Raw genomic sequence first — 72089 nt, 5'->3', positions numbered from 1 at the left:
TGGACAGGATTTGAGGGCCAACCTGCTCCAAGGTATCGCCAGCCCCTTAGAGGGACTAGAGGCTTCACAATGGCAAATGGCTCAATTCCTACAAGAAATGTCTCTCCATCAGGACACGTTGCAGGACTCTCTGGTTACAGCCAATATGCCTGCTGCCATGAACCAGCCAGCAGGTCCAGCCATCCCTGCTCCATCCGCAGCATCCCACCTGCACCTCCTGACTCCCAATAAGTTTGACGGGAACCCTAAATTGTGCCGAGGTTTCCTCAACCAATGTGATGTCCACTTCACATTACAGCCTATGAACTTCCAGTCCCCTAAGTCCAAAGTGGCTTATATTGTATCTCTGCTGTCCAGCTCTGCCCTAGATTGGGTTTCGCCACTCTGGGAGAGGTCTGACCCATTTTTAGAGAACTACTCCAAATTCCTCACATCCTTCCAAAGGATTTTTGATGAGTCCAGGAGAACTACCTCAGTAGCAGCTGAGATCCTGCGCCTTCGTCAAGGGAGTTGTCTGGTCAGCCAGTATATCATTCAATTCCAAACACTGGCGTCGGAGCTAAAATGGAATGAGGAGGCTCTGACTTCCGCCTTCTGGAGTGGGCTGTCAGATCGAATAAAAGACGAACTCGCCACATGAGATCTTCCTGCTACTCTCAATGATCTTAGCTCCCTCTGTAACAAAGTAGACCTACGGTATCAAGAATGACAGAGTGAGAAAAGTAGGGGAGATCGTTTAAGATTCCGGCCGACCACTACTCCAAACACCCTCCTGCCTGAACCAGTGGGCGATGAACCCATGCAGATTAATTGGGCTCGTCTCACTGTTGAGGAGCAGCAAAGACGTTGGCGGGAGAACCTATGCATATACTGTGGAGAGACTGGTCATCTGGTCGCTGCCTGTCCTCATCGTCTGGGAAACTCCCGATCCTAACCTGTACCAGAGACACCAGGTTGGGAGTAATGTCCTCGTCTCCATCAAAAACTGAATCTGCTTTGTCAATTACTCTGGAGCTATTACACGGTTCTAAAATTGTTCTCTCTCTCCTTGATTCAGGGGCTGCCAAAAACTTCATTACCGCTGAACTCGTCCAGAAATTTCCAATCCCTGTATCTTCCCTTGATCATACTGTCACCTTGTCTGCAGTAGATGGTACCCAAATTGTCAATGGAATCGTGTCTCTTCGTACCCAACCTGTACCGGTTCATGTTGGGGCCCTTCCTACAGAAACGATCCATTTCTTGGTCATCCCCAAGGCCTCTCATGGGGTCATCCTCGGATATCCCTGGTTATGCAAGCATACTCCCAATATTGACTGGGGTACCATGCAAATCTTGTCCTGGGGGGAAGCTTGTCTTGTGGCCTGTATTCCTCAAATTAAACCTATTAAAGAGATTCACATTGCAACCACTACACCAATACCCAGCCAGTACCGCTCTTTTAGTGATGTCTTTTGTAAAACGGGAGCCGATATTCTGCCTCCACATCAGGAGTGGGACTGCCCCATCAAGTTGATCCCCAGCAAAACTCCCCACATGGTCATACTTACCCACTGTCCCTACCTGAGACCAAGGCCATGTCGGCATACATCCAGGAAAATTTTCAAAAAGGATTAATTCAACCATCTTCTTCACCGGCTGGTGCAGGCTTCTTTTTTGTATCTAAAAAGGATGGAGGTTTGTGTCCCTGCATCGATTACAGGGGCTTAAACAACATCACTGTCAAGAACTGTTACCCCTCATTACCGAACTTTTTGATCATAAAAGGAGCTACCATTTTCACCAAATTGGATTTAAGAGGGCCATATAACCTCATTAGGATACATGCTGGTGGCGAGTGGAGAACAGCATTCAATACTCGGGACGGTCATTTTGAATATCTCGTAATGCCCTTCGGTCTTTGTTACGCTCCTGCTGTTATTCAAAATTTTGTGAATGAGATCTTCCAGGACGTATTATATGTTTCAGTGGTGGTCTATCTAGACAACATCTTAATATTCTCCTCCAGTATTGACAAACATCGGTCTCAAGTCAAGGAAGTATTGACTCGTCTATGGGAAAACCACCTATACTGTAAAGCAGAAAAGTGTGTGTTTGAAGTTTCCTCCGTTCCATTTCTAGGTTACATCATCTCAGGTTCTGGCCTTGAAATGGATCCCAAAAAGGTACAGGCTATTTTGGACTGGTCTCTTCCCGAAATCATTGAAGGCGGTACAAAGATTTTTAGGCTTCGCTAATTATTACTGAAGATTCATCAAGGGATTCTCCACCCTCATGGCACCCATTTCCGCCTTGACTCGCAAGGGGGCAAATCCATCTCAGAGGCCTCCCGAGGCCGAAACCGCCTTTCAAATTTTAAAACACGCTTTAATTTCTGCTCTGGTACTAAGACAACCTGATGTCAATTACCCAGTTTTTCTAGAAGTGGTTGTCTCCTCTGAATCGGTAGGAGCGGTACTCTCCCAGAAACTCGAAGATAACAAATTTAATCCCTGCGGGTTCTTCTCTAAGAAGTTTTACCTGGTAGAAAGAAATGATCCCATTGGAGAGCAGGAGTTGTTGGCTGTTAAATTAGCTTTTGGAGAATTGTGTTATCTTCTAGGAGCTACGTTTTCCATCACCATTTATACAGATCATCGGAACCTCCTATATTTAAAAAATATCCAGTGCCTCAGTTCCCGGCTGGCTCGGTGGGCAATATTTTTTTCTCGTTTCAACTTCACTTTGACCTATCGCCCTGGCTCACTGAATCAAAAAGCGGATGCTCTCTACCGTTCACTTTCCTCCGATGCATCTACCGAGAATCATAAGGAGACACCAGTTCTTGAGTCCAGAGTATTTGCTACCACCCGCATTCAACCCCCTCCTGGGAAGACCTTTGTGACCCCAGATATGTGCAAACAGCTATTGAATTGGGCTCATTCGTCTCGCTTTTCTGGACACCTGGGCATACATAAGACTTTGGAGTTTATACAATGTTCATATTGGTGTGGATTTTATTTCCTCCTGTTCACAGTGCGCTCAGCATAAAATATCCAGACAAGCTCCTGCCAGCACACTGCTACCCCTGTCTACACCAACCCATCCCTGGACACACCTATCCATGGACTTTGTAACGGACTTACCTGCCTCCAACGGGTTCACCACCATCTGCGTAGTGGTAGCTCGCTTCTCTAAAATGGTACATTATATTCCCCTCAAGAAACTACCATCCGCTCCTGAGTGGGCCCAGTTATTTGTTGACAATATCGTCCATCTTCACGGACTTCCAACCGAAATTGTCTCCGATAGGGGGGTGCAGTTTGTAGCAAAATTTTGGAGAGCCCTCTGTTCCGTCTTCCAAATCAAACTAAATTCTCCACGGCTTATCACCCCCAGTCTAATGGATCTACAGAAAGGGTCAATCAAGACCTTTTTACAAATTCATATGTCCTCATCCCAAGACAACTGGGCAGACACTCTACCCTGTACAGAATTTGCTCACAATAGCTCTTATCATTCATCAGCGGGTCAAACCCCATTTTTTGTAGTGTTTGGTCTGCATCCCAGAGTACCAGAGTTCAAAGAATTTCCAGTTTTTGTTGTACCAGCGGTAACCTCTACACTACAGTCATTTTCATAGATTTGGACTCAAGTTCATTCCGCCCTATGGAAAGCTTCTGCCCGATACAAAGTAGGGGCTTACAAGAAGTTGAGAGCGGTGCCCAACCTAAAAATGGGTGATTTAGTGTGGCTGTCTACTCGTAATCTTCGCCTCAAGGTTCCTTCTATGAAGTTTGCTCCCCACTTCATCGGTCCGTTCCCATCATTCAAGTGATCAATCCAGTGGCCTACAAACTGAAACTCCCATCCTACCTCAAAATACCTAACTCCTCCCATATTTCTCTGCTGAAACTGCTTATCCTGAATCGCTTTTGCAAAGTCCTACCATGCTCTTCCAAGGTCCTTACTGAGAGGGGCATAGAGTTTGAGGTCAAACAAATCCTGGACTCTTGTTTTTGCTATGGTCAGCTTCAATATTTGTTGGATTGGAGAGGTTATGGACCCGAAGAGCGATCCTGGGTGAAAACAGAGGACTGCTCCTCGTTTGGTGCTTAAATTTAATTCAGAAAACCCAAGAAGTGTCCAGAGGCCACCCGTAAAGGAGGGGGTACTGTCACGATAAGGGCTGAGAGGCTGCTGAGATTGCGGTCCTTACCGCTCTGGGCGTTCTGGCATGGAGCTTCCGGTGGGGGTGCAGGGTCCTGGAGAGCGGCGCTGGGCACAGTGAGCTTCTTCAGACTAAGGGCTACCATTTGGAGGCAGGTGAGAGGGGGTGAGACTGGCAGCGCTTCCAGGATGTAGACTGCTGGGCATGGCCATCTTGGATTCTGGTCAGATGTCTGGTTTGGGCCAATCTGGTCACAGCCTGGGCTGGGAGTGCTAGCAGCCAATCCTGCACCACCTGAGGGTACTAAAGGGCTGTCAAGAGGTCCTTTAGTTGCCAGTGCAACGTCTATCACAGCGTATGCTGTGAGCTAGTTCTCTGTGCTCCCTTGCTCCTTAAAGTGCCATAGTTCCAGTGTGTCTCAAACAGTTTCACCTCTTTGCCTTGGTGCAGTCCGGTTCCTGTTTACTACTCACCTCCTGTACCCGCAACCTGCTGTCTGTCCTGCTGACCCAGGTCCACTGAGTACCGCCAGCGTCTCTTCAGCTTTACCTCACCCTACGTGTGTACCCAAATTACTTTTTCATTCATGAGTCATACCCCCCCTAAGATCGGCTGCTTTCCAGTACCAACAAACGAATCCTCACTCGCCATCCGACTCCACTCCAGGTCCAGGTGCACGCCAAGCCGTGACACATGGATAGTAAAATTAGCAGAATTATTCAACCAGTCATTAGCTACAGGAGTAATTCCAGAGGATCAAATGTAGTCCCACTGCAGACAAGTGGAAGCAAGGAAGATGCAAGCAACTACTGCCCAGTGAGACTTACATCAGTAGTAAGGAAATTAATGGAACATTCTTAAAAGAAAAAGTTGTAAAATATCTCAGATCCAGCAACTTACAGAATCTCAAATAGCATGAATTTACTTGGGGTAGATCATGCCAAACAAATATCATTGACAGTTTTGACTGGGTGACTAATGTAATAGATCAAGGGGGGAGGGGGACTTTAGAAGTAGCTTGTCTAGACTTTAGTAAGACTTTTGATACTGTCCCACATTGCAGACTGTTAAATAAGCTCAAAAGCTTAAGATTGGATTCTACGATGGTTGAATGGATAAGACCTTTGTTGCAGGATAGAAAACAGATAGTTGTAGTAATTGAAGTGCATTCAAATGAGGGGAAGGTTACCAGTGGAGTACCCATGGGATCTGTATTTGGACTAGTGCTTTTTAATATCTTTGTTGTTGACACTGCAAATGGTATTGAAGGGCACATATACCTTTTTTTTGCAATGAGAACAGCAAGTCAGATGCTTGGTCGCATAGGGAGAGGAATCAGTAGCAGAAAGAAAGAAGTAATAATACCACTCTACAGGTCATTGATACAGCCTCATCTAGAAGAGTTTATCCTCCAGCCATATCTCCAGAAGGATATAAATACATTAGAGACTGTACAAAGAAGTGCAACTAAAATGGGGCATGGCCTACATCACAAAACCTACCTGGAAAGACTAAAAGATCATAATATGTATAGTTTGGAGCAGAGATGGGAAAGGGGGGATTTGATATAAACTTTCTAATATTTCAAGGATTTTATCAAAGTACAGGAGGGAAACATTAGAACACGAGGACATGCACTGGAACTGTAGGGAAGTAGGTTTAGAGGAAATTTGAGGAAAAAATGTCTTCACGGACAGGGTAGTGGATAATTGGAATACGTTTACTTATATATTTAAAACAAATTCCTTGCACTGTTCTCTCTTATTATTTATGAATACTACTGTTTTTTTAGGTGTTGCAATACTTCAAAGAATATTGGCAGTATAATTGTTTTTTATATTATTAATTACAGTGTATATGCAAAGCACCTGATGTATGCCCTCCCAATACATTCCTGCAAGTATATGCTGCAACCTGTAGTTCCTTAATAGCTGGCAGCAGTTCATCAATGGTTTAGGCAAGATGGCATATCATCTCTGGGAGACAAAACGTTTGAGTTTCACATTCATATTTCCTGGTCACAAAATACTGCACTGTGTGAGCAAGGCCAAGTGGGCAAGAAAGTCCATTGAATTGGGTGAACATCAGTGCGATAAGTTGAACTTTGGTAGTGAAAAAGGAGGTGTTTTCAGCAAGTGAAAATTTTCCCTTACTGAGTCAGATTTAGGGGCCTATGTATTAATATTCTCATTACTGCCAACTCACTGTGAATATTTTCATTTTTAGTGAAAATATCCCGGCTATGTACTACCAGGAACTCTCAGGGACAGCAGTTGTGATAACCACTGTTCCCGCGAGTTATATCCCCTGCATTTCAGAGGAGTCTATCACTGAAGTGAAAGACTTCCCCGGGGGAAGCTGACACTGTGCATGCGCACAGCACCAGCTTACTGGACTGGCAGGGGGCTGCAGGAGGAGAGATCGAAAGATCTCTCTCCTGCCCCTGGAGCACCCATAGGCAAACAGTAGTTTACACTATCTGAATATGGTGTAAACTAACGGTGCTAAACTCCGAAAGGCTTAACTTTTTGCAGTTTAGTACATAGGAGTCAGATCGTAGTCCCCATTGATAATAATGGGGACTGCGATCTGAAGTGCTAATTAGCACTTTGCAGGAGATTTCTGTGAAATCTCCTGCACTGTGTCATTAGTACAAAGGATCAATACATATAATTCTACAGAAATTGCAGTTTCTGCATAATTTTATGTAAAAAATGGCTTGATGCATAGGCCCCTTAATTAGCTCCTATGAGTCAGAGGTGAGGCTCAATGCCAGATGGATTTTTAAAGACCATCTATTATCTAAAGGTTGCATTATACTTTCTCTGTAATAATTAGGGGTGTGCACCGGACACTTTTCGTGTTTTGTGTTTTGGTTTTGGATCTGGATCTTTCTTCGTGTTTTGGATCTGGATTGGTTTTGCCAAAACCACCCTTCCGTGTTTTGGGTTCTGGGTTTTGTGTTTTGGATCTGGATTTTTTCTTAAAAAATAAAAAAAAATGCTAAAATCACATAAATGGGCCTTTTTTTGTTCCTACGCTATTAATAACCCCAATAACATTAATTTCCACTCATTTCCACTCTATTCTGAACACCTCACACCTCACAATATTGTTTTTAGGCCAAAAGGTTGTACCGAGGAAGCTGGATGACTATGCTAAGCGACACAAGGGGGCGGCACAAACACGTGGCCCATCTAGGAGTGGCACTGCAGTGGCAGACAGGAAGCCAATCAGCGTTATGGTGCCCATTTGCATGTAGCACGAACCCGGGAGATCCGTGCTACATGCATCTGTGTGATTGGCACAGAGCAATGACAGGTCCGTGAGACCCGTCTGTGCTGCTGTGGTAAAAAAAAAAAAAAAAACCTGTGTAAAAAAAGAAAAAAATGGCGTGCACCCCCCCAAAAAAGAGCAACCAGCCCCGGGCATTAGTAACCCAGTGCTGGGTGTGCTTAAATACAGGGGACAAACGACCTAGGGGTCCCCTGTACTTAAGCACAACCAGCACCGGGCTAGTCAGAACCAGCGCTGGTTGCCAAAATACGGGGGACAAACGACGTAGGGGTCCCCTGTATTCTACGCAACCAGCTCTGGGCTCTGATCCGGTCCTGGTTCTGGAAATATAGGGGACAAAAAATGAGTAGGGTTCCCCTGTATGTTCCAGAACTAGCACTGGACTTTTTCTAGCGGGGGGCTGATGCCACAGCCAGGGGAGCCCTTTCACCGGGCCCCCCAGCCGCAGCATCAACCCTGACCGCTAGTCAGCCCAGGCCGGGGATCCCTGGAGAGCTGGGGACCCCCCCAATAAAGGGGTCACCCTCTCCAGGGCACCCCAGGCCCAGGCTGATAGCCCGGGGCTATCCCCGCCACCCCTGGTGGTGGTGGGTGGCGGGTTGATTGTGTGGTGTGGTGTAAATAAAGAATATCAAACATTGTCTTTACAAGTAGAACTGCAAGTCCCAGCTAGCCTGCCCCGCATGCTGGTACTTGGAGAACCACAAGTACCAGCATGCAGGGCATTAAGGGCCCACTAGTACCTGTAGTTCACCTGTAAAAAAAATGTTTAAAAAAACACAGGACACACACACCGTGACAGTATAAGTTTATTAAACATACATACACACACACACATGTACACATACTCACCTATGTAACCTGTAGAATCGGTCCACTTGTCCGGTAAAGTATCCCTAGGGGACCTGTGAAAAAAAACATACTCACCATCTCCTATGCGAGGTTCTGTCCTCTTCGTTCCAAAGTAGGCATCCCCGGACTTGGCAAAAAAAAAAACGAAAACGCGATCCACGAACTTAGTACCGTTCTATAGAACGGTACTTCCCGAATGAGAGCTTAGCGGCGGGGTATCACCATGGAAACCCCGCTGCTAAGCGTTCATTGGCTGAGAGAGGTCATCTCCCGTCTCTCAGCCAATGAACGGCTCCCTCCATTGTAGTCAATGGTGGGAACCGCAGGGTAAACTTTAATAACCTTGCGGCTCCCAGCATTGACTACAATGGAGGGAGCCGTTCATTGGCTGAGAGAGACGGGAGATGGCCTCTCTCAGCCAATGAACGCTTAGCAGCGGGGTTTCCATGGTGATACCCCGCCGCTAAGCTCTCATTCGGGAAGTACCGTTCTATAGAACGGTACTAAGTTCGTGGATCGCGTTTTCGTTTTTTTTTTTTTGCCAAGTCCGGGGATGCCTACTTTGGAACGAAGAGGACAGAACCTCGCATAGGAGATGGTGAGTATGTTTTTTTTCACAGGTCCCCTATGGATACTTTACCGGACAAGTGGACCGATGCTACAGGGTTACATAGGTGAGTATGTGTACATGTGTGTGTGTGTGTGTATGTATGTTTAATAAACTTATACTGTCACGGTGTGTGTGTCCTGTGTTTTTTTTAAACATTTTTTTACAGGTGAACTACAGGTACTAGTGGGCCCTTAATGCCCTGCATGCTGGTACTTGTGGTTCTCCAAGTACCAGCATGCGGGGCAGGCTTGCTGGGACTTGCAGTTCTACTTGTAAAGACAATGTTTGATATTCTTTATTTACACCACACCACACAATCAACCCGCCACCCACCGCCACCAGGGGTGGCGGGGATAGCCCCGGGCTATCAGCCTGGGCCTGGGGAGCCCTGGAGAGGGTGACCCCTTTATTGGGGGGGTCCCCAGCTCTCCAGGGATCCCCGGCCTGGGCTGACTAGCGGTCAGGGCTGATGCTGCGGCTGGGGGGCCCGGTGAAAGGGCTCCCCTGGCTGTGGCATCAGCCCCCCGCTAGAAAAAGTCCAGTGCTGGTTCTGGAACATACAGGGGAACCCTACTCATTTTTTTCCCCTGTATTTCCAGAACCAGGACCGGATCAGAGCCCAGAGCTGGTTGCGCAGAATACGGGGGACCCCTACGTCGTTTGTCCCCCGTATTTTGGCAACCAGCTCTGGTTCTGACTAGCCCAGTGCCGGTTGTGTTTAAGTACAGGGGACCCCTATGTCGTTTGTCCCCTGTATTTAAGCACACCCAGCACTGGGTCACTAATGCCCGGGGCTGGTTGCTCTTTTTTGGGGGGGGGGCACGCCATTTTTTTCTCTTTTTACACAGGTTTTTTTTTTTTTTTTTTACCACAGCAGCACAGACGGGTCTCACGGACCCGTTAGTGCTCTGTGTCAATGACACAGATGCAAGTAGCACGGATCTCCTGGTCCGTGCGTGCATCTGTGTCATTGAAATACACAGCAGCACAGACGGGTCTCACTGACCCATCTGTGCTCTGTGTCACTGTCAATCACACAGATGCATGTAGCACGGATCTCACGAGTCCGTGCTACATGCAAATGAGCACCATAATGCTGATTGGCTGAGAGCCGTGACAGACGGCTCTGTCAGCCAATCAGCACTTTGCCCATTAAAGGCAAAGGCATTTTTTTTTAAATGGCCGCTCGAGGCAAAACCTCGAGATCCGACAGCAGATCTCGAGGTTTTGCCTCGGGAGAGGGATCCGGGGCAGACAGGGAGATCCGAGCTTGGGCTCGGATCGCCCCGGATCCCCGAAGTTCGGGTGGGTTCGGTTCTCAGGGAACCGAACCCGCTCATCCCTAGTAATAATATAATCAAATATATACATAGTTATATGTACCATTCAGTCAATTAATTGTCAGTCTGTAATAAGTAAGTAGCATTTTTTTCCATCAGTAAAAAAAGGGTGAAAATCAGTAAAACCTGCATCTTGCTATAAAATCTGCCAAATGCAGGGTGTTTCACTTGCTATTGGCCCCAAGGTTTTCTCACTAGCTACTGAATGGTGAATTTTGCCGGTGGTTTCTGACCTCAATTGTCTTTGGCATGCCTTTATCGACTCAGTTTTCCAGTATGTCTGGACAATAAATATGCGTTTTTCAGCTGGGTACCGGTTCATATTGGCACATAACACACAGACACTATGAATGTGGACGCCTCAGTACACAACACCACTGTCAGAAGCAGGAATACCTACTGATTAGCAGTAACGGCTCCAGAGGTTGGGCTGCAGCACAGTCCAAATTTCAAATAGGGGAACCACACCAACTGCCATCCTCACTGGTTATATCCTCACTGGCAGTTGGTGTGGCTCACTATTTGAATTTTGGACTGAGCTGCTAACTAGGGTGGTGAACAGTTGGCCCTCACTTCGCGCATGCATGAACAGCTGGCCTGGATGCTAATGGCGAACACTTTCAACACCTGCTATGACTTCCTCATGTTTTTCATAGATCAAGGTATGTCTGTGTCACATTTCACAAAATTACATCAATTACTTTAAAAGTTGTAAGTAAAATGTTGCGGTCAATAGCGAGTGAAACAGCCTGTATAACATGCCATACATACATTTATGCCTTTGATAAAACTACTACATAAATGAAACACACTAGGACTTGCCTTCAGCCCTTTTTAGGACTTAAAAGGTACACACAGGGGTTAATGTAGAATTGGATTTACATCTGTTTTTTCATAAAATATGTATTTCCAGACTGCCCATGTGAGCCTAAAATTAACACATCCATATGTAGATTTTGTGGCATGTTACCTTAAGTACTCCTTGTGCTAGAGGTGGGACGGGGACAGGCGAATGCAGGTCAGAGTAATGTAAGAGTATATTCACGTACTGTGTAATTGTGACTGAGGTAGATGCAAGTGTGTTTATACCTCTCAGGAAGTATATCTCTTGCAGGTGCTTGAGGGTAGGTCAGTGATGATGACGGTCACTAGCAATACCTAGCTGCTTCTGATTGGCTTATTGCATCTTGCAAATTGTGTAATTAAGGGTATATTTATCAAAGCTGGGAGAGTGATAACATTGTAAAGAAATAATTTACCAACCAATCAGCTCCTACCTTTTTATAAACACAGCCTGCAAAATGTAAATTGGAAGCTGATTGGTTAGTACTTTATCTCACAATTTTATCTCTCTCCCAGGTTTAATAAATACCCCCCTAAATCATCTAGCTGCTATATTATAGAAAGTGGGACCTAATTGTCACATTATTGAATTAATATTTCCTTTTGCATTACAAGACATATGATTCCTATGTTACTAATGTACTCCTGTAGTTGTTCCAAAGACAGGGAAGTGGCTGTTTACCTTTATATGTGTATAGGTGACATGTAGAAACACTTATGCAAAATCTGAATAAGTGCTTGCCTGAATGTTTTGTAGTCTGCAAATGACCTTTTTTCCTTAGTGAAGCTATGCATTTGTCCACATGAGGGACTCATGGGACACTAATGGATTACACAGGTTCTCTGGATGATTAAAGCCATGTGAAATACAGGCTTGGTAAGCCTAACCATAAAGCACCTGTGCTCTGTATGGTCAGCCTTATCTGCAACACCCCCAAAGATCTGTAAGGAATTGCATTTTACATTCATGGTGTGCTAATATAAGTCTGTGTGTGGCAATGGCAACACACTAACATTCCATCTAGAGCACAGGTTCTTAAACTCGGTCCTCAGGACCCCACAAAGTGCATGTTTTCCAGGTCTCCTCACGCTCACAAGTGAAATAATTAGCTTCACCTGTGGATCTTTCAAAATGTGTTAGTGAGTAATGATTACACCTGTGCACCTGCTGTGTGACCTGGAAAACGTGACCTGTGTGGGGTCCTGAGGACCGAGTTTCAGAACCACTGATCTAGAGCACAGGTTCTCAAACTTGGTCCTCAGGATCCCAAACAGTACATGTCTCCTCACAGAATGCGATATTAGCTCCACCTGTGGATCTTTTAAAAGGTGTCAGTGAGTAATGAATACACCTGTGCACCAGCTGGGTGACCTGCAAAATGTGAACTGTGTGGGGTCCTGAGGACCGAGTTTGAGAATCACTGATCTAGAGTAATTGGGATCTATAGCAGGGTTACTAATTAATTCACTCACCTGCCCTTTTCAGACTTTTTGCTATCTACACTTCAAACTGTTTACAATACGCATTCACCGCTGACATCTGTGTGATACTGTACTAATAAATTTGCCACACCCAAAATTCTAATCTACATTTCCTCTCAGATTAGCTCTTGCAAAGAGTTCCCTTATTTGTATCTTTCTTAATGCTCGTAAATGTTAGATGGTTTTGTCATTTTTATAATGGTGTGTTTATACTGCTTCTCTGCTGAGTAAGGGATTGGAACTATACAAATCTACAATAGTAATAATAATAATAATGTACTGTAAATGCAGCTGCAGGGTTAACTGCCGTCAATGTCAGTGAGCCAGTAGGAACTTGTACATACCTGAACGAATCTGGCATCTTTTGCATATTAATACTTTCTGATATATATTGGTTCTGGTTCAAAGTTGCATGTAAATCAGCCACAATTACATCCGCTTGGCGTGTTCAGAAATAAATGTTGATCTTCGCCCATTTGCAGAGAAGGAGATGTAGATATGGGTTATAATACTTAGATCATTATTCAGGATCATGGTACACTTAATAACTCTGGTACAGTAAGCAATATTATATGAAATAAGAATGATAAAGGTGCCCAATGTGATGTCAATAAATGAACCAAAGATTTCTGGAAATGTTTATAAATTATCTGGGCTTGACTGTGTTGGTGGGAATGTTAGTTTGTATAACATCAGCAATATTTTGATGGAATCCTGTAACTTCAGCGATGGATGCGGGGTTAATACAATGGATGTGGGGTTGTTTGTATTTAATTACATTTTACATTGAATTTGATTTTTGCATTCATTAATAAAGAGGTGGGAGGGGGCTTGGGTGCACACCCTCTTTTTAAACATAAGTGGCGCTATGCAGCAAACAAAAAATGCAGGTGCACACTGAGGGCCTGATTCAGACCAGCTCGTGAGCGCACAGCGCTCGCAAGCGGGTCGATGGTCCCCGACTGCATGAGACCCGGCCAGCGACGGGCGCTCCGCCGCTATGGGTCTCGCACCAAAGCGGGGCAGCTGACAATTGTGATTGACAGCTTGCCCCGTTTTGGAGGCGGGTAGGGGGGGTGGCTGGCCAAACGGAGGCGTTCCCGAAGGAATGCCTGCCATTTGGGGGCGGCCCCAATGACATCACTAGTGATGTCAGTGGGTGAGCTTCCGGCTCTATTAGAGCCGAAAGCTCACTGGGGCTTGTGGGAATGAGACCCTACCACAAGGGTCTCGTTGCAAGCCCCGATGGTCGCGATGGTCGTGACCATCGCGACCATAACCTGGCCACTCACTAAAGCTGTGGGTGGTCACCCACAGCTTAGCGAGTGGCCAGGAGGCCGTCTTTAAAAAAAATCAGGGACACCCTGATTCAGAGCGAGCGCTCTCAAAGAACGTCCGGCTCTGAATCAGGCCCTGAGTGTGCACCTGCATTTTCTGTTCTATCTATTAATAAAGGTCAAGACTATACTTGCCTACTCTCCCGGGAGTTGCAGGAGGCTCCCGATTTTTCGGGTAGACCCCCGCACCCCCAAAAAAGTTTGCAGTTCTCTTGCATCCTGCCCACTTCCTAGTGAAGTAGGCATGTTGGGGAGATTTTATGAGAAATTTGCGGGTCCTTATTGAGGGGACGGGGCTAAATTCAGCAAATCTCGTCATTTAGCCCTGCCCCCTCCTCGCGGACTATTCCCGGGGAGAGGTTTTTTGAAAAGTCGGTAACTATGGTCAAGACACAGGCTCTCTTCCATATGGCATTACACTGCATTATTATATTGTGCATAAATAAGGTACTGATATTATTGGAATTTAATGTATGTTTTAAGTTGTTTTTCATAAACTATAACAATCTAAATCCAGTTGATCAAAATCAATAAATATCACCTGTTCTGTCAGTTCTGTCAGGTCTCTTGGGTTTTAAAAACCTCCTTTAATCAGGTGAATATCTTCTGATGAAAATGCTGTGGCACAGAAACGCATCAATATTTGAATTATTTTGGACACTCCATGCTATCATACAAGACTTGGCCTGATTCAGATGTGAATGCAGTGTCAAAGTTTGCACAGCGTCCAATGTTTTAGTTCTCTGCAATGCATGTTACCACCCGGCGGTTGCAGAACGAATTTGGACACACATAGAGAGCTTATTGTCCTAGAAGGTTACATGAGGGTTGGCTCAGGGCCAGCTCCACGGGTAGCCAAGCCCTGTGCCAGAGTCCTCTGAAACACCCATGAGTGGCCTAATTACCATAAGCCATGCCCTCTAAGTGACATTATTTGGGGGTGTGCCTGCATGGAACACCTCCCGTGTAACGTCAGGCTGGCGGTGAGCCCAGCACTCTGTCACTAGCTGGGCTTCCCCCAGCCCTCTCCTAGCACTGAAGGGATGCTGCGCGCATGCGCGCAGCATCCATTCAGCTTCTCTGGGGTCCAGGACCGCCAAACAGGGCGGCGGTGGGATTGCCCAACCTCCCGATCAGAAAACCCGCGGGACTCTTTGGCCCACGGGTGGAACACTGGGACTGTGCTGTCCCGCTGAAATCGGAATGTTGGGAGGGGTGCGACCTCTATGGGGTGGCGCCCCTGTTCGACCGCTCTGGTTGAACACCCCAAGAGCCGGCCCTGGGTTGGCTAGTGAGACACGGCCAGTGACTGCATCCAAAGACAGAGTTGCAATGGCACTGGGGGCCATATTCCAACGGACATTCTGAGCAACCATATGACGCTTCTAATGTCTGATGGTGTGACTTTTTATGCACAGCGGTGGATTAGAGAAGCAGCCAGTGGGCGTCTCAGTAGGAAGCCCATTGGTTGCAGTATTAGCAGAAATGTGCAGTTGTGCTTCACAAATAAAAAAAAAGCTTTCGTGGCTGCAATACCGTCCACCTCTGAATCAGGCCCTCTATAATGAATATTGCAATTGTGTTTAATAGTGTCCTATTACTGGAGAACTTTTCATTGAGAAAGATACCTTCTAATTGTGGATCTGTGCAGTAACTCTGAAAAACAACTACAATCTGTGGAATTGTGGGAACAATATACCCAACATAAACCAGAGCCACTGTCATGTTCTGTAAGCGCATATTTGCCCTAATACTCTGATCCTCATCTGCTATCTGAATAGTGTTTGTAGACTGTTTACTTTTATTCTCCTTTTTAGTAAGCACTAGCTATATTCCTTTATTAGGTTTTTTTTTTTTTTTAGTAATAAGAAGCCTCTTATCTTATTCACTAGTTAGTCTCCCAATTTTCAAAGTTTACATAGAGTCTAAGGGGTATATTTACTAAAGTGTAGATTTTTAGAAGTGTAGATGTTGCCCATAACAACCAATCAGATTATTATTATAATTTATTTATATGGCACCACAAGTGTTCCACAGCCCCTTACAAAGTACATAAACAAATTGTAGACAAGCAACTTCCAGAACAATACAATACAGGACCAGGACATGGATAATATATATTGCTACATTAGCAACCATAACACCCAGATAAGCAACAGAGCATAAGCAACCGAGTGTTAGGTGCCCTAGTGGTGAGTAAGAAGTAGATGAAACTAAAGTAGGGAAAAGCACAAGAGGGTAGAGGGCCCTGCTCGTAAGAGCTTACATTCTAAAAGGGAGGGGAAGACAAACAGGTTTGCCACAGATGGGGATGAAAACATTTTTTTTAGCACCTTCTAGAACAGGCCTGGCCAACCTGTGGCTCTTCAGATGTTTATGAAACTACAAGGCCCAGCATGCCCTTACACAGGTTTGTTATTAGGGAATGGTAAAACAGTTGCTGGGCATGCTGGGACTTGTAGTTTCACAATAGCTGGAGAGCCACAGGTTGGCCAGGCCTGTTCTAGAAGATAATCGCTAGAATTTGATTGGTTGCTATGGGCAACATCTCCACTTCTAAAAAAATGCACTTTAGTAAATATACCCCTGAGATTTTCTTTTTTTTAATGTGACCTTAGCATTTACAACTAACATAGTCAAGTCACATCTATACGTTATACGTCTGACGTTTACCTTGTAGTTGTATGTAATTTACACCTGACACACACCTCGTGCAAATGCTCATGTTTATGAGCTGGATGCATCTTAAGATATGTCTGTCTTAGCATACCTATGTAAGTATGCTTTTTTTCCATACATCTGTTTGTCTGGATACCTTCTGATAGAAAATATGCCCAATCCAAAATGAGCCCCTAAGAGGTTAGTGATGAAAATTGGAATAGCACAGTGTCCCAACTATCCCTTACATTTAACTTCTGCAGATCAGAAATAAAAACAATTGAAAATATTTTTAGGGGCAGATTCAATTAGTGGCAGTGCTTACTTTGGGCTTATAGCCTCGAGCTTTAACACCCAGAGCTATTCAATTATAAGCCCATTTCCTCACATGGTAAGCCTGCAGCTAACGTGCAATAACCCATAGATCTGGGTTGAGTGTGTGGAGCTATGGGTTAACACGCTTGCAGCAGCCAGGGTAAGAGCTGAAAGCCCTACTTACCACAAATTTATGTTTGCACCTCAGGAGGGTGTGAACAGAAATCTGCGGTAAGTGCAGCCTGCCGGCTTAGTATCTGTTTTATAAACCACTACACTTGGACAATACATGCTGTGATGCAAGCTGTGCAAATACAAATCCTTTGCATTAATCACTTGCCTGGAGATGCAACCACACCAAGTTAGGCTTTCCCTGACACACATTTGTTAAAAAAAAATATTCTGAATCAAGTTTAAATAGCTATTATTTACATCATTTGATAATGAAAACATTTTTACAATATTGGGGGACATTTTTGGAAAAAAATATTAGCCAGCTAAGTGGTTAAGGGACAGAAAGAGATGAGCTACATAAAGGTTTATGTGAACAAAAATTGCTAAGCTTTTATTAAGAAGTATTTGTGCCAATGTACAGTGTATGATTTTGTATAAATGTGTTACTGAGGCTTTGATGAGTCATACATACTTACTTCACCTACACAGGACACACACTCACCAGGTTTCAACAAGAATTAAACAATGCGTAGTTCCCCCACAGTGACTCATTACCTATATAATAAAAGGGTAAGTGTCATTCAAAGCTTGGAATTTAAAATTGTTGATGATGCTAAAATGTGCTGATGTGGACATTATGGGAGCGCCCTTCTGTTAACAGCAGTGTGTCACTTACTAAGCAATTTATTACATTTTAATATGCAAGGATGGGTTAAATATCTGTGAAACTGGACACATGAATAAAAATGTTACTTTAAGGGGAACTAATACATAACTGTACTACAATGCCAATGCTCCTTATTCAGCACTAGGCTTTCATAACTGTACAGTGTTTCAGAAAGAAACCGTGGTGGAAAAAAAATATATTTTTCTTTGTCCAGTCAGTTTATTCCTTGTACTCTGACTTTGCATGATGTGTGTTTGCTTCCACCGCTAATTGTGTGCACTGTCAGCCTTTCAATTGTAAAGTAAATTGGGCTTTGACTAGCAGGATTGATTGTCAAGTTTAACTATACCATCCATTATGTTTTTAATGTAAGGGCTAATTTGCCTTTAGGGTTTCAGGTATAATCAATAACGTATGCCCTGTGCACTCTAATTGAATGGTATAGTCATAGTGACCATTATAGTGACCATAATCACTATTATATCCCATTTCAGTGACATTATGTATAGTGAACTAAGCAAGCAGGAGATAAAAATGACTGGATACACACTGGCCGACATATTGAACTGGCGATATATCATGTGTGCTTCAGCCAGTGTGTACAGATGATATGTCTGTGAACGACGTCATTCACAGATATAGTGCATTGGCTAGCAGATAATGCTGTAGTTATATCTGCACACCGTGCTGTGTGCACAGGTGGTCAGACAGCTGCCCACACACTTGCTGCACAGGCCACCAGAGAGCAGGGCGCGATATGTCCCCAGCCAGCGGTATCCCTGGCCAAATGGCAGTGATGGTTGTTCAGTGTGTATGAACAACCATTATCTGCAGAACAATCGATCTGCATGTATACAGTGCATCCGGAAAGTATTCACAGCATTTCACTTTTTCCACATTTTGTTATGTTACAGTCTTATTCCAAAATGGAATAAATTCAGTTTTGTCCTCAAAATTCTACACACAATACCCCATAATGACAACGTGTAAACAGTTTTTTTGAGATTTGTGCAATTTAATATTAAAAAAAAAAAAAACTAAGAAATCACATGTACATAAGTATTTACAGCCTTTGCTCAATACTTTGTTGATGCACCTTTGGCAGAAATTACAGCCTCAAGTATTTTGAATATGATGCCACAAGCTTGGCACACCTATCTTTGGGCAGTTTTGCCCATTCCTCTTTGCAGCACCTCTTAAGCTCCATCAGGTTGGATAGGAAGCGTTTGTGCACAGCCATTTTCAGATCTCTCCAGAGATGTTCAATCGGATTCAAGTCTGGGCTCTGGCTGGGCCACTCAAGGACATTCACAGAGTTGTCCTGAAGCCACTCCTTTGATATAATGGCTGTGTGCTTAGGGTCGTTGTCCTGCTGAAAGATGAACCATCACCCCAGTCTGAGGTCAAGAGCGCTTTGGAGCAGGTTTTCATCCAGGATGTCTCTGTACATTGCTGCATTCATCTTTCGCTCTATCCTGACTAGTCTCCCAGTTCCTGCCGCTGAAGAACATTCCCACAGCATAATGCTGCCACCACCATGCTTCACTGTAGGGATGGTATTGGCCTGGTGATGAGCGGTGCCTGGTTTCCTCCAAACATAATACCTGGCATTGACGCTAAATTTTTTACACGTTTTCATTATGGGGTATTGTGTGTAGAATTTTGAGGACAAATTAATTTATTCAATTTTGGAATAAGGCTGTAACATAACAAAATGTGGAAAAAGTGAAGCGCTGTGAATACTTTCAGGATGCACTGTATCTTTCAGGTATTTACCCATCTTAAGAAAGAGAAAGTGTTTCCCACCAGGTGTTCTGTTTGAAACCATGAACAGCAGAAAGAGTGGGTGAAAGAAGTGTTAATACTTTATTAAAGTGAAGACAATGAAGATGAAGAAGGTTTTTTTATTGTTGGTTGTTGAAGGGTTTAGTAAAAAAGATTTTTCAAAAGAGGAAAAAAGAGAGATGAGATCTACAGGTGCAAACCTGGGATTTTTTAATGAAAGCTTATTGGCGGATGTCTGTATTTATGCTTAAAATGTAACCTTTATTTTGTTATATATTAAAAAGGTTTGCAATTTTTGCAAACTCATGACACTTACATAATAGTGAAGCTTTGTGACAAAAAAATAAGGGTTTAATAAGGCTTTATTGTGTTCGCATATTGGAGTACATTTTCTTATGTTTTATTTGCATCTTGAGTGATAAAATGACCAAATGCATATTCCATGTTATTATCCATGAAAAGTACATAAACTAGGGCACTATTTGTCTTGTTAATGAGGACATATTTGTATTTGGATATAGTGGCTATAAATAGTATTAACCCATTTCTAACTTTTTTGCTTTTCTTACATCAAACAATAAAGTGGATCTATATGAATTTTTACCCCTGATAAAACTGTGATGCAAATGATTGAAAAAAAAAATCTGAAAATATTTTTCTCAATTATATATATAAAAAAACATCCAGCCAATATTTCAGTACATGAGCATTAATAACACCCCCTGATTGAATCATTCATAGAAGCAGCTTTAGCTGCAATTACAGTTCTTCATCTATATGGGTAACCCTCTACCAGATTTGAATGTCTATACAGGTGGTTCCCAAACTTTCTCAGTTTGAGGCACCATTAGCGTCTCCATAATTTTTTCAAAGCACATCTAAGAAAATATGATTTCCAGGCAGTCCCGTTTTAAGTAGCTGGGTCAAAATAACATAATAAGTATTTAAAAAAGAAAGAGGAAAAAAAGAGAAAAACTGTGCTATTCTTACCCATTGCCCCCTCCATGTCTCTCCCTTTGCATCCTCCATGTCTCTCCAGTTACCCCCTCCTTGTCTATCTATTTGCTCCTCTCCATATCCCCCCTTACTTACCTTTAGTTGTGATCGCCAGTGCGGTTCTTTTTGCAGTATCGCTCCTCAGATCAGATCAGACACTTCCTGTATGATCTCCCACACACAGCGTTGTAGGACCCCATTCAGCAACAGACTCAGGATTCACTGCCTGTTGCTTTACAGTGACTGCTCTCCCCTGCTTATCGCAACCCCCTCCCTGTGTGTTCTACTCTGTGCTGCCAACCCCTCTCCCACCTGTGCAGAATGTTTTGTAATTTTATCTTGATATTTACATGTCCTTTTTTAAAGTATAACATAAGTTTATTACATATTAATTTGGGTATTAATAAATTAGTACTATTAAATCTGTTTGCACTCTCAGTATATTCTGTATTTATCTTTCTTACCTGTTTTGGTTATCCTAGTGGGGACAAGCTCCCCATTACTAGAGAGCAGCATGCGGATTTCTTTGAATGTTTAGCCCCTGATTTTATGTTCTCTCTTTCATATATTATAATGAGGAGGTGGAGGAATTCACAGGCATATGTTACTCAAAATTAGACATAATGTATCTGATTCACAGCCACATGTAAAGTGTCAGCAGCTGTGATATTTTGCACTGTGCATGCATCTCAGGCTGTTGAGTTGAATAAGCAAATCTTTGCCTATATATGGTGCTATTCAGAGTCACACAGATGTCAGCAGGATCTCTAGTTGTGGCTTAATAGGTGTAACTAGGTTGCAAATGGGCATTGACAAAAAGCTTGCAGTGGGTGTGTCGTGGGACAGAATTGCAGGCTATTTAGAGGTGAGCCTATGTAAGCTGCAACAATTTCTGAAGGATCTTTTGCAATCAGGATAGGGCTGGTCTAGATTTGTGATGATAGTGATGATGGCTCACAAGCGTCAGCATTTCGACACCTATCTTAAGTCCCTTGTCGGGCTTCAGCCGCCCCGTTGGCCCGATGAAGCTAACTTGAAAACGGCCAGAAGGCTGCAACTATCGTTGAGAATGCAATGCATGTTGCAGCTTTGTATGTTGCTCTGAATCAGGCCTGATATGTACATAACCAGAAGTAGCATTTGAAGAATAAGAGGCAATGAGGTCTAGAAATCATCCATGCGTATAGGAGAGTACCTGCTAGAAAGTAAATTTTAGTTAAATACTTTTTCTTAAACTTTACAATTAGGGGGTAAATTTACTAATAATCCTGTTTTTAATAATGGGTGTAAATTAAGCAAAGTCCTTTAAAATTAGACCCCCCCTCCTGAGCAGCGTGTATGTATCTACCTGTTATAAAGGAAAGAAATGGTCACATTTAAAAAAATTGCGTGGGGACGCCCCCACCAGGAGCATAACCAGCACTGAGCTCTTTGAAATGGCGCTGGTTAAAAAAATGCGGGAGACATAAAACATAGGGGTCCCCTGTATTTAATGAACCAGCACCAGGTTCTTGACCCTGCACTGGTTGTAAACATATGGGGAAAAAATGGTGTAGGGCCCCCCGTAGTTTTACAACCAGCACTGGCTTCACTAGCTGGGGTGTAATGCTGCAGCCAGGGTACCCTCTTCACAGGGTCCCCTGACCAATGTATTCTCTCCCCACACTAGTCAGCCTTGGCCAGGCATCTCTGGGGAGGTGGGGACCCCCCCAATAAAGGGGTCCTCCCTCTCCTGGGTACCCCAGGAGAGAGCTGAAGCCCGGAGCTATCCTTCACTCCCCTGGCAGATGGGTGCAGAGTTGATGGGGTTAATAATGTTTTTATATATAATATTGTTTTTTACAGGGGGTGCAATGGTCCCAGAAAGACTCCCCCACATGCCAGTACCTGTGAAACTACAAGTACCAGCATTTTTTATATTTTATTACACATACACTCACTTAATGACTCACTCACTCACACTCACCCATACTCACACTACATACTTACCTCGTCACTAGCGCCGGTCTGTTCCCTTGTCCAATAGAATTGAACTTCGGTACCTGTAAATAAAAATTGATACTCACCAACCCCTTGGTTCAGGTCCTCTTCTTTCCTTGTAGGCATCCTTGGTCTTGGGAAAACAAAATAACATGAATATGGACCCCACGGTCAGAATACCGTCCCCTAAGGAATGCCGGTTCAGCCACTGCATTTCCCATAAAAATGCATTGGCTGAACGTTCATTGGATGAGAGAGGCGACCCTCCTTCTCTCAGCCAATGTGTATGGGTTCCCCCATAGGCTACTAAAACTCTTCCTTCCAGGAGCAGGGACTGATATGAATGACTGAATATTCTCTGTAAAGCTCTATGTAATATGTGTTTGTAATATAATTAACTCTTAAAATAAGCACCCTCCCTCTTCAGAACAGCTGACAGCATCTCAGTTCCCTAATCTGCAGTACCACAATCAGAGCTCTGATACTGCAGATCACACACTATCGTGCTCAGCCATCATTTTGTTTATTTGTACCTCCATCTAATAGCCTCTTCTCTCTGTCTCTATTCATTGTAATAGATATACCACTCTTGGGTGTGTGGTTGTGCTCTGATAAACGCACACCTTGCTGTGCTTTGTGACGCACGAGGCCATGTATATCAGAGTGACCGCACACCCAAGAATGGTATATCTATCTTATAAAAAGGCCCCTGTTGTGAAAAAATAGTTCTACATGGAAATGATGTAGGGTGAACCAGATACAGCAGGGATTCCCAACCACGGTCCTCAAGGCACACTAACAGTCCAGGTTTTAAGGATAACCATACTTGAGCACAGGTGACTTAATTAGTACCTCAGTTATTTTGATTTAACCATCTGTGCTCAACCATGGATATTACTAAAAACAGGACTGTTAGTGTGCCTTGAGGACCGAGGTTTGGAATCACTGAGATACAGAATAGGAGATAAAAATAGTTCAGAATAGGCTGTTTAATTTTATCTATTTTTAATGAATAAACGTTTAACTGGATAACAGAATAAGTTAATAAAACAGTCCATTTAAGAGTGATTCATTTTGGAAGGAAAACGTGGTGAACAGTGATTGTACTGGCAAGAAGTGCTTAATGCTGAGAAGTGTGGGGAAAGGATTCGCATGGATAGAGCTTTCTCACAAGCTGTCCCTGCATGCGATATTTGATGCATACTTGCAATGTATTCAAATACCGCATTGACATTTTGGGCAAATTTCTCGCATCCCATCTGCATCTGAGATGCGGATTATGATAAATATGCCCCTAAGTGTGAACACTGATCTAATTATTACAGACTAAAGGTAGGGCTTGCATTGCAAAATGCCTTTTAAGAAATAAGTAATGTAAAGAAGAAGGTTTAATATGTATGGAAAGTGAAGTTAGCCTTATAAAAAAAAATTTGGAACCTAGAATGCTAAATGTTTTAATGGCCCAAGACCTCTGTATTACCCTCTTGCACCAAAATGGACTCCATGCCATGAGTGTGTCAGATTGAGATTCTGCAAACCCGTTTATCTTATCCATCGCAGTCACTACTCCTCATGGCATGCTCCTGCATCCCTGTCCCCGCGTGATCATCCTGTCATGGAATTCCACTGACAGTGTTTTTATGTTGCCATGCGGCATGAGCGCCGCCATATTGCTTCACCTCACATGATCATCTAATCCAAACCTGAACTTGCACGTACCACATGATTCCATTAGCCTATCCAGGTTCAGAGTGTCCTATTAAAGTTCCACTGGCCCACTCATTCATTGCTAGTACAACTTGTCTCCCCACAGTTCCTGGTCCTGGTCTATAGCGCTGCTACAGACACCCTGTCTACATTCATGTCTGTTTCAGTTGTTCCTGCAGTCTTGCTGCTTCTCAGAACAGGCTTGGTGCTCACCCATCATTCAACCTATCTACACCATTGTGCCTCACCTTCATATGCCATTACCTTCTGGAAGCCTGGATGGTATGCAGTCAGGATGCCGATGGTCTGAATGCTGACCATTGGCATCCTGACTGTCTAATCCCAGCAAGGGTCTAATGACAGGCATCGAAATCCCGATGCCTGTCATTTTACCTACGCCAGGAGCTCAGTGCCCACCATCCCGATCGAAGGTAAGCTGGGCACCGGGCGCAGACAGCTGCTGGGGTGGAGGGTTAGGTTAGGCGCTCCCGGGTGGGGGACTTAGGGTTAGGTACCCCTCCTCGGGAGGGTTAGGGTTAGGTTAGGGGAAGGGGGGGTTAGGGTTAGGCAATCCTGGGGAGAGGTTAGGGTTAAGCAGCTCCCCGGGGTACTTAGGGTTAGGCTGCGGGGAAGGGGGTGTTAGGTTTAGGCACTTAGAGGGGGGTTAGGGTTAGGCACTTGGGGGGGAGGTTAGTGTTAGACACCCCTAAGGGAGGGTTAGGGTTAGAGGGGATAGAAAGGTTAGCGATACTTACCTTAATTGACGATCTGGATTTTCACCCTCGCCGGGCTGCCGCTATCTGGATTTGAACCACCTGTCTACTAAAGTGTGCAAATACCTAGACAGCATTCAGTTCCTCTTCTAAGCTAATTATCACTTGGCTTTACTCTGTGCTACAGATTCCAGCTCATTACTATGACATCTGCAGAGGGTGCATGTAATAGTGTGTACCTTATCTAGTAATCTTTCTAAGCACCATCATACATGTACTAGGTTTAGCAGGTGTTCTGCCTCTGCCAGACAGACACAATTGCTCACCTAGATTTTCTGTGTCCTGTTACCATCCAGTATAGTACATATACTCATGAATAACAGCATTATACGTGCACCTTGTTTCACACATTCCATTCCTCACCAGAATAGTCCAACCCAATGGACCCAGTCCTGTGCCCAGATACTATACAGAACCTTATTAAATTATTTGTTACCTCGTGCTCTCTAAGTTTGGGCAGCAAATAAGTCAAAAAGGGTACCCACAATCCTTAATAATCATATGAAAGGCTCTACAGAGATGACAAATTGCGCCTGAAATTTAGACGAAGACCCAAAAGGGTCAATATACGTAGGAGCACGCAATTCCTATAGACATATGTTTATACTTCAGCAGAAGGAACCCAAGGTTACAGAGACCGCTATTAGCGGGAGACGCGGCTCTGTCCATTGATCTTACCCATGATCGCGTGACCAACGAGACCCGGAAGTATCAGCGGCTGTGCGGCGAAAACCAGTAGGTGCAGGATGGCGCCTGCTGTGAAGAAGGAGGAAGAAGGAGTCAGATGGGATCGGACGCCTGCGGCAGTAAAAGATAAGACTCTGTAGGTGGGGGTTGCCTGGTCATTGGCTGTGGAAGGCCAAACACTGGTGTCATCTCCTCCAAGACTGACACTGCAGTCTAGTGAGCACAGGGTCAGGGACACGCTGTCCAAGACTAGCGGATCACTGATAACCAGAGCTACAGACAGATAGTCCGGAGTCTTTTACTTTTTTCAGCCCATACGGCAGTCACACCTGCAGTTACTCATATTGTTCCTCCTCAAGGGGTGCCCCCACCACAGACTGTGCACTGCATAGATCCAACTGTAGTGCTACTTCTGCCAAACATACAAGGATAATTTTGTGTGTATTAGAGCTGTGGGACGCCACCCTCTAACAGCACCCATTTATTGCACAATTTCACATGATCAGGACTGTTCATCTGGGAGGATTAAGACATTTGCATGTGTTTTTTACTTTCATGTATACATATTTTATAGTACAAGAATATATATTTGTATTTTTATGTATTATTATTTTTTTCATTTTCTGGCAAATATTTTTTTCTCCAGAAACATCTCTAGCACTTGCATGATAATATTGTGAACAAGATTATAAATAAAGTTTTCTTTAAGTTTATCATATCTTCATCTGCCATTTTTTCCACCAAGACACTCATATTAGGGTTTCTAGTCTAAACACTAATATATGATTATTCCAGCTCTAGACGCACAATATGTAATCCTCCCCCTAATTTTACCTAGATAACACTGTCTACACCACTAAATTTCAGGCGCAATTTGTCATCTCTGTAGAACTATACAGAACCTGACAGAGTGATAAAATGAAATGTCTATAGCATTGATTAGGGCGTCATTTAATTGTAGTATACATACAGTAACAATTAAATCAAATAAAGTTTCCCAAATAATAAACATATTTTGCAGAACTTTCTCACTGTTCAAAATGGAGCAAGATGAATTTAGATTGTATAATTATCAAGTACCTATTACCAAGGATGGCAACAGAAACCTTGGAACTCAGCACACTCATGTTTTCCCAGCACACTCATCCCTCCCCCGCAGGTACATGCCAGTCGGCCATTGGATAATCTCCCATAACTCTTCAGCCTTATCCCCCAGTCTCTCCAGCCTCATCACTGTTTGTGTCTCTCAGTGTTATCCCCCGTGTCTCTCCAGCCTCATCCTTGCTTGTGTTGCTTCAACCTCATCCCCCTATCTTTCCTGCCATGTCTCTACAACACAATCTATGTGTCTCCATTCACACTATTTCTCTCCAGCCTCATCACCCCATGTTCATCTCCAGCTCATCTCCAATGTGTCTCTGCCTCATTTTCCCCTTTGCTTCTCAGTCTCACCCACCCATGTTTTTCAGTCTCATTCCCCCTATGTCTGTCAGCCTCACATCTCCCCTGTTTCTTTAAGTATCATCCCCCATGTCTCTCAGTCCCATCATCTTGTGTCTCTCCAGAACATCCACATTTCTTCAGCTACAACCTTATGTCACTGCACTTACAGACCCCCACCCCTGTGTGTCTCCAGCCCAGCTCACTATTATCTCCTTCTGCCTGCTGCATGTTGTCTTATGCACTGCGCTGGTAGAAAGCACAAAACTTTATTGAACTAGCCACAGGGCTCCCCCTTTCTGCCTGTGAATTGCTGATTACTGCAGCAGCACAGGCAAGGGGGAAACTTGAACAGGACTCCCGAGATCCCTGTGAGGCCAAGGCCCCTCAGACTTTCAGGAGTTAGTACAAGTGTCCCCCTTGTACCCCCCTGTCGCTGGACCTGCCTATTACTCAGCACATTAATCTTACTTTTCTCTTCCACTGTCACACAATGAAATACGTAGGGTTGTATAATCTGGCTTGTTTTTTATGCCTCAGGGAAACTCTAGATTATGCTGAATTTAGTATCGTATAATCCATCTGTATTTCATTCCTGCAGTTTTTGTTTTATCTTCAACAGATCCTTTGCAATTTGTGACTTTCCCCAATACATAAAAGCCACCCTTTGCATGATTTGGGCACTAAACCTGCCAGCAATGTACTAAATGATTAAAAACAGCAGCACAAACGTGATTAATCCTGAACTGCCAGTTTGAAACTACATATAAAAATGCTGCTGGACTGGTGGCCCCCCGCTATGTAAGCCTGGGACAAGATGGTGGCAGCATCTGGATCCTGTGTTTAGCCCAGGAACTATTTATATGAACCTTATGTTTTCCGATGCAGCAACATAATTTTGACATTGGATTTGCACCGGAAACCTGGTGATGTCATTGTGATGTTACTAGGCATTCTTACAGGCGGGGTGGGGAAAGTGGACCTGTCAGTGCCAAGAAGAGATAATTTGGCTAGGGTGCATGGATCAAGTCCTGCCTGCTCTTACATAGTCTACCAAAATTCTGAACATTTAAAAATGATAATAATAAATAATTTTAACTAAAAGTATGCTTATAAGTTGTTCCCATCTCCCCAGCCACCCAAAATGATACAATCATTCTCTGTGACAAAAGTCATGAATAGAATGCATGTAAACCAAACATAAAAAATGCCATCATAGCCCCAGGTTTTGTACACTCAACCTTACTCCATCCTACTAGAGATTTGTGTACATGTAAATCATTTTGGATTGGTGTGATAACTGAAAAATAAATGAAAAAGAGCTTTAAATCTAAACTGTGTACTATATAGTTTAATTTTGTAGAACATTATTGGGGTCACACTGATTACCTAAAAAGTAGTAATTTGTTTAAAAAATAAAGTCCATAAAAGCTATGTAAAGCCATTAAAATTAAATAAAATAATTAGAATATACTATGATATGAAAACCCTTTCTGTCCTCAATTAAATAAAATGTAATTAGACATACTAATAAAAAAAAAGTTATTTCCAGCAAATACAACATAGTTTCATTATTTCCAAACTTTGGCCTGGTCTAGATATATAATATACTACCAGTCATTTATAAAAATATAGAATATTCCTGGGAGAGATGGGAGCCTTATTTGAGATCTATGGGCCTGATTCAGAGCCGCTCGTAAGCGGCCACTCGTTCGCTCCGAGCGATGTTTGTGCAACTGCGCATGTGTACGGATCGTTATACGCATGCGCGAACCAGTCAGTGCGGCCGAAAATCGTTTGTTCGCTAAATAGCGAATGCCTGCTATTTTGAGTGACAGGAGGAGGCGTATGTGGGTGGTAACAGGGGAAGGTGCTTGAAAACGGGGAGTGGAGATCCGAACGCAGGCGTGCTTAAAGGTCAAAACGGGCGTTTTATGGGTGTGCATAATTAATACAGCAGCGTCATTGACCACGTCACTGGGTTATTTTATAGCCAGAACTGCTCGCAAGATTGTGGTAGCAAAAACCAACCACAAGAATAGCGAGCAGTTCATACGCTGGTCGATGTACTCGATTAATCTAATAAATAGCGGACATGACGTAGGATGCGAGCGGCCAGGGGGCGTATTTTTAAAAAAAACGACTGCAAGTTTCAAACGCAAAGAGCGAACGGTTAATTTGAATAGCCACCCCCTTTTCCTGAACGACCGTCCGCAAATTGCGTCCGGCTCTGAATCAGGCCCTCTGTACCAATCCATTTAAAAACTCATTCCTTCCAACTTTTTTTATCATGTTTTATTAACCTTAATAAGCACTTAAAACTGCATAGCAGTAAGGACCTCATTCAGAGTCGGTCGTTGCGGCCGCTCGGTCGTACGCCACCGATGTTCGCTCAACTGCGCATGTGTAAAATTCGCAATGCGCGTGCGCAAACTAGCTATTACGATCAGAAATTGCTCTCTCCTTGAACAGAGCCAGGTCGTTAGTTTGAGTGACAGAATGAGGCATTTGTGGGTGGTAACAGGGAAAGGTGCTTGTGAACGGGGGAGTGGAGATCCGAACGCAGGCGTGCCTGACTATGCAAATGGCGTTTTATGGGAGTGCATAATTAACTAAGTAGTGTCATGGCACATGTGACTTGGGAGGTTTTTACACTGACTTGATCTTAGTGCTTAAGAGAGGGTATGGTCAACCTTAAGCTCTACGAGCAGCTCCGATGGTCTCGATTAATCCTTATATGCCCGGAGATGACGTGTAATGCGAACGAGAAGGGGACGTATTTTTAGTCTTACGGCCGCATCCTCCCCTCGCTCCTCCAGCTAACGATCCCATCTTAACGACGCAACTTACGAGCGCTTCATTTGCATATCTGGCCCCTTTTACCTTACGACCGTGCGGCCGCAACGACCGACTCTGAATGAGGTCCTAAGTGCTGAAAGAATACTATAGATTCTATAGTATTCTTTCAGCACTTACTGCTATGCAGGTTGAGTCTCCCATATCCAAAATGCTTGGGACCAGGGGTATTTTGGATAACGGAATATTCCGTATTTTGGAATAATTGCATACCATAATGAAATATCTTGGGAATAGGACCCAATATACACACAGAATGCATTTATGTGTTATATACACCGTATACACACAGCCTGCAGGTCATTTTATACAATATTTTCCATAATTTTGTGGCTCAAACAAAGTTTGTGTACATACATGAAATTTATTTAGGTTTCATATTCATATACACCTTATACACACAGCCTGAAGATAATTTTATACATAATAATTTGTGCCTTAGACTAAATTTGTGTACATTGAACCATCAAAAATTAAAGGTTTCATTATCTGAGTCATGCAAAAAAAATCTGTATTTTGGAATATTCCATATTTCGGAATATTTGGATATGGGAAACTCAACCTGTATAGCATTACTGACAAATATTCTGCATATGATCATTAAATCCTATACAGTGATACAATAGCAACAAAATATTCTTTGACCATATTGCCTATTACAGTTCATGTCTTCCAGGTCACCTAGCAGGTGCACAGTTGTAATCCATTTGATGTTACCTCCGGCGGTCTCTTTGGCTTGTAGCTCTGTGAGGTAAGAGCCATCGGTAGATTGTTGTTTAGGCTCCAATGCATTTCAACCATATGCTGGACTTTTTCCTTGAAAAACACAAACATTCCAAATAATTTTCTGCATGAATTGTGACTATTTTTAAGCTGCCAGAATGTGAGGGCAATTAAAATAATTTTCGGGTTTATGTACTAAGCCTTGGAAAGAGAGAAAGTGGATGGAGGTAAAGTACCAACCAATCCTAACTGTCATTTTTAAACACTGCCTGTAAATTGACAGGAGCTGATTGGCTTTACTGTATCTCTATCCACTTTATCTCTCTCCAAAGCTTAGTACATAGACCCACTAACAGCATAAAATAATAATAACTTTTGAGACTTCTGTGTTATTATCTTATTATATTATTTTCTTTAACCACAAATTACAGTGCACACCTCAAAAAAACATATAATTTACAAGCTGTCGTGTTATTTTCTTAGTAAATCAAAGCATACTATTTAGAGGTCTAAACTTAGCTTTCACTCTTGTATCCTACCTGCACTTCAATTCAATGCTCCACTATTATTTGTTGGCAAAATCCACTCATTACAATTCATGATTACTGTCTTATGCTTCCTTTCCAAACAAGCATGTCCTGACATTTCAAGTGCCCCTGTTTTTCAATATAATGTTTCCTTTTGAAAGTGATTGAAAGTGATGCTCTTGGCTCATTATTTTGCACCAATATTCATCCATATTTTTGCCATTAATAGATTGCAACACTATATGTTTGATTTTCGGGTGGTTTGTTAGAGAAATACTACAACTTGCACAAGATTGGTGAACATGAAATGCTGATCTGAAAATTAGTATTATGTTATATCCTTTCTGTTATAGTTGCTATAGGCATACATAAAAACTAAGGCTACAAATAAGAACCTGAGGGCAACTTGAGGATGACAAATTAACCCTGTCGGGATCCCGTCTGTCGGTATTTCATACTGATTCCTATGCCACATGATATAGGCCCTCATTCAGAGCCGCACGTTACCAACAGTACGCTCGTTGCGTTCCGATGTTGACTAACCGCGCATGCGTCGGTGTTACACTGCGCATGTGCGTACGGCAGATTGCGAGTTTTTTTTCTCTCGTTCCTAAAATAGCGTACAGGAAGTGACATGTCAAATGTGATTGACAGAACAGGGCGTTTTTGGGTGTTGGGGGTGGAGATGAAAAAACGCAGGCGTGGCGAGGCGTTTTTGGGGCGTACATACATTAGCAGATGCGAACGTCAAATGTGTTCGGACCGTCTCATACGTCACTGGAACATCCGCTTTCCCTTCAAAATGCTCGCACAGCTTAGGGTCAGGATTACTCGACCACATTGGCGATGGCCTTCTCCTCCGTCCCGGGACTCAACGATGGTGCTGCGATTAATCGCGGCTGGTCAGTAAAGTAATTAGTGTTGGATTGAAAACCGGCTTGGTATGTGTTTGGAAAGCAGTTTATTGGGATAGCACAAAAGCGTACGCAGGTGGAAATCAGAGCTGCTAATGTCATGATTACACAATCAATTAGCGTACATTTTTGGTGTTTTATTTTGGCCACAATTTGTTGGTTATGGCCTATTGTAACAATAATGTCATCATGTTTTAATTAGCTCCCCTTTTTTTTGGTTTACTGTGGAATTTGCATCGCTATGTGATTTTTTAAACGTTCCTTAAAGAGGCCTTTTTTTTTTTTTAAGAGGGTCAGTTTTTGCCTTTAGGGCCAGGATTAAATGTAACCCATTTGTACAATAATGTCACAATACAATCTCAGTTTTTTGTTTTAAATTTATTGTTTAAACACAAACAAATTGGCCTAATATTTTGTTGCCTTTTTTTTGTGGCAAAGATATTTGTTAAAAAAAAAAAAAAAGCCATAACTGCTAACATAAACGTAAATACCAAATGTAAAAACATTTCACAAGAAAGGAGAGGGAAGTTTTGACCAGAAAGGAATATGAGCCAAGCACAGAAGGAGTGTGGGAAAAGTCGCCATTGCTGTCACCGTTTTCTCGCCCGTTTGGCTGGGTGAGGGTGGGCGCCAGACCGGGTCCGGGATGCCATCGGGCTGGCCTGTCCAGAGGCAGATGTTGTGGCCTCTGGACTAGGCACAGGGCTAGGCACATTTGGAGGATTGGCTGATGTTGTGCCAGAGGTGGAGGATCCGGATGTTCCGGAAGGAAGGGAGGTCGGCTCCACCATGTGCTGGCGAACGAGCTGCTCCAGGGCATCGGCGATGCGGATGTTGGCCCTGGTATTTTCCGCCAGGGTCTGAGCAATGGTCACGTTGGCCGCAGCATTTTGCTCCAGGGCCTCAGCCACCCGTATCAGACTGGCGTCCATCCTCTGCAGAATCTCCGTATGGCAATCCGATTTAAAATTGAGTTCTGTGAGGAGGCCCACTGCCTGCGAGGGGGCACGCCCTGGACTGGCTTCTGCAGGGTCCTCAGCCGGATGTACTGGTTCCTCCCCTGCAGAGCCAGCAGAAATTCTGCGGCCAAGGCTCCCCTCTGGAGCAGACTCATCCGCCTCTGTCTCTGTTAGGAAAATTGCGAAAAGACTCACATTAGAATCTACATATTGGCACAATAGCATTTCAGAGTTGGTGACATCACAAGACTTACCTTGGCCAACATGAGGAGCCGCAAAGTCTGGCATGTCCGTATCCATGTTGGACACGCCAAACACCTCCACAGCCTGCACACACCCCTGTGCCAGCTCTTCTAAGTCTGTCAACTCCAATGACACAGGGGTGGGACCCCCACCTGTCCCCCTTGCATGCCTAGCCCTGTCGGCAAGTTTTTGCTTGAGACGATATTTGAAGTCTGCCCATCTGTGGAATGAAATTGGAACCATTATCCATTTTTTTACAATGGGGTTTGTTTATAGGATGGGAAAGTGTTTACTTACCGCCGTTTGACATCCCGGGCTAGACGGACATAATCACCCACCCTATTGACAGCAACGGCGACCTCCTCCCACATTCTCCACTTCTGGCTTTGGCTCATATCCCTGGCTGCCTGGGGCAGGATGTCAACGCACTTCTGGATCAAAACCTCCATCTCCTTGCTTGTGAAATGTGGCTGCCTTTTTTTTTTGGCAGCTTTGGCGGGTTGACTGGGGCCAGCAGTCTCTTCCATGTCATCCTCCTCACCTATTTGGGTAAATATGCAGATTTAGCCACTTCACAACTTGCCCAATATATTTGTTTTAAAATAATCATTGAGACAAAATGCATGAAGGCCTTACCGCCGGATTTTTGGCCATTGTTTCCCTGGTCTGAAGCCATGTCTCTGCTTCCAGAATGAAATCAACCAGAAATTCAATGTGATTTCGTGACGTATTTATACATGCGTCCTTTGTTTGCGGCCGCATCATTGATTGTGCGTCCCTATGATTCATCCTTAATTTGTGCGGGAAAATAAACACTATTTATGGCTTGGTGTGTGTGGAGTCGAGGTTGGGTTGTTGGATTGTTGGCGGTTAAGTTGGTTGGATTTGGTTGTTTGCGGTTGGAGGATTTGGCAGAGTTGGTTTTTTGTTTGGTTTTGCTACAGTTGTTTTTGTTTTCCGTTCGCATTTTTTTGCTTTTTTCCCCATCCTTTCCTGATTTGGTAAGTTTTGTGCAGTCTAATTTGTGGCCAATTGGTGTCTACTTCTGTTTTTTGGTTAGCTATTTTTTTTTTAACACTAATTTCATCTTTTTTAGTTTGTTTTGGCTTTCGGACCCAAAGACCTTTTTTTTGGAAATCTTATATATTCGAGTTGGGTAAGTCCATTTTTTTTCTTGCATTTGCGAACTAATTAACGCATTTTTGACTGTTGGTGTAGTGACTTGCATTTGCGAACTAATTAACGCATTTTTGACTGTTGGTGTAGTGACTTGCATTTGCGAACTAATTAACGCATTTTTGACTGTTGGTGTAGTGACTTGCATTTGCGAACTAATTAACGCATTTTTGACTGTTGGTGTAGTGACTTGCATTTGCGAACTAATTAACGCATTTTTGACTGTTGGTGTAGTGACTTGCATTTGCGAACTAATTAATGCATTTTTGGCGGCTTATTCATCATGTAAACCAGTTTTGCTTTTCCCTTTTCCATTTTTGGGGTCCATTTGAACCCTATTTGACATACGGTGTGCAATGTCGTTTTCATCGATGGCCAAATGTGTGTTTCGCCTATTTTATGTGTTGGCTTGCAACAATTTGACAAACAAAAATTCACCCTCTAAATTTTTGATGTCTCATTTTTGGCTTTTTTACAGTTTATACGTATCATGACAATACCCCGGCATGTAAGCAGCTATGGATGGTATCAGAAAGCTAAGTTGTTTTATGTTACTTTTGGGGTGGCTCAAAAGCCTTACATTGTAAACTTTGAATTTCAGGTAGATCTGGGGCGAATTGTTCTGGCCCTGCTCCCGGAAGACGACCAACCTCAAACTCGTCCCAGACGTAGGCATCGCAGGCATGCAAGGCCCCAGATATTTCGAACACGTGTCACCCTTTTTGGAATGCCCGATGATGAGGTTTTAAGACGCTACCGTCTACCTCCCAAAATCATCATAGACACTCTCTCATTAATAGAAAGTGATCTTGAGCGGCAAATTGACAGTCCAACAGCAATACCACCACTGACGCAATTTATGGCGGTGTTACATTTCTGTGCCTCAGGATCGTTTCAAACAACGGTGGGAATAGTGGCGGGCATCTCCCAATCCTCCTTTTCCCGGATCCTGAGGGCAGTGATGGAGGCACTTTTCAAGCACCTCCATCATTTTATTAAAATGCCTTTGGATATGGGTGCCCTTAGTGTGGCCAAGGCCAATTTTTACCAAATAGCTGGCTTCCCACACATCATAGGGGTTGTGGATGGTACTCACATACCACTTCAGCCTCCAGCACGGCTGGAGGCAATATTTAGAAACCGTAAACACTATCACTCCCTGAATGTAATGGTGGTATGTGATGCCTCCCTCCAGATCCTGTCCCTGAATGCTAAATTACCCGGAAGTGCTCATGACTCCTTCGTCATCCGGCAATCAGGGATATGGCAGAAATTAACCAACCTACAAGCTGGTGATGCGTGGCTTCTGGGTAAGTGGAGACCTTTAGTACATAACAATGTTAAGCTTGATACACAGTGTTCCTGATGTGGTCTATTTTTGTTCACAGGAGACAGTGGATACCCTTGCATGTCCTGGCTGCTCACTCCTTATTTGGCTCCCACACCAGGGCCACAAAGTGCGTATAATTCCGCACTTACAGCCACCAGGCAAGTGGTGGAGCGCTGTATCGGCCTTTTAAAAGGCCGATTCAGATGCCTCCACCGCTCTGGTGGCGAGCTCATGTATGTGCCGGATATGGTGTCTAAAATTGTGGTCCTGTGTGGGATATTTCACAACATTGCCATAAGGAGTGGTGTCCCAATGCAGCCAGAGGATGCCTTACCTGAGGATGGCCCCCCCGAGGTTGGTCGAAGGTCAGTATGTGGGGGGGCCATACGCGATGATGTGGTGGCCAGATTTTTTAGGTAAGTTTGAACAAAACTACAGTGTTTATACCTAATGTGTTTGTGTTTGTTTGCGAACATCTAATTTTGTTTTTTGTTTCTCACCATCTTCTGTTTGTTCACATAATCTTTGGCACTCCAACGCTCACTACTTCCTGCTACCCTTACCAAACCTGGATCTGGTCCTTTTGGGCATATATTCTGGAACCCATATCGCAATGCCATGTTTGTGGAATCATGTTGGCATGGTCCTTCATCAACCAGTTCTTGATTTTTTGTTTTTATTTAATTATTTCTTGGTATGTGTTGTATTTGAATTTATCACTGTGTTCTTTTTTTGGGAGTGACCACTTTGTTTTCTCTGTTATGTTGTGAATAAATGTTTGGAGAGTGAAATGGTCTTCCTTTTTTGGGACGTTAACAGCAAGTGTAACCAGGTTAACACAAGTTACATTTGACTAAGGGGTAAACCAGTACTGACGCCAGTTGAGCTAAACTGAAATATGTTTTCAGCTTCCCAACCCACACCAAAAGGAAGCCTGGCCCAACCTTGGGATTTGTAAGATTGGCCTAAGCAGCTTGCGCACCAACTAGGAACCTGTAAAATGTAGAAATATGTAATTGACACTACACCCAAAAAGGGAAATGACATTGTTACTGTTATGTGTTTCTTGTGTCTGTTTGACATACAAAGACAAAACACAATCTAACTTTTAAAAAAGGGAAATCCTTGCAGGAACAGTCTACTTATGTCATGCTAAACTATCTTGGTTTTGTATTTTAAAAATGAGCCACAACGTATATTTGTCTTAATAAATTTATTTTGAAAATATAACAAAAATAAAAAAACTACTGCCGAAGGAGGCCAGACAGCCGGTCGAGGGCCACCAGAATGCCGATGACATGTTGGCGCATCTGCCCCACACAATCCGCCACCTCTTGCCGACGCCTCTGTTCCTCTGTGGGTGAGAAAAGTGTGTGGGTTAATACAACAATAGGGAATCCACATTAAGAAAAAAAAACACAACCAAATCACTCCTAAACCCAAACCAAAAAAAAAAAAAGGGGGCTGGCAAAAATACAAGGCCTAGGTACAAATTCCCACAGGTATGATATGTGTATGTTGAAATCACCAGGAAGAGGTAAAGGCAAACCTTCAAAATCACCAAAAGTCAAGCCACAAAAACACGAAGAAAGGCACGACACATGATTACATACAAACAGTTTGTGCTTTAAAAAAAAAAAAAAAAAAAACATACCGGGAGCCAAAACGGGAGCTCCGGAAATACCTCCATGATCCTCCTCGGAGGATCCGTCATTCCCCAAAGAATGGGGAGGAGTTATGATGGACTCCGGGGAGGGGGTAATTGGAAGAGGGGTGGGTGGAGGAGAGGGGGAAGTGGGACGGAGGGGAAGGAGGCCCGACATTTCCGGGAGAGGGTCTGGGAAGGATGGGGAGGAGTGGGGAATAGGGGAAAGATTTGGGGTGGAGTGTTGGCTGGGGGTTGGGGATAGTGGCCGGGAACGCCGTCTGGACGGACGGTGACGGCGGAGTTTTGGCTGTCCCCCTAAAATATGACAAAGAAATTGCGGTTAGTTTATGGACAAATCCGGGCAACAAAACTAAAAAAAAACAAAAAACCAACAAATAAGCCAAATAGCTGTAGAATGAATAAATCAGAAATAGAGGGAAAACATGCACACGCAGATATGAGTACAAATAATAAATAGGACAGACAGGAAAACATGCACACGCAGTTTGACCCACAAACACAAACATTAAAACCACAATACATAACACTTACTTTCCAGGATCTCCATGCGAAAGCATGCCAGCAAGCGGGGCGTTCGCCGTTGCAGGTCGGACCACCTGCGCTCCAGCTGCCCGATGTTGCGGCGTGAGCCGAAGGACCGCAGGCGGGACCGTGCCTCCGCATACGCGGAGCGCTTCTGCCGGTTGGTCATGGGTTGAGGTTGGCTGGTGATCCGGCGATCCATGACCTCCGTAAGCACCAGCAGCTCGCGCCTGGTGAATGCGGAGGCTCTCATGATGGCAATGGTGTTTTTCTTAAAAATCATTTTTGATAAAGTGTGTAAAAATTTTCTGATTGGCTAATGTATTTTGGAAATTAACAGGAGCAATTTTATTGGTTAGTGTATGAGTCATGTGTTCGACAGGGCCAGAAATCTCTGGAGAGTTATGATAGGCTTGATGCAGTGACATGCGTAAGCAAATTTAAATAAAGAAATGAACCCAGGGAAATATGCGGGGATCCACAGCAATAGTACAATTGTTTAATTGTGGTTCACATGTTTTTTGAACAATAAAAGCGAATGTTTCATCCGTACGTATTCTGCGGGTAAACACAAACACGGACAAGAGTAAAGTTTCTTGCATTGTGTTGAAAAAAAACAAACAATTAAGCTAATTGATACATTGATTGGCATGATACGATTGATGGAGGTAGGCAGAATAAAGGAGCAGGTAATCGACATCTGACAAGGCCACTTCCTGTTTATACTTGTGCGTGCGTTCCTTTCAAGCCATTTCGGGGATGTACGCTCGCTATTTCGTACGCTCGTTAGTTAGAGGAGGGGTCGTCAGAGTTTAGGGAGGAATTTTAGATGCGAACGAAAATACGAGCGAGCCATTGAATTTAAATATTTTTGTACGTACGCCTAACGTACGTGCGCCCGCTTGCGAGTGGGTCTGAATGAGGGCCATAGCCCCTTATTCACATTATGCCACACAGTACTGCCCCTCATTGCACATTATGATAGACAGTAGTGCCCATTATTGACCACACAGTATAGCCCCTTATATACTACAGTATAACCCCTTATACACCACACGGTACAGAACCCTATACACATTATGCCACACAGTAGGGCCCCCCTTACCTTTTCGTTAGTAAAGAGTGGCCTGGGCCTAATGCCCAGCCACTCACCAGGAGCTCAGGCTATTGCCTGTATACCTTTGCACACATAAAGTGACCTGGGCCTTATGTCCAGAGTCACTTACACTTGTGGCACGGCCCCGCTCTGCCCGCCTAACATGCACCACAGGCCTGAGGCCTAATGCCTGACACCTGGTGGTCTAGGAAGGGGGGTGGTAAATTACTGGTGGTCAAGGCTGCCTACTTGTAAGCTGGGAGAAGCTGCAGTGGTGAGCAAACTCTTTGCTTCCCACCAGCTGCAGCACTTTCCCGTCCTCATCTTCTTTCCTCTGCGGCTCCCCAGTGGCACCATCTTTTTTCTTCCGCAGCGGTCTGCACCCGAAAACCACCACTGCCTCTCTGAAGGCTCCACTCGGCAGTGTCAATCTCAGCTTGCTGCAGCTGCATGTGATTGGCTGCCAGTTTGTGAGCCATGATTGGCTTGCAGATGGCACCAAATTTAAACAGGCACCGCATCCGCTAGCAACGGTCAGCAACATGGCCATTATAGATAGCGGTGTCCGTTTCCGCTAACAGGACATTCTGCTCTCTGTGCGGTGGCACTGACCGCACCACCATAGTTACGGCCTTGCTGTTCTGTAAATCACTGTGGCAGAAGTCATCTGGGACACACACCAGTCACCTCTGCTGTGGCAACCCAGCAACGCTGTCTCCAATCCCCAGCGCATACACCAGTACACTCTGCTGTGACTATTATGTTGCTGTCCCCAACTATTAGCGCAGACTTGAATACTCTTGCTGCTGCAGCTTACAGTGCTGTCTCCAATCACTATCTGTACTTTCTGCTCTGACTACTATAGTGCAGACTCCAATGCTCAGCGCAGACATCAGAATTATTTGCTGAACAGTATAGCGATGTTCCTACTTATCAGCGCAGACATCAAAACTCTTTACTGTACAGTAATCAGCACTGTCTTCAACATCCAACATTGTCTGCGGACATCATCGTTGTACCATCTCACTAGAGCAGAGTGATCAGTATTCTGCCTGTTTCTGCCTACCATAGGTTCACTGCCCCTAACGGTCCAACTCCCAGTTACCTCAGTATCTGTATCAGCTCTGTTCTCAATCTCTTAAGGAGAAGCTTCATAAAGCCCCCTAGCTTCCATCACTCCACTTATGCACCAGCCAACCCTATGGTCCCTGAACTGAGTTCACCCCTATTGCTCTAACATACATGCTGTCTAAAAATAAGATAAGATACTGTAAGGTTAGTTGGAGCAAGTAGAGTGCAGCAGATATTGCAGGGTTCTACTAGCTCCTGCTGACCCAGTAATTGGAATACCCAGGTTACCCTCATGACTAATGGGCTGCAGAGGTAATTGTCTGGAGTCACTCTACGAGAGTAAAATCTACAGAGTGATGTTCTTATTATTCCTATTTGAGACCTTCTATTTCTAATCTGCCTAAATAGTTTCATGACCCTCATCATCAATTCCACATCTGGCCTATGGTGTTCCAACTAGGTGCAGTCAGCTTTACATTGCTGCTGAGAATGCATGATGACTAGATGACCATTAGAATTAAACTATAATCTTATGTTCATACTGTACATCTCCAATACATTTTGAAGTACACATTTTAGCAGAAGCCAGTTTTATTTTTTATTAGCTAAAGTAAGAATAAACTGATTTTTGTAGTATATTTTCATATTAATGGATGTCCACCTCATCTTACTGATTGTATGTGCTGCTAATCGCTGTTAGAAGTGTTTCTGCCCTGCAGAACTAATTACTGTACCTTTCTGTCACCAGCTTGAATATTTACTGTATCAGTTCTATAACATTAATAATCATATGAAATTAGGATATCATGACTTTGCAGTTTGGAAATGCTTTCAATGGAGTTTGGTGTTTGTTTAATTGTTTAAGGAATGCCGGTATATCCCACAACTTAACTTCCCAACAGTATATTTATTATGTTATCTGTGGGTGTTGGTATGTGTTAGGAGGGGTGCTTGATGACTAACCCAGGATATGAGTCATTCTGATCTGTCATTCCACATTATAGAGAATTTGACAACTGAGTAATCAACATTGTTTTATGTGGAAAAAGGAATAAAACAGAGATTCTAAAATATCCAGATATTTATTATATTATTCCTAGTGATTTTTTAAAAACATTTGTCCAATATACACAGCTTCAGGCCGACTTTAAAATATTAATGATATTATTGCTCGTGATTGCAAAATAATACATATCAACTGACCTTAAATGAAATAGAAACTGGCAACACTTATTTGTGTCTGTCCGCTTGTGTGCAGGCATTACTTTACATCACAAAGAGCCATAAAAACTATATTTTAAATAGTTTGTGTTCTATAGTCATTTTTAAATAATAATTACAAACTAGTGCTCTGAGAGGGAGCAGGAGCTGAAGTGAGTGTGCATAAATGTTAGATTCATAACAGGAAAACCATCTAAGAGGGCATTTAGGTACCAATAAGAAATAGAGATAACAATGTAAAAACGAAAAAATGCTAATAAAATATTATAAGATACATTAATCAATCAATATAAAGTAATATAATATATGAAAAATACATTTTATATTATGATAACTATGTTAACATAACAACTAAAGTGAAAAAAAATGATTAGCTAAAACAAATTTTAGATACAGTATACAGTAATGAAATAAGCACAATAAGCCTTACAAAGGTTAAAAATGTTTAATTATGTGTAAAAATATGTTAAAGCCTAATGCCAGGGGACTTATTTTAGTATCCTTTGGCTGCTGCACAATGTATACTAAATAGTTGTCACATCAAAATACCACAGAGGAAAATAAAGATTGCATATAATCCAATCAGATGAGTATAACATTTAGGTATATGTTTGGCTTGCATTCGGTATGAATAGCCGGCTGCCGCATGACCGGCGGTTCGATACCCGGCTGCGGCAGCGAGACAAAACAGCAGAGCCCGGCAGCGGAAGCCCGACAGCGCTGGATATCCCGTTCGTCCCTAAGGTAAGTACTTACTAACCTAACCAACCCCCCTAACCCTAACCCTCCTTAGGGGTGCCTAACCTTAACCTCCCCCCTCTAAGTGCCTAACCCGAACCCCCCCTTCCCCGCTGCCTAAACCTAAGTCCCCCGGAGGGGTGCCTAACCCTAAGTCCCCCCCGGGGTGCCCAACCCTAACCCTCCCTCCCCCTAGCCTAACCCTAACCCTCCCGGGGGGGTGCCTAACCCTAATTCCCCCCCGGGTGCCCTAAACCTAACCCTCCCCGCCCCCACAGCTGTCCGCTAGTGGCACCCGGCATCCCTTCCATCGGGATACCGGGCGCCTGTCTCCCGGCCCCGGGAAAATGACAGGCGTCTAGATTTTAGACGCCGGTCATTTATCCCTAGGTGGGATAGTGGATTCAGGAAGCCGACGGTCGGGATTGCGGCCGCCGGCTTCCTAAACGTATCCCGTTTGGCTTCCATAGCCAAGACATAATACTTGAGACCATACTCATATTGTAGAAAAGCACTTTTTAAGGGCTTAAGTTAAAGATGTAGAAGTCTTTAACAGTTTCAAATGTATAAAAATCAAACAATGTTGCAGATTGTTCAGCATCTCTTCTGCTGAGATCAAAATCAAATATGACATGAATGTGATGGCAGATTTTTGTCCAATGTTCCTCATTGGTATCAGCAGGAAACCTTTTGAATAAAATAAAAAAATACTGAACCATCCATTCCAGTCAGTCACTCATTTACAGAGTATGCATTGCAGTGGAGTGCTGCTGTAGCTAGGAGGGGATTAAAGCTCCCTTTCAGAGTACAGTAGACTCACTCTGCAGTACCAGCAGCATGCATGGCCATTTTAATAATCACCAGTGGAGTGTAATTTAACATCTTTCAGTAACATTGTGATGGTAATGAAATAAAGCAATCAGAGCTGGCCCTAGCCAAATTAGTGCCCTAGGCAAGATTGTGGATGGTGCCCCCTTCCCCGTGGGATCCTGAAAAGGTGTGGGCAGCACAGCACGGTTTCAGCACCCACCCTGACCCACCACCCCTATCCCAGCACAGCACCCCTCTCCTAACAGTGAGCACCACAGTACTCCGGCCCTCTCCAAGTTTCAAACTTACTTTACATGAGCGCAGACTGCAGAGCCATCCAACTGAAGGTACAGCAAACCATGGGCGGTGGACGTGCTTTTCCCATCTCAGGCTGGCAGGCCGCAACTGTGTGTGATGATTGCTGGAGGCGGAAGCCAGAGCCGTGAGGTGTGACTCACTACTCCGAGCTCCGCAAAGGCCCATGGTGCAGCAGCCCTCCTGTGACCATTTACTTATAGTTCTGAATGAGCCTCTGCCCATGCACAGAAGCTCATTCTGATTGTGTGGCGCCTCAGAGCCGGCCCGCTGCTAACCCCTAGCAATTGCCCAGGTGCTCCGCCCCCGAAAATTCATGCTGGCTGCTCTGCTACTGCCAGGTCTGTTCAGAACTGTCAGCTGAGCTCCAATCATGGACGCTATGCAGCGGCAGTAGCAGCTGCCAGAGTCTCCGTTCAGCCGGCAGCAGGTGCCCCAGCCATGCCTGCACCAAACCTCCCCTAGCACTAGGCAGGTTTGGATGCCCCTAGGCATTTGCTTAGTTTGTCTATGCCTAGGGCCGGCTCTGAAAGCAATGGTCAGACTCTGGTCTATAAGACGCAGATTGTGAGTTTTTTTATTTTAAATATGCAATGTGTTCATCCTTATTTCATTTACATTATCTGTTATTATAATTATTTTTAATTTCACTTGACATAATTTCACTTTATATTATTTTATTTGATTGATTCAGGTTTACATTGTGTTCTCAGAATAGTACTCTATCATATCCTTTTCTTGTTACAAGTCTAACACGTGTAGACTTAATTCAACATGCTAACCTTAAAACGTGTTCCCTTTCAGTCCTCCTGTAGACAGTATATAACAATATAGATTTTTTGGGTGAATAGAAAATCTCTCCTACATTGCAACATTTGGGAACATACTGTACCTACCACAACAAGGTGCATACACACACAACGATTTCCAGTATGAACGATTTTAGTTAACGATTTTCGTTCAGATTTTCGTTTATCAAAGTTGAATGAAAATCGTTCTGTTGGATGGTCAGAATGGACGATGAATGAAAACGAAAAACTACAAACGGGCGCGCGCATGAACGAATTTCGTTTTTGGTTAAATGAACAACGATTTTTAAAAATGATTTCACTATAACGACGTCGTTATAGTGAATTCGTCCTGAAAATCGTTGTGTGTGTATGCACCTTTAGTCTCTATTTAAAGAAGGCCCTATACCAAGCGGAAAGCTAATAGTAAGGTATATGATTAAAAAATTCCAATGCGTACTGATAAACCATAAGAAGGGAATGACAGTCTGTTTGGAGATAGAAATTCTATGTCAGAAAAAGACTGTGTCATGCTCTAAAAACCCACTGGGTAAAGCAAAGACACAGAGGGTTGTCATCTAGCTTCAGTGGCGTAACTTCATCCCAGGTGCCCGGAGGCAAGATAAATGTTGGTGCCCCCCCCAAACTAAAATGTACCACCCCCAGCACCTATGCCAGCCCCAGCTGCCGCCGCCCCCCTTATGCAGTTCCTTTTATATAATGCCCCCAGTAATGGTGCCCCTATGCAGTGCCCGCCTATGTAGTGCTCCCCAGTAATGGTCCCCCTATGCAGTACCTCCAGTAGTGAGCCCCCGGTAGTTGCCCTCAGTAGTGAGCCCCCGGTAGTTGCCCCCAGTAGTGAGCCCCCTGTAGTTGCCCCCAGTAGTGAGGACCCTGTAGTTGCCCCCAGTAGTGAGCCCCTGTAGTTGCCCCCAGTAGTGAGCCCCTTGTAGTTGCCCCCAGTAGTGAGCCCCTTGTAGTTGCCCCCAGTAGTAAGCCCCCTGTAGTTGCCCCCAGTAGTGAGGCCCCTGTAGTTGCCCCCAGTAGTGAGCCCCCAGTAGTTGCCCCCAGTAGTGAGACCCCTGTAGTTGCCCCCTGTAGTGAGCCCCCAGTAGTGAGGCCCCTGTAGTTGTCCCCAGTAGTGAGCCCCCAGTAGTTGCCCCCAGTAGTGAGCCCCCAGTAGGTGCCCCCAGTAGTGAGACCCCTGTAGTTGCCCCCAGTAGTGAGCCCCCAGTAGTGAGCCCCTGTAGTTGCCCCCAGTAGTGAGGCCCCTGTAGTCGCCCCCAGTAGTGAGCCCCTGTAGTTGCCCCCAGTAGTGAGGCCCCTGTAGTCGCCCCCAGTAGTGAGGCCCCTGTAGTCGCCCCCAGTAGTGAGCCCCTGTAGTTGCCCCCAGTAGTGAGCCCCTTGTAGTTGCCCCCAGTAGTGAGCCCCTTGTAGTTGCCCCCAGTTGAGCCCCCTGTAGTTGCCCCCTGTAGTGAGGCCCCTGTAGTTGCCCCCAGTAGTGAGCCCCCAGTAGTGAGACCCCTGTAGTTGCCCCCAGTAGTGAGACCCCTGTAGTTGCCCCATGTAATGAGCCCCCAGTAGTGAGCCCCTGTAGTTGCCCCCAGTAGTGAGGCCCCTGTAGTTGCCCCCAGTAGTGAGCAGCCTGTAGTTGCCCCCAGTAGTGAGCAGCCTGTAGTTGTCCCCAGTAGTGAGGCCCCTGTAGTTACCCCCAGTAGTGAGGCCCCTGTAGTTGCCCCCAGTAGTGAGGCCCCTGTAGTTGCCCCCAGTAGTGTGCCCCCAGTAGTTGCCCCCAGTAGTGAGACCCCTGTAGTTGCCCTCAGTAGTGAGACCCCTGTAGTTGCCCCCTGTAATGAGCCCCCAGTAGTGAGCCCCTGTAGTTGCCCCCAGTAGTGAGGCCCCTGTAGTTGCCCCCAGTAGTGAGCAGCCTGTAGTTGTCCCCAGTAGTGAAGCCCCTGTAGTTACCCCCAGTAGTGAGGCCCCTGTAGTTGCCCCAAGTAGTGAGCACCCTGTAGTTGCCCCCAGTAGTGAGCAGCTTGTAGTTGTCCCCAGTAGTGAGGCCCCTGTAGTTGCCCCCAGTAGTGATGGCCCCCACCACACGCGCACAAACAAACAAACACTTACCTTTATCCCCGCTACAGTGCTGCTTGCGTCCATCCTCGGCGTCCGCTCCTCGGCACTATGAGAGTGACGTCATTACGTTATGACGTCACTCCCATAGTACACTGCGGGACCCGGAAGAAGGAGGGAGCTCCGTCCTCCGGCTGCCGCCGGGAGTTTGAATTGGAGCCGGGCGCCCGCTGGTAACACAGTCAGTGGGCGCCCGGCAAATTGAGGGTGCAGGGGGTGCGACCCCTGCACCCTCCGTAGTTACGCCAATGGAGGTGGAGCGGCGATCAGCGATGCTCCTTCTCCATGCAGCTCCCGGGGACAATGGAGCCAGGTGCCCTCTTCAGGGCTGACGCCCGGCGGCAAATTACTCCATTGTCTCCGGGAGTTCCGCCACTGTCTAGCTTTCACTTCATAGAAGAATATTGTCCAGAAGAGTACTGCTTTGTTGTATATGAATCTGCAGAACAGGATTATGTTTTTGTACACAGATTTTATAAAACCTGCGGTATGGTGTTGAACAAACGTTCACATTGTTTTCAAAGTTGTGCAATATGTTATAGAACATGCACCCGTAAGAGCTTATTATTTCCTTTGGCAAAAGTTTAATCTGTATATTATAAAAGTGCATTTCATGGTAAAGCTAACTCTCAATATATGTCTAATCATATTCTTATTAAAGCTTATTGAAAGCAATCGGAGAATGTTTTAAACCAAGAGTTCTTGCAGGTGAATCATTTTAGGGCTCCCATGTGTCCTAGTTTTCAAAATACAATACCCTCTGTTTCCCACTCATATATTCAGTTAGCAATGATAGTTTTCCATAATGTAACTTACATTAACAGGATAAATTGAGATATTCAGAGATGCAACTAGGAACTGTTGGGCAAGGGGCATGGAGCTTTGGTTTCACTATGCTTGATCCAGGGCCGAATTAACAATGGGGCAGATGGAGCTTCAGCTCCAGGCCAGTCAATGAAAATAGGCCCACACCACAAGGGGAGACAGTGAGACACTGCTGGGAGGAAATAAAAAAAAATTCCTGTCACCACCAGCGGCATTTCAGATTCCGCCCATTCCACTCCTCCCCCCCATGAACAGCACAGTAGGGAAAATACAGACACTGGGCCACAATACATTACATATGGGTGATTAAGAGTCACTAATAAATTTATGGATGGGGCTGGGGCACACTAAGGAACATACTGGGGGATTACGTACACAATAAAGAGTATACAGATGGGGATGCGGAGCACAGTAAGGGGATGAAGAGCTCAAACAGCAACGTACAGAGGGCAATAAGGAGTACATTTAAAAAAATACAGATGGGGAACGATAAAGAACACATACAAAAAGGGAGCATAATAAAGATCATATAGGTGGGGGGACACAATACAGAACATACTGTAGAGGGTCAACATATAATCATAGAGACATTTACAGACATACAGGGTCACACCTGGACATAGAGGGGCACATACGAACATAAAGAGGCACATACAGATATATAGAGGCACATATGGACATAGAGGGGCACATACGAACATAAAGAGGCACATACAGATATATAGAGGCACATATGGACATAGAGGGTCGCTTACAGATATAGAGTGTCACATACAGACATAGAGGGGCACTTACATACATAGAGGGGCACACATGGACATAGAGGGGCACACACGGACATAGAGGGGCACATACAAACATAAAGAGGCACATACAGATATATAGAGGCACATATGGACATAGAGAGGCACTTACGGACATAGAGGGTCACATACAGACACAGAGGGTCCCATACAGATATAGAGGGTCACATACAGACATAGAGGGGCACATACAGACATAGAGGGGCACACATGGACATAGAGGGGCACATACGCATTCGGTATGAAATCCCGGCTGCCGCATTGCCGGCAGTTCTATTCCCGGCAGCGGCAACCCGACAAAAGAGCCCAGCAGCAGAAGCCCGACAGCGCTGGAAATCCCGATCGTCCCTAAGGTAAGTAAAAACTAACCTAACCAACCCCCCCTAACCCTAACCCTCCTTAGGGGTGCCTAACCCTAACCTCCCCCCACTAAGTGCCTAACCCTAACCTCCCCCCACTAAGTGCCTAACCCTAACCTCCCCCCTCTAAGTGCCTAACCCTAACCCCCCTTCCCTGCTGCCTAAACCTAATTCCCCCGTGGGGGGTGCCTAACCCTAAGTTCCCCCCCGTGGTGCCTAACCCTAACCCTCCCTCCCCCTAGCCTAACCCTAACCCTCCCGGGGGGGAATCTAACCCTAAGTCCCCCCCGGGTGCTCTAAACCTAAAGGTCCCCCCACGCGGCTGTCAGCTCGCGGCGTCCGGCATCCCTTTGATCGGGATGCCGGGCGCCTGTCTCCCGGTGTCGGGAAAATGACAGGCGTCTAGATTTTAGATGCCTGTCATTTAACCCTAGCCAGGATTGAGGATTCGGGAGGCGGCAGTCGGTATTGCGGCCGCCGGCTTCCTAAACGTATCCCGCACATACAGATACATAGAAGCACATACAGACATAGAGGGGCACATACAGATATGATACATACAGATGCATAGAAGTACATACAGACATAGAGTGGCACATACAGATATGTGGAAGGAGAAGACAAAGAAAAAATATTGTAAAATGAAAAGAATAACTCAAACAGATTATATATTATGATAACATTACTAAAGTTAGTATAAAATATAGGGTACCTAGTGAAATACTGTATATAAACATCAAATCATCTTATGAGAAGGTAAACAGGGTCTGTATATAGAATAGATAAATGGCAATTACTATTACTTGTAAAATATCCTTTCTAACTACAGAACTCATTTACCTTCTCTATAAAATGTTTAGAGATTAATATATTAGACAGATAGCCATTATATTAACTTTTGCAATCATCATAACTATTGAAATCATGTTATATATTCAATGTATATGTATGTTTTTATATTTTTTCATCCTTGCTTTTTTTAAACCCTCCCCTAGGACTGTCTACCCCTGTTTTTTCCAAGGCCGGTTATGGATAGAGCAACAGTCTTAGAGAAATGAAGGCAGTGTGAGAGGGAATAAACAGCAGTAAGTTCCTTTAGGAGGTAGGACAAGTTAATTAAAGAAAATAAAAACATTTTATTATTTTTTTCCCCAGTGTGTGTGTGTGTGGGGGAGCAGCTCTACGTAGGCGCAGGGGCGTATCTATAATGGGTGCAGGGTGTGCGGGGAACACGGGCCCCTGGGTCCAGGGGGCCCCCGCACCGCACACCCTGCACCATAGAATTACTTACCTCTCCAGAGTCCCACGTCGGCTCGGGGGTCCGATGCTGCAAAAAAGACTAGAACATGGCCGCCGCAGCCATTTTCCCGTAGTTTGTGCATGCGCAGTACAGGGAATATGGCCACCGTGGCCATATTCCCGGTGACCAGCGCATCCTCTATAGACTCTGGGCACACTCTAGTGCGCTGCCCATGTCGGAGACTGCACACGGGCCCTCTCCTCTCTAGAAACGCCCCTGTGTAGGCGACATCCTTGTGAGTGGGTATGTATTACATCATAGTAATTCCTGGGATCTAGGGGTAATGTATTACATTAGGGCTCTTCAGTCGACTCTCTCAGGTCCTGAGAAATTCAAAGGATAGTCCTAATGTAATACATGCATGCAGCTCTCACAATAGACTTTTTATAAATTTCAGCTCCAGGCCTATGTGGACTTTATTCTGGTACTGTCTTGATCCCTACCTGATGATAGTGAGTATAGGCAGTTTTGGCGCACTACAGATGTTTTAGGCAGTGTGACAGCTACCACCCCTCCACACACACACACTTATGGGACCCGTTACTAGCCACTGCACCTCCTGCAATGGTGGTAGTTTCTGATACTGATATTTAGTTTTCCAATGTAATATTGTTGCTCATATCCACCACATCTTGTCTATTCCCTGGGATCCTGCACATGCTTGCCATTCCCAAGGTATACGTGTATTCCTATAAATGTTTTACCTAGTTTGTGTCCTATATAGAAGTGTATGGTGGATTTTACGGCATGAGCAAACTTCAGGTCCCAGTTTTGATATGTGAAGGAGCCCTTACACATACTGTATTTATACACTTAAATCTTTTGGCTAATGCTGTTAGGACCCAAACTGCCCCTGCCAAGTCTTGTATCTTGATGATCAAATATACTCCTTCTATCCAACTCACAGACTCCTATGTCATATCAGAGGTATTTTTGAAATCTTTTTGAAATCACTTTATAGCACACGCCATGAAAGTCCTGCACTGGCATACAATTCCAGTGGCTCTGTATCCTTACTGAGGGAAAATGTATCAAACCTTGGAGAGAGATAAAGTGGAGGTATTGCACATAGCAACCAATCAGCTTATAACTCATTTTATAGACAGTGCTAGATAAATGATAGCTAGACGCTGATTGGTTGCTATGTGCAATTTTTCTACTTTATCTCACTCAAAGGTTTGATAAATCCCCCCTTAGATCCTTATGGACAACTGTAAATGACCCTGTTACAGAACTGGACCCTGTTACAGAACTGGAAGTGCAGGCTATTATATAGTAAAATCTTTGCAATCAAAGAGTATATTAAACATTATAGCAAGAGTTCTTGCAGGTGAAACATTTTTAGGGCTCCCATGTGTCTTAGTTTTCAAAGGACATTACACTCTGTTTGCCATTCATATATTTAATTAACAGTGGGGGCAATTCAGCTAGGATCACAATTGCAAAGCTGCACAGAGACAGGTTTGCAATTACATCCTTGCAATGATGCAAATACAACAGGAGGTGTATGACACCCCCTGCTCCATTTGCGATCCCAGCACTGCAACCGAGGGTCGAAGGCTGGGATCACCATCATGACCATTGGTGGTCAATGCTCGCGCTTGGTGTATGGAGCCAGCCAGCTGAGTAAGCCTCAGCTAACTCAGTCTGGCCGGCTTGCGAGCCCAGGACACTGCGTCGACGCAGTCCCTGGGCTTGACACTCCCGGAAAATGACCCTGCCCCCGCACTTCTCCTTAAATGCCTCTGCTTGTCAATGAGGCAGAGACATTGAAGGGTCTGCGTGTGACTACGCATGACCCATTCTGTACACTCGCAGCATGGATCCTGCGCACGCACACAATTCCCGATAATTGGGAATCTGCGATCAGTGCACTGCTGAAACAGGCTCGTGCCCAGCGTTGGCTTTCCATAATATTACTTACTTTAACAGGACAAATTGAGATATCAGAGATGTAACTAGGAATTGTTCTGCAATGGGTATGGAGTGTTGATTGATCCCTGATGATAGCGAGTGATGATAGTGAGTGTAGGCAGTTTTGGCACTACAGATGTTTTATTCAGTGTGACAGCTACCACACTCCCCCCCCCCTTCTCACACACCAATGGGTCCTGTAGCCACTGTACCTCTTTCAGTTGGTACTGATAAGCTGAGGGTGTCCACTTTTGTGGACGATTTATTTCCATAACCCTCACATAGTGGTATCCTTAACACTTAAAATTGTATCTGATTTTAATTCTTCCTAATGAACTATATTACAACAGAAGCATTAGAATTTTATGTGGAGACAAAGGGTATATTTACTAATGTTCGATTTTGAATTTAGTGTTATTTGACATTCGGTTTTCATTCGATTTTTATTCGATTTTGCACTTGGATATTTACTAAAGGCAACATCAAATGTCAAATTGAACATAAAACTAAATTTCACTCAAATCCCACTCAAAATCGAACATTGGAAAAACTTTTACATAGACCAACACACAAGTCCCTTATTTAATAATATTCGATTTAAAATCTAACACAAAATCGAAAATCAAATCATACTTTAAATCCCCAAATGAATAGACCTGCTTCATGCTTTTGATTTTAGCATGAGCAGGTCTAATTGACACAGATGCATTCACAGATCACTGAGATTCGTACATTCCTCTGTTTTTAACTAACTTGGAAAGAGTTAAATAAAAAAAATGTTTACGTGGTACAACCAGCCCTGGACTTTTCAGAGCCAGTCCTGGTTGTGAAAATACAGGGGACAAATGATGTAGAGGTTCCCTGTATTTGCCATAACCAGGACTGGCTTGCTTAGCCATGTGCTGGTTGTGCTAAATACATGGGATCCCTGCGTCTTTTGTCCCCTGTATTTTCACAACCAGGACTGGCTCTGAAAAGTCCGGGGGTGGTTGTGCTTTTAGGGGGGATCCCAAATCACTTTTTTTAATTTAACTCTTTCCAAGTTAGTTAAACACAGATGCATGCACAAATCTAACTAGTCTAGTGCATGCATCTGTGTCCATTAAACCTGCTCATGTTGAAAACGAAAGCACGAATCAGGTCTATTACTTTGGGGATTTGAGGTTTGATTTTCAGCGTATTTGGTGTTCGATTTGCACATGGGCATGCAAAATCGAACATCAAATCACTGTTCAAAATCAAACCAAATCGAATTCGATTTAGATAAGCCTTCTAAAATCAAATTTTAGTAAATTTGGGATTTTGACAGGGATTTGTACATTCGATTTGATTCGATTTGAGGTGAGCTAAATCAAATGTAAAATCGAACTTTGATAAATAAACCCCAAAGAGTGGTTGGGAGGAACCTTCCTTTTTCATTGGGCTTGAATTACAGTACTTTACATTACTTGGGTTTTCATATTCTTACTTACCCCTCTCCATTGTACGCCAATCTCCCATGTTTGTTTTGTAAATACATTGTTGGATTCAGGGCTGGATTATAGGTGGGGCAAACAGGGCAGTCACCAAAGGACACACTGCCACAAACATTGCCCCAATTGGTGCCTGTCTTATCGCAACATCAGTCTGCACCCATTCCCTAACCAGCTCCCGGCAGCATCACGAATGTAATACATTGTGACACTGCTGGTCAGTAGAGATTGGAGGAGTCAAGAAGTGCGTGGTCTGGAGACAGAGGTAAGTTAACCATCAGGGCAGGGAGATCACAACATAGCACAGTAGCACAGGTTGGCGGGTGTCAATTTTATTAGCACAGTACCATAGTGGCGCAGCGGGGGTATCAGTTTTATTGGTGGTGCTCCCCATAACTTAATTGCCCTGGGCATCCAAAAACCTTAATCCAGCTCTGGTTGGATTTTCAAGTGTGGCATTACCTTGCTTGGCTTGCTTCCAAGCAAGGTAATGTTGTAACTTCTTTTCCTCCAAGGGGGAGATGTATCAAACCTTTGAGAGAGATAACGTGGAGAGAAATAAATTACCAGTCAATCAGCTCCTAACTGTCATTTTACAGGCTCTGTTTGAAAAATTACAGGAGCTGATTGGTTGGTACCTTAGCTCTTTCCAAGGTTTGAAACATCTCCCTCAAGGCTTAAAATGCTGACCAATGTCTATGAGCACATTAAATTGAGCTAATTTCACTATATCCTGATTTGGGTGTTCTTAATCTTCCTTCCTTAAAGAATATGTTATTGCTACTAATTATAGATATGATGTAGATTTGATTGAAGGAACTAACGCTTCCATTAATCTTTCCATTGGACAAGCCTTTAGTGCTGATATTTATTTGGTCAGTTTGCTAAATATGCACCCCTCTGGTTTCCCTTCCTCTTCTTAAGGAGAACTTGTTAATTACTACCACCACCTGTATGGCATAAGGTCCGCTTCCATCTACAGCTTACAACCTCACATTCCCTTTTCCTCTACTGTCATAAAATCTTGTAACCACAAAGGGCAATGCTATGTAGAACAATTTTTAGATCAATCAATGCTGCAGCCTTATACATACTATCAAATGCAATATAAATATCCACATCGGCCTTGTCCATTGTTCTCGTATTTCCAGGTTCACAGTTGTTTCTAAATTGGTTCTCAAACTGACAGAAGCTGAGAAGCGATGTGTGTTGGATAGTGTGCTGTACCACTGCCTCTTGCATATGTTTTCCACTTCATTCTTATATGCTTATATTTACCGAACCTTTCATCTGGACACCATAATGAAGTGGTGCTCTACATTCTACATTCTCTGTTTTATACAGAGGGCATCTGCGAGATGGAATAAGCTTTTGCTTATTCTACTTCATAAGCAGAGATGCATTATAAACTTCTCCATCATTCCTGTTTAACTCCCAATTTAAGATTTCTTAGTGAAGATTCACAGAAACCATGGCTAGAGAAAGGTACATATGCAGTGACCTTACCGATAAGGCACCATAAGATTTACAGTGTTGCTGGATGCTGTACACTGACTTTTATGGTAGGAATAATATCTGTTATCTCCATACGTGCATGTCATCCATGGAAATGATATCTGATTCTATTCAGTATTGTTATTTTCTAATGGACATACCTTGGTATGCTAAACTCTGAGGCGCACCTACCTATGCACCACATGGATATTGGACACTAATATAAGTAATTACGAGACTTGTGCTTTCCGTGTTACCATGATGTACATGATTTCATAGACAGTGAGCCTTATTGTTTGCAGTATGTTATATGGTGCATGAATGTTAAATTACTTGTATTAAAAAAAACAATCTAAATTTATATTGGGAAATCCTGTTCTCCAACAGTATTTATATACTTATATATATATTAATAAAGTACATACATATTGTTTTTCCCCCAGTCTTTGCAGAAACAGTAATGACATTTGGTCAGACACCCTGAAACAATAAAGTATGTTGCTTGTACTTTATGTTAAAGAATAATAGTAATGATAATAATAATAATAATAATAATAATAATAATAATAAGAAGAAGAAGAAGAAGAAGAAGAAGAATGTATTTGTTACATTTTACTGTACTAATAAATATTTAATACAAATTAAGGCATAGTGTGCATGGGATCGGTATGACTTACCGCTAGCCGCATGGTTCAAATCCTGACAGCAGAAGCCCGGCAGAGGTGAAGATCCCGACAGCAGCTAAGGTGAGTACAGACTAACCTAAGCCCCCCTAACCCTAACCCTCCCTTAGGGGTGCCTAACCCTAACCTCCCCCCCCAAATGCCTAATCCTAACCACCCCCTTCCCCGCTGCCTAAACCTAAGTCTCCCCGGGTGGGTGCCCATCCCTAACTTCCCCCCAGGGGTGCCTAACCCTAACCCCCCCTTCCCTTAGCCTAACCCTCCCGGGGGACTGCCAAACCCTAAGTCCCCCCTGGGAGCCCCTAACCTAACCCTCCCCCCTTGTGACTGTCCGCACCCGGCGTCCGCTTACCTTTGATCGGGATGCCGGGTGTCAGGCTCCTGGCGTAGGTAAATGACAGGCGTCGGGATTTCGACGCCTGTCATTAGACCCTTGCCGGGATTAGACAGTCAGGATACCGACGGTCATGATTTAGACCATCGGCATCCTGACTGCATACTGTCTGTATAAAGGGTGGCTGGACACTCTTCTACTATTCTTAGGCTGTGATCAGGAACGGAACTGAATAAGTGACATTTGTGATATTTAAAAAACCTACTATTTCATTTTTAGTGGTGAGGACTTGTTTTCTATAATAATATGCAAAACACAGCATTTATTATATACCTCTCCTCACATGCTTACTTCTGGAAAGCACATTCTTGCAGGTCTGCAAAGTGCACAGTACTCACTCCCTCTTTATCAAGCAGTTCCCAAGCTCTCGCATCTGAGCAGAGTTCCCGCCCAGGTAGCTTCCTCTTTCTCATTCATGCTGACAAAGGTATAACAGCTGCACCATGTACAGAGTTGCACTAAGACTGGATTCATTGAACAGAGAGTTATCAAGACGGCATACATGACTATAGTGTGACAGCACATGGCAGTTCATGGTACACTGTAGGGTAAGTTTGGAGATCCATATTGCAGTAATATGCATAGTATGGCAGAAGTTAGTGCAGATTGGACAATTATGAATTATTTTTTTATAGTCTAAGATTATGTAAGTCATTATGAGTACGATAACATTTAAAGGATTGCACACTGTCTATTTTCTTTCATGACATAATGCATATAGTTTTTGTTGCATAATGAGTATTATGATTGATCTTTGCTCTTTACATTGCATAAAATAAAATATCTTAAAACATGGACATAATAATGGCATTAACTAAAGCAAAATATTAATGGTTAATAGCACATTGTTATCAAGAGGCGGCATCTCAGTTATGCAAGATTTACAAGCTTATGCAATGTATACTTAGATACAGTATATATGTATATACAGTATATATATATATATATATATATATATATATATATTTATCATACAGGCTCTGCACTCCCCTAATTTTTACTCCAAACTGCATTTCATTTCAATTCAAGGACTGTTGGTTCCGAAATATTGCATCATTTGCAAAGTCGACTAACTGCGTCCCTTATATATGCTATTTATACCTATGTATATACACTAAACCACTTGATATAATCTACTGTATACTGATAAATTCAGTATGTGTGATTATTTGATGGCAGGACACTTACACTCCTAGTCAGAAAGTCTAGAGGCCGTATTTTCACACATTTTTCCTGACTCTTTAAAAGTGCTTTATTGTTATAATATTGTCATTTAATAATAATATTATTGTGTTTTCATTTGAAATGAAAATCACTGCATTATTCAGCATTCGTGCTTTTGAAGCTGAAAGTTTGGTGCCCTAGTTTGTTTTCTGCCTTCACCCCCTTATTCTTAGCCCATTGCTTGCTGTAATTGTAGTTTAATTGTGTGTTTCACCTTCCACCACATTATATCAAATATTTATTATTCCATACTTAGAGCCAAAATGTAATTGTTTGATTTAGCAAAGCATGAAATGAAATGGCGGGTACTCTATTTACTGTACTGTATGACACTCTGATTATATCAGTTTTTCATTCAATCTAACTATTTGTTTCATTTGCTTAAAAATACATTTGAATGGAATTAATATCTGTTGCATAACTAAAGGACACACAAATCTTTGCTTTTAACTTGTTTTCTTATAACAGCAATATGCAATAAAATTAACCCAAATGGCAAACTAAATCATGAGATTATATTACTACAGTACACTGTATCATAATGCCTAACTGAATATCTACATTATACTAATATATAGCAAAATATGAAAATATTCTGACTTTATAAACTTATATATTGTGACACGGTTAAACGCACAGTTTTTTTATGTCAGTGTGAATATAGTATAGAAGATACAGAAGGTCACCTAAATTTTCACTGTGTACAGCAATGATTCCCAACATCGATCCTCAAGGCACACTAACAGTCCTGGTTTTGGTGATATCCATGTTAAAGTACAGATGGTTAAATCAAAATAACTGAGATACTAATTAAGTCACCTGTGCTCAAGTATGGCTATCCTTAAAACCTGGACTGTTAGTGTGCCTTGAGGACCGTGGTTGGGAAACCCTGGTGTACAGCCTAGTTCAGAGACTTTCTGGCAACAGTGATAAAATGTTTGCAGTGTTTATAACATGTTATTAATTCAGAAAAATATAGATGCTGTTTAGGTATGCAGTTTAAATAATATGCGCATATCCTGCAAAAAGAAAAAAAAGTTTCCAGAGAAGTCTTAATTTCAGATCTCAGTGAGTGGACATAGGTATTAGTATTAGTTGATTAGAGAGATCTGCTGAATCTTTACTTGAAATATACCTTTTTCAGAATCAGCAGACTGCTTGCTGCCATGTGACACTACTCCCAGTTGCCAATATTTATCAATGATATGTTTTTAATAAATAATACAAGACAACTTGCTTAAAGTTTAACATTTCTCCTTTCCCACAATCTATGTATAATACCTAAATAAAGAAACATTAATTCAGTTTATGCTTCAGTAAGATTTTGTGAACTGTAGACTTTCAACTTCATTGCAAGGACTTACTCATGTCTGAGTAGTTAAGAATGGTGCAATCAATATCTGTAAATGTTTGTCTACCATCTGCATGTCAGTCACAATGCCGTAAAACGGAGGTAAAATCAAACAAAAGCGAGATAATAATTTTTTACTTGACAGGCAAATGATTCACAGGAGAACATTAACGAAGAATAAGGAAAGTGTTCTATAGGTCAAACGAAGGTTACTTTATAGTTTTCTTTTAATATTGATCATAATTGAGTGTATATTCTATCTATCTATCTATCTATCTATCTATCTATCTACAGTATCGTTCTATATATCTATCTATTACACATATACATACAGTACTGTGCAATAGTTTTAGGCAGGTGTGGAAAAAATGGTGGAAAGTAAGAATTGAAGTATTAATGCTGCTTTGAAGGCAAAGGGTGGTCACACCAAACACTGATTTGATTTAATTTTTCAGCTGCGCATTCACTTTGCATTTTGTTAATTGATAAAAATAAACTATTAATTCTATTTTTGAAAGCATTCTTACTTGCATAATTTTTTCCACACCTGCCTAAAACTTTTGCACAGTACTATATATATGGAATCTGTATGTAATGCCGCCGGATGTATTGGTAAGAACCCTAACCCTCCCTTCCTCCCGCCCCCAACCCTCCCTTAGTGGTGCCTAACCGTAACTTCCCCCCCCGGTAAAGCCTAAACCCCCCCTTCCCACACCCTAAACCTAACCCTCCCCGGGGGGTGCCTATCCCTCCCCTCCCCCCCAGTGGCGCCTAATCCCCCTTCCCTCAGCCTGATCCTAACCCTCCCCGGGGGTGCCTAACCCTAAGTCCCCCTGGGGGTGCCTAAAACTAACCCTCCCCCCCTGCGGCTAACAGCTAACAGTCCCCGCTTACCTTCATTTGGGATGCTGGGATTTCGACGTCTGGCTAAAAATAGCCTAGCTTTAGTACAGAGTCGGGCTTCCAGCATCGGGATTCCGACGTCCGGCATTCTGGTCGCCTTTAAATAAACTACATCCCGTATATATACATATGTAGGTCTTGTACTGAGCTGTACTTCCTCGTAGCCATTACTGTAACTACAGTCAACACTGGGAATATCCTAAAATTAATTTTAGTAAGCTATATATATATATAACATTTTGGTACTAGGCTTGACACTATAGTACTCCATGAAATTCATTGCACAGATCATGGTGTTTAAAAGAATATCCTCTGTATTGGTTGCTTCTTATCTTTCTATTTCTATTTTCCCAAGACTTTTAAAATTAAGAGGTGTTAATAAGAAAGCAGCCCCCTTAATTGATATGATATAAGTGATACATTTTAGTTTGTGTGATTGTACTTGCATTTAAATTTGATTTTCAGTAGGATTATATATTAGCGTTTTCACAATTTTTTGTTTTTATATGTGTGTCTGTGCAGTTGCCTTGTTTGCTTTTTATGTGAACCTGTTTTTATTTTCAATTATTTTAAATATTAATAGAGACATTTCAACTAGATTTTTTATATCCACAAATATGTGTTTGATTGGGAAGTAGTTTATAGACCAGTGGACTAAATGCTGCCGGTCTATATCCCAACAGCAGAAGCCCTACAAGGGACTTAAGGTAAGCGTCGAAATACCTAGGGTTAGGGTACTTACATGATCCGTCGGGATTTTCCTCTGTCTATTAAGCTGCTGGGATTTCATACCCAACCCGTTTGATTTGTACTGAAATGGGAAAGCAATTTCCAACGGAAGGCATGGATTAAGTCAGCGATGTTGCTGCTAAAATGGGCTCATGGGCAGTAAAAGTTTCAGCTTTGTTAGTAATTTTAACTTTTTAGCTGCGAGACCTAACAAGAGGTGCTAAAATGTTCACAGTATTTGTTATAACTGTCCCTAGTTCTTAGGGTTAAGTTTCATCTTTCATTTAATTTCTTGGTTAAGCATGTGAATACTTTCTATAAACTTACTTAAAGTATACAGTGAGCTCTCTAAAGCTGGGTACACACTTAAAAGATATATCTGCAGATCGACTAATGCGCAAATGATGGTTGTTCATACACACTGAACAACCATCACTGCCATCTGGCTGGTGGTCTCACTGGTAGGCGGTCGCGTCACTTCCCTCCCTGGTGGTCTGTGCAGCAAGTGTACAGGAGGTTGACTGCCATACACAGACATATCACTGTACACACTGGCCGATGCACACACTATATATCGGGTGTTGAACTGAACGGCCGATATGTCGACCAGTGTGTACCCAGCATTAGACTTCATGTAGCCCACCTGACTATGATCATAAAAGTTGCACTGTTAAGGTTTTACTATAAAACACAGTTATAAAACGAATTCTTATATGGTAAAATATATTGCTAAAAAGAATGTAAAGTACAGGAAGAATAAGAAATAACAATATAATGCTAACAGTATGTCATATAATAACCAAACATATTAACAATGTTCTTGATAATTGACCTTTTTTTTTCATTAAACAACTTTTATTTAACAACTTAACTTTATTTATATACATTTTGAGATGAGGTAATGATCCTTCCCCTCTTCAAGGGTAAAAAATAACGAGCAAACAAACCTTATTATGACAATTAAAAATAGTAATTAAAATAGTAATTCAGAGTCCTAGTCAAATTGTTGTGACCTTTGAAAGGTTACTATTAAGAATTTAAAAATATTAAGACAGACATATCTTACTGTATATAATTACATAATGCATATAAAATAGTGTTTAACTGATATACCTTGACTTTTAATCATGTGTACAGTACACTGCATGCAACTTGTCAGCAAATTATAAGTGCCCCATTTTAGGGATATTTCTTTAGACGTTGTAACAATGAAATCATGAGCAAACTGTTTTATGCATAATTGTATAAGTCATCATATTAGCATATCTCATCTCAACACATATGTTTTTGGGGGATATCCACAAATAATTAGTATCCCTACAATGTATTATGGAGGGACTGCAGCAGATATCTCCGATAACTGCTGCTGTCCCTCCATTCCCGACGGCAGCCGAAACCTATGGGGCAATGCTGTCAGACTTACCACGCCATCTAAAAATGCCGCGCTTCTGTAGCCTATGGGCTACAGATCGTATAACTTACCGGAGAAGCTCTCCCTGCCAATGGCCGCAGCGCATGCGTGGTCTATAGCAGGGCTGTGGAGAGCTCTGCCGGGCCCAGGTACAGAGGGGGCGTGGCCTTATCGCGGGAGGTGTGGCCACGCCCCCTTGAAAAAAATAAACAATTTTGCAATGCTGCAAAGTGGAGCTGGGCGCCGGGAAAGGTGGTGCTGTGAGCACCTCAGCCCGGCGCAAAGCCGAGGGGCGCGATCAGTGTGATCGCTCCCCCCCCACAGGCATAGGAGACTGCTGTGGCTGCTGCTCACGCTGTGTGCTAAGCTGCTGTGTGGGAGAGAGAAGGGAGGGGGGGCCGGCACCGGACCCAGGCCCCCGCCGGCCCCTCAGGAAGCCCGGGTCGGGGTAAACAGTACCCGCTCCCCCCCTCTCAGCGCCCCTGGTCTATAGACCACGCATGCACCGTAGCCCGGCAGAGGAGTGAAGAGATGATCTCTTCACTCTGAGCACCTCGCAGGGACGGAGCCCTGTCCCTGCAGGGGCTATTTCATATATGCCCGGCACTAAGATCGCAACTTGCAATACGGTCATGGGCGCTAGTAATACACCCAGATAGCAATGCAAATGTGATTATTGATAAAATGGCCCCATTAACTACATGCATAGATCTGTAGCATTTTGTTACATGTACAGTATTCTGTCTATATGTAATAACTCTGCTACCCGGTGGCAAACGCAGGATTTCTAGAGGGGGGTTTCCAAATGCTTGATTTTAGAGTGAGTGTGGCCAGTCCACGAAGAGGGCATAATTAGCACTTATCCAGCTTTAATATGTTACATACAAAGTGTATTGTATGTCATAATCCCAGCATATACAGGACCAGCAATCATAGTAAGCCATTAATTGCGGCAGTAGGGCCATCCTGCCTGAGCTGAATAATTTTATGTCAGATGTGGGCACCATTCCAGAGCATTAGAGGAAGTCTGGGAGTCTGGGGGAGCGGCAGAAGAACCTAGCACTGCCCTGGACATATATGTAAATATCGGTCTCCTTATGTACTGGATAGTGTATCATTATGCAGTGTTAATAATTAGCCCTATTGATGGTCTATAGCAGTGCACCCCTAACAGTGCATGTTTTCCACATCTTCTAGTTGGTGCACAGGTATATTTATTACTGGCTGACACATTTTAAAAGATCCACAGGTGGTGCTAATTATTTCATTTGTGATACTGAGAACAACATGCAGCACTAGTAACATTCTATTATATTACTATTTCTGTTGTGGTCATGGTGTTGGCTGGGGAGGGGGGTTTCCAGGCAGAAGGAAACCCCCCTGCGTTTGCCTATGTTACCTGTGATGTTATGCAGACATTCAAGTCAGGGGCGTCTTAAGAGAGGAGGGGGCCCGTGTGCACTCCCCGTGTGGGGCCCCCTCCTCTCGCCCCGGTGGCCGGCAGCCGCTGGAGCATTAGTAGACTCCGGGCACTAGAGTGTGTCCGGAGTCTACTGCGCATGTGCAGAACACCGGAAAAATGGCCACGGCAGCCATTTTCTAGTGTTCTAAGCAGCGCTGACACCCGCCACGGGTAAGTTTAAAATAATTTGGGTGCAGGGTGTGCAGTGCGGGGCCCCCCTGGACCCGGAGGCCCGTGTGCCCCGCACACACTGCACCCATTATAGATACGCCACTGATACAAGTTATAAATTCTAACATCGTCCATGAATTTAGAAGTTTGAAACAGGTGAAATTCACTGATATGATGGCCTCATTCAATAAGACATTTAGGGGTCTATTTATTAAGCCTTGGATGGAGATAAAGTGGACAGAGATAAAGTACCAGCCAATCAGCTCCTAACTGTCATTTTTCAAACACAGGGCAGTATTCAATTAGTTTTGTTTCTGCGATAAAGTTTCGCCTGCCCGACTTTCTGCCTATATCACGTGTTTTTGATGTAGAAACTTATCGTGCACGCCTCTGTAATTCGCCCTATTCAATTCCAAACCACGCGAAAAACGGCAAACCGCGAACTCGGAAGTGCTGTTAGAAATGGGGAAATCAGGCTGAACCCCCCAAAAAGATGCACTAACATTTTGGATCAATGTAGATGTGCACGAATAGCCCTAATAAAGCTATTTGGGGTACTTAAGTTGTTGCAATAGTTTTTAATTAGCGTCTTTGCACAAGTGGTGAAGAATGGCATTAAGCTGTATTTTTAGGTGAAAATAAGTATTCCTGTCAAATTTGGGGTACTTGAAAATGGGTACTAGCATATTTTAAAGTCGCTAAATTGAATTAAAAAAAATCATGAAAAACGCACCTGTTGCAAGCACCTGCAATCAAAAAAACACCTGACCCATCCTTGCAGGCCCCCAAAAAGTCTATTTCACTAGTTTTTATGCTTGTCCCCCCACTTTCTACTTTTTCACCCCCAAAATGAAAGTACTTTTTGGGGTGTTCTTAACTTTTTTACGGGATTTTTTTGACACAGTTGCCCCAAATTTGCATCCCAAAATAAAAAATTTGCACTTCTTTTCTCCTGCTATTCAGAGGCGAATCTTTTTCACCTATTACATTGCATTCACTTTCCACGTACGCGAAAAGTGGGTGGAATTGAATACGGAGATAAGTTTCCGTCACGTGAAAAGCCGAGATCGGCGATACTTTTCCGTGGATCTCGGCTTTTCGCTTCTAATTGAATACAGCCCACAGCCTGTGACATGGTACCTTATCTCCATTCACTTTATCTCCATCCAAGGCTTAGTAAATAGACCCCAGTGACTGATATCACGTGTCCTATCAACAAGGATTATAGATTAAAAATCAATGTTCTGCTGCGGACAGAGATAAGGTGAGAACTAACACTATTTCACCATTACAGAGCATTTCAGAATGTTCTTATACAGTGTAGTTATCACCATGGCATATGTGGTAGATGTTTTTGACTATGCTGTTATTGGAGCTGATGCAGAGTCAGTCGTACACCAGTTTGCGTACTGTATCCTGCATGAATTCACACTGTGCATGTTCTGAAAGTCATCACACATATGCACATTTTGCATGCTTCAAACCCTATGACCGGAGAGGAAGAATAGGGAAATGAAGGGACGTTCCCAAGTTGCTAAATTCATTAAGGGCATATTAACCATATGCAGCTCATGCATAACAGCAAGTAAGCACATATACTGTACGCCTGTCAGGAGGAGTATCTTGCACCTGCTATAGGGTAGACATAGGAACACAGGGAAGGTGATGACTTAGTGATACACCAGGCACATATTATGCTGATGCTTGAGATCATACAGTGAAAATACACTATTTGTCTGTTATCTATTATTTTGAGTAATTTATGCCCACTTTGCCACCAATTCTACATCAACCCCATTGTCATTATGCTGAATTGCATCACAGATGTTGTTTTCTTTTACTTACTTATATATTGCAAGAGCCAGGATGGTACGTTCATTAAAGTATGTAATCATTCTTATGCCTGCACTATCATATGGGTAGATCTTTGGATCAAATGCCTAAGTTGGAACTTGAAAAATAGATATATTCAAATGCAGCAGGTTTCTGTTGATATAATGTAAAACAGTACTGTCATTCATTACCATTAGTTGCACAATAGCTGACAGCTCTGATCGGGCCTGGCAGCAGCAAACAGTGAGCGGGCAGCGACGGAACAGACGGTGGCAGTTTGCAGGGGCGGAGCACCTGGACGGCGGCTAGTGGTTAGTGCTGGGCCGGCTCAGAGGTGTCACACAATCAGAATGAGCTTCTGGGCGTGGGATGAGGCTCATTCAGGACACTAAGTAATGGTCGTGGGAGGGCTGCTACACGGGCCTTTGCAGTGCTTGGAGTAGTGAGTCAAACCTCATGGCTCTGGGCTCCACCTCCAGCAATCAGCACACACAGCTGCGGCCTACCAGCTTGAGACAGGAATAGCTGGTCCGCCACCCGCGGCTTGCTGTACCTTCAGTCAAACAGATCTGCAGGCTTCGCTCAAGTAAAGCAAGTTTGAAACTGGGAGAGGGCTGGGGTGCTGTGGTGCTCACTGCTGGGAGAGGGGTGGTGGGTGAGGGTGGATGCTGATATTGTGCTGTGCTGGGATAGGGGGGTGCTGTGCTGGGTGAGGGCCCCTTCTGTGAGGCCACACCCCTTTTCAGGATTCCACGGGGAGGGGGTCACCCAAAATCTTGCCTAGGGCACTAATTTGGCCAGGGCTGGCTCTGCCTGTACTCCCCTGCATCCTGCCTTGCAGCGGTTCTTGGTGAATACCAGAGGGATCATTAGACAGCACTAAATAGGATACGAGATAGATTGGAACAAGAGTCCACTGAAAATCCCTACATCATGAAATGTTGTATTTATTCTCTACTGTCCTGCATCATGAATAATGTCTTTCTAGATATGATAGTTTTTCAAAACCTGTGTGTAAAATATCATATACTGTATGCTTTGTTCCTTATTTGGCCAAAATTACAGTTTGCAGTGTAATTTGACCTTGAGTGTTTTCAGTCTAAGGGGGAAATTTAATAACGCTTGAAGAGAGATAAAATTATTAGAGATAAAGTACCAACCAATCAGCTCCTAACTGTCATTTTACAGACTGTGTTTGAAAAATTAAAGATGCTGATTGGTCGATGCTTTATCTCTCACAATTTAATCTCTCCCCAAGCTTTATTAAATTTCCCCCTTATTCCTGTTGATAGAGGAATGTGCTACTACATACTCCATGCTTATTGTACCTCCAAAGAGGCTTCATTCCCTGATTCAAGAGGCTGCAGAAGTCAGGCCCCCTTATGTGTCCAACCAGCCCCCTTTCTGTGTGTCCAGCCAGGCCACCTTATGTGTCCACCAGCCCCCCTTATGTGAGTGTCCAGCCAGGCCCCCTTATGTGTCCACCAGTCCCCTTTCTGTGTATGTCCAGCCAGGTCCCCTTATCTGTCCAGCCAGGTCCCCTTATGTGTCCAGCCAGCCCCCTCTTCTGTGTGTGTCCAGCCAGGCCCCCTTATGTGTCCAGTCAGCCCCCTCTTCTGTGTGTGTCCAGCCAGGCTCCCTTATGTGTCCTGCCAGCCCCCTCTTCTGTGTGTGTCCAGTCAGCCCCCCTGTCCTCCGCTTTCACAAGCACAGTACTTTTAAACTTACTGTCTGCTGCAGTGTGCTGTCTCCTCTGCTGAGTCCCGGCCCCCGTACACTGAGGTGCATGCACGTGTTCCCAGGCAGCCTGAAGAAGACTTTTAGAGCTGCGGTGGGTCCTAGTGCCCACTGGCTCAACTTAATTTGATGGAGACAGCAGCAGCGCTGCTGCATCTCTCCGTAAAAGAAAACAATGCTAGAAACATCAGGGGGGGGGACCTCTTTCTCCTTTCTGCCAGGCGTCCGGGCCCTTGATTCCAGTCCTCGCAGATCCGCCATGATGGCGGCCCTGCCGGTAATAGCACTGTACCAGCATCATGTACCGCCACCTGCATCCAATATACACTCACCGGCTGGACAGGTGTACCCCTGTGCAACACTTAACACCAATTATACCATATATCTGGTTAGGTAATTGGGCTGTCTGTAGTGATACTGGTGTTTACGCAACTCTGCCATACCACCGCACCTGTACACACATATTACCAACACACATGTTACCAATAATCCCAACCCCTCCAAACATCATGATTAATTGACATTTGTTGCCCATCTATATCTATCTCTATTCATTTTGTAAATATGACATTTTAAATAAAGTGCTGAACGGCATTCTGTATAATGGTGAAGCAAAAATGCCACTCAGTGAAACCTGATTAATTTGGAATCTTGCCTCAATTTTGCACATCTATAGTTCCTGCACATATAGCTGCAGACTTTTAGGACAGTTTTCCTATTAGTTAAAGCACAAGTTCTCAAACTCGGTCCTCAGGACCCCAAATAGTGCATGTTTTTCAGGTCTCCTCACAGAATCACAAGTGACATAATTAGCTCCACCTGCGGATCTTTTAAAATGTGTCAGTGAGCACTGAATACACCTGTGCACCTGCTGCATGACCTGAAAATGGAAACTGTGTGGGATCCTGAGGACCAAGTTTGAGAACCACTGAGTTATACCCCTTTTACACCGGAGCTAAAACCCGGGTTTTTGAAGGGTTAACCCGGGCAGCTCCCTGGTGTAAAAGGGGAGAGAGTTGGATCACCGGGTCGAGTGACCCGGCAATCCAACCCAGGTAACTAGCAGGGTTTAACACGGGCGTAGCCCGTGAAACCCTGCTGTGAGAACAGCGCACTCTGGGTCACGATGACCTGGAGTGCGCTGCTAGCCGGCCGATTGGTCCGGCTTCAGTGGCGCTTTGAGATGACGTCATCTCCAAGCGACCACTTTCACTCCGCAAAAGCCGGGTCTATGCAGACCCGACTGCGGTGTGAGCGGCGCTGACTCGGGAATATCCCGAGTCGGCGCCGGCAAAATTCCGGGTCTGATCCGGATAGGAACTTTGTTCCAACTCCGTGTCATACCCGGAATTTAGGTGGAAAAGGGGTATTAAAGAAAACAGAATAAAGCTGGGTACACACTACTACATATATTGCTTGAACGACATATCGCTAATGCATCGGTGGGTGTCTACACTGGCTATGTCTGCAAATGATGTCAATTAATCGGTTAAATAAAAATTAAATTAGGAGACCAACACAAAACTGGTCATGTAGGTATTTGTTTTAGTTATGTACAATATACCATTCATGTTTTATCATTATATATGTGTTGTTGAGCAGCTTAAACGTTTCCAGATCTTTTAAGAGGTTAATACTAGAGATATGTTAATTATTAGAACAGAAATTGAAGTGGATAGTCTGCTCTCCAATTTATATATACACATAAATAAGACTTGCAACTATATCAAACTGGGTCATTTTAGGAATAAAAAAGCTAATCAATGCTAGTTGTCTACCTTACCACTGTTTAGCTTATAGCTATCCATGGGAAATAATAATATTGTTTGCAACAGAAATAGTTAACTGCTTCAGAAATATTATATAATATGATGAAAGGTTTATGTCAGACCATAGTGCATTCTTTAACTTGTAGTTAATTTATCAGTGTCAAAAATCTGTTGTTAAACCTGTTTCACGGTATAGGTAAGGCAAAGTGCAGAACAATACATATATCTATGTCTAAAAGATGTTTTATTAATTATTAATGAGTCACTGCACTAAATATTAACATATTAGACAGTGCAATTCGTGAAAATTCTTTACGACAGATATTGCAATAATAACAAGTGCAAGAAAAGGATTGGTTTGCATTTACAGTGTTCTTATTGCTCTTTTAAAACCAGCAGTCAAATCTGCTGTTTAGTAAATAACTCTAAATCTCCACAGGCTTTCCTAAATCTGTAAGAAGCTATGCAGTCAAAACAAAGACAGACAGACAGACAGACATAAAAATCCAATATTTTTACCCCAAGGAAAAGTTATTTTTTCCCTTAAAAACCCTTTCCTCTTGGTGAGAAATCTTAACATCAATATTTTTCTCTAGGTCCAATGTATAATTTTTTAAATGTAATTACTACCCTCATTTTCATTCATATTAAAGTTTTATGCCATTATAAATGAATTTAATATATAATTAGCATTGATAATATGTTTTCTTGGTGAAAACAAAATAATTTGTAAAACAAAAAACTGAAAATCATGAAAAACAGAATTTTGGGCAGAAAAAAACTTGGTAAAAATCACTAGAAAGCTTCATAAATTAAGGTGCATACACACACAATGATTGTTTGAACGATTATCTTTATCGTTCAATCGTTGAAAAAATCGTTCACTTTCTGAGTGAAAACCATGAATGATTATCGTTCATGTGCGTTCACGTTTGTAGTTTGTAGTTCAGTCAGACTGGCCAACTCAACGATTTTCAGTAAGGGAATATGCAAAAATCGTTTGTAGTTCAAAAAAATCATTCATTACACTTTAAAAAATCTGACAGATAATCTGACAGATTATTGTTCAGAAAATTGTTGGTAACTAAATCGTTGTGTGTGTGTGTATGCAGCTTTAGCACTTAAAGTGCATACACACACAACGATTTTGTTACCAACGATTTTATGAACGATTTTATGAACGATTTTATGTCAGATTATCTGTCAGATTTTTGAAAGTGTAATGGTGCATACACACGATCAGATTTTTTCTTCAGATATGGACGATAACGATTTAAAAATCGTTCAGTCGTTCATATCTGAAGGAAAATCGTTCATATCTGACATGCCTGAACGATGGACGATCAACGATGCGCGTTCCCGTTTGTCAGATAACGATATCTGACATCTGATGGGTTTGCAGTCAGACTTGGACGATTCCATTCATTTTAATGCAGTCAAAAATCGTTCAATCGTTCAAATCGTTCAAAACTTTGGTCAAATCGTTCAAATCGTTCAGATCGTTTAATCGTTCAATCGTTCATCTGACAAATCTGACAAGTCTGACAAATCTGACCGTGTGTACGCTCCATAATAAACTATTTTTTTGAACTACAAACGATTTTTGCATATTAATTTAATGAAAATCGTTGAGTTGGTCAGTCTGACTGAACTACAGACGTGAACGCCCATGAACGATAATCGTTCATCATTTTCACTCAGAAAGTGAACGATTTTTTCAACGATAAATGATATCGTTAACGATAATCGTTCAAAAAATCGTTGTGTGTGTATGCGCCTAATGGAGCATACACATGGTCAGATTTGTCAGATCTGTCAGATGAACGATTTGAACGATTTTACCAAAGATTTGAACGATTTGAATGATTTTCGACTGCATTAAAATGAATGGAATCGTCCAAGTCTGACTTCAAACACATCAGATGTCAGATATCATTATATGACCATCGGGAACGCGCATCGTTCATCGTTCAGGCATGTCAGATATGTCGGATTTTCCTTCAGATATGAACGTTTGAACGATTTTTTAAATCGTGTGTATGCACCATTAAGTAATTCTACAAAGGCACAGTGCATAGATGTTTTTTTTTCTTTTTAGTAAGTTCCTGTTCTTGCGCATTCATACCTGTTTTTGCAGGCACTTTTATAAATTAGAGCATTAATACTCTAGTATATAGGGGAACAAACTTCTACAATTTATGATAAGATTCACTGGTCAGTGATGAAATAAACTTGGTAATTTGTAGTGCATGAGTATATTCTGTATACAGTAGGTTTAATGTCCTGTTACTGTGTGATAAAGGCCCACATTGATCAACATATGCAATGTGGCATTCGATGTGCCAGATCAGTTTGTTTTCTATAAGTGGTCATCTTTCATTCTCCTTGATCTGTGTATTTTGGGATTATCTCTGTGACCTATTTACATTCTGTTTATTAAGCAAAATCATTAATTTATTGTATGGTACTTCCTGGGATTTATTTGAAACATGTCCTATGAACGTGATTTATTTTAGGTATTAAATGCTGACTGTGGCCGAAGGCAGGCCACACGGGGTTAATGGCTGCCACAGCAGTGAAGGGGTTAACCCCTGTGCTGTGCCGCCATTTTTAAAAGGACAAAAAGGCACCAGGCGCCCATTGTAAATGTATACTCTGCGCTATGCGCTGAGTGTTAAGTGTGTTTTTAATGTTCTATATGCCGTGGCTTGGACTTGCTGCACTGGGGGAGTGTAGGTAGAGTGTGTCATGGCCGCTGCGGAACAGGGAGAGCCAGCTCCCACTGCGACCAGCGCTGAAACCGTTAAAGTGGACAGTTTAAAAGCACACTGCACATGGTTTATAATAAACTGTATTAAAGTATAAATGTATTGCTGTAATGCACTGCAGCTGATCTGCAATGCATTAGTGCATGAAGCAACATATGTTTAATAGGCTATGCACTATATGGTTTAAAATTTAAATGTATATTTTGTAGAGAAAATGCACTTCTTGAATATATGCCTGAATATGACATGAGCAGCCTCTGTGTCTGCAGAAACTAGCAGGAGGTCTGATGAATAGGAAGACCTGTTGTGGTCAGTGACCTATGGCTGGAAGGTTACTGTGTAAAGGTGTGAATGGTGTCATATAGCCAAACACTTCACATACAGAACTTCCTTTTGAAAAGACAATTTGTTTTTAAGTAGATCCTTTTGGATGCCACTTCTAAAAGCTGAATGTGTTAAGGTTGGAAATGCCAAAGTGATTGATAAGGATGAATGTCATTTACCATTTCCTGTGAAATGTTATATCAACATTTTAGGAGACAGTATAATGTATGATAAATCAGTTTGTGTTTAAAGTTTGGGTGGTGACCAAAACACCAGGTAGTCTCAGGCTCAGGGGAGTGACCACTCCCCACTGTCCATAGGGGACAATGCTAAATGTGCATGTGGCTAGCACATGCACAGGTCATGCACTTAAGGTGATTGGTTGGAAACCACAGGGCAGACTTACCCCCTGTGGAAGTGTGTGTTAGAATGACATAAAAAGAGGGACTGTGAGCCCTGTATGTGTACAACCCTGTAACTTCTGTGAGGAGAAGAGCTGCTGATAAGATTCCTGTATGTGGTACATCTTTGAAAATCCTTTGTGGAGAATTGCTGTTTGATTTCTGTGTGATATTCCCCTTCAGACGGAAGGGAGGGTCTTCTTTAAGACATTGAGCAAATAACCACCATTTGCCTTTACCAATTGATTCAATCCTGCGACCAACAGAATTGCGCCAAAACGCTATTCCGTTCTCTTGCTGTTCTGGGTAAGAGCTCTGTGTCTCCAAGTTCAAGCCCTCTGCCAGCTACCGTGCAGACCTGGTCCATTGTGAGGGATCAGGTGGGAACAGCCGACACCAAACAGGAGGTGTGTCCGTAGTTAGACAAACGCATACGCAGCAGAAGCGGTTCCAGGTTCCGAGGCAGGAGCCTGAGTGTACCTAATAAGCGGTTCCAAACGCCGATGATAGAGTTTGGTGGTGGCAGTATCGTTACACGCCCACGGTGCAGTGGGCGGAGTCAGTGACAGGTGGTCACTGAC

This window comes from Taudactylus pleione, unplaced genomic scaffold (assembly GCF_031769625.1).
Source record: "Taudactylus pleione unplaced genomic scaffold, aTauple2 ptg000127l, whole genome shotgun sequence".
Taxonomy (NCBI): Eukaryota; Metazoa; Chordata; class Amphibia; order Anura; family Myobatrachidae; genus Taudactylus; species Taudactylus pleione.
The sequence above is the reverse complement of the archived record's forward strand: the minus strand, read 5'-3'. Positions refer to the sequence as shown.